This window comes from Elaeis guineensis, chromosome 5, assembly GCF_000442705.2.
Source record: "Elaeis guineensis isolate ETL-2024a chromosome 5, EG11, whole genome shotgun sequence".
In the NCBI taxonomy this organism is placed as follows: Eukaryota; Viridiplantae; Streptophyta; class Magnoliopsida; order Arecales; family Arecaceae; genus Elaeis; species Elaeis guineensis.
Genome location: NC_025997.2, coordinates 120,572,146 through 120,644,234, shown reverse-complemented (window position 1 = coordinate 120,644,234; position 72,089 = coordinate 120,572,146). Strand labels below are relative to the sequence as shown.

Sequence of the window (72,089 nt, the reverse complement as noted above, 5' to 3'; positions counted from 1 at the left end):
AGAAAGATTACAGTCAAGCACTCATTAGCAGTTCCCCTTTGCATCTGCATATGTTCATTTGCATTCTTTCACTAGCAATGTTTCCTGTGGGTACTCACTGCGGCCCTAATTGATTATATGTCAGTGCTATTTTTCAGTTAAATAGATCAGGCTTTTGACTGATAGTAGATTTTTGTTATGTATGTTAGGAGATTGCTTTCTTTCTTGACAGCATTACTATTCTTGGAATCACTTCTTTCTCTTTCCCCCCTACCTCCTTGTTTCCTTCCCCCATATTTCTCTGTTTGGTGGTAACAATTCAGTCACACATACATATAATACGTCCATCCATCCATTTATTTGTTTTTTGTACGTATATATGTATAAACTGTGTATAAATTGTCTCCCTCTTAGATATGCGCATGTGGTTGTGCTTGCGTCTTTAGACATGGTGCATACTTGTTTGTGATGGATTCAAACTTCGCCCTCCCAAGTTGAAGAGGTTTCTTAGTTGTAGAACCGAACATCTGGATATGCTCCTTATTTGGTGCTTTACGGATAAATTTCTTATCTTGTTTTGAACTGTTTGGTCTGACCGTATGCTATTTTTCTTTTACTTAGCTGTGATCCCCAGACTCCAGAAGGTTGTACACGACCTAAACGAGGTGTTTGGTCTGCAGTTCATCATTTGCATGGTGTTGAGAAACAAGATTCTCCTTGTTCATCCAGAGGTTGGCAATGTTCATCAGGAAATTCACCTTTCAACTCTCCAATTCCACTAAGATGCAGGACTACTCGCCTAACTCAGGTTTTAGATAGAAACAGAATTCTAGACCGCTACGTTGATGGAGAGCTTCAGGATATTAAATCCCAGAAAGATTCTCAGAAACATGTTTTTGATACTAAAAATGATTGTTGTATATCCGAGAATAGAGTATTTCCCAGCTCAGGAAGGCCACCGCAGGCTCAGCCTACGGCACCATCTTCACCATCATATAGCAAGGATTGCCTTAGAACTTACTCGTTTCAGGAGGTAAAAGATGCCTGTCGACACCTTTCTGCACAAGATTGGACGAGAGATGATCTCAGGCCAGCATCTCCACAGAGGCACATGACAAAGACTCAAGAGAATCCATTGCATTCATTCCATGAGAAATCTATGATAAAGTCCCAAGATTATGACTCTGAAACTATTACAACAATAGAAGATATTTATGAGGATTCATCAGAACCACTGCCCTCTTTGACTTTGAATGACATTGGCCAACATTGTTCTACTGATTGCACTCCACCTTTTGAGAATTTTAACAACTGTTGTAATAAGGAGTTGTTGGGTTTTCAAAGACAAAATTCTTTTCCCAAAAATGGTTCCATGGACACTAAAAATGATAAAGGCACTAGTTCTGTGTTATTGGAATGGGATATAGATGAAGAGTTAATTAAAAAGACAGAGGAAGTAGAACAAATGATCGTGCTTCTATCTCAGAAAGATTTTGAGCTGGAAGAACTTCAGAACTGCAGTTTGAACGTGCCGGCATTGCTTCAGACATTTAGGAATATTACTGAAGACAGGAAAAAATTGGCAGTTGAGCTCTTATCACAAATAAAGTTCCGACTTGCAGAGAGATCATCTACAAAAGAGGGATTGAAACAGGCTAAGTTAGAACTAGACATTCGAACTAGGAGGTTGGAAAAGGAGAAGAATGAACTGCAATCAAGTTTAGAGAAAGAATTGGACCGGAGGTCCAGCAACTGGTCCATCAAGCTTGAAAAGTTTCAATCGGAAGAGCAGAGGCTTCGGGAACGGGTAAGGGAACTGGCAGAGCAAAATGTGTCTCTCCAGAGGGAAATATCTTCGCTTAAAGGTTCTGAAGTGGATAATAGAAATAGGATTATGAATTCTGAAATGCAAGTAAATGATCTGACAGCTAGTCTGGAGCAAGTGAAGACAGAGAACCACGAACTCCATCAAGCCTTATCAAAATTGCAGGAACAATTAAATGGTGCAGAAGAGGATCGGGAATTTATCAGAAGAAGCTACAAGGAGAAAGAGAGGGAGAACAAGGAACTGCAGAAAGTGGTTGTACGGTTGCAAAGGGTCTGCAGTGAACAAGATAAGACAATTAATGGTTTGAGACAGGGCTATAATGATGAGATTGGAAATCAATCAGTTGAGAGAGGTGGTCATGTAAGTAGGTTGCAGATGGAGCAATTAAGATTGACGGGTGTGGAACAGAACCTGAGGAAGGAGGTAGAGTCTCTCAGGCACGAAGTGGAATCCCTTAGGCATGAGAACATAGGCCTCTTGAGTCGCCTGCAAGCTACTGGAAATGGCTATGGGTTCTCAGCAATTAAGCTTGAGCAGGAGCTTTGTGCCCAGGTAGATTTCTTGAAGAATAAGGGCTTTTCCTTGCTCCATGATTTTGATCACTTTAGTGGTGAGCTATTGGGCTTTATGAATTGCAAGAAGTGTGAACATGGCCAAGAGGCTAATGATGATCGATATTCATTTGCTGAGTACACTGTGAAATATCAGAGTTTAAGGAGGGGACATGAAAACTTTAGAAGAAGTTTGCAAACAATAGCAGCAATATTAGTCGAGAAGCCCAGTTCACAAGCATCGGATTGTCGGCCAGGGACTACAGAATGTGATGGGTCAAAACATTCAAAGGTATAATTCATAAGTTTCTTTGACTTTATAGACAAAATTAGAATTTTAATATTTTAAATCAAACGCTACTTCGAGCATTATCTAAAGAACTCTGTAAGTGATATCTCTGTAATCTGGACAGTTGATGTTTGAAATGCCTGAGTCAAGTGTAATCTTGCATACTAGTCTAGGGGAGAATCTCCGATTACTGCATTGAGTACTAGACAGTTTATTCTATTTACATATGGTGGCAAATTTGTGGATTGCAATCCGTTGTCTTCTTTCTTCAGGCCACCACTGCCAACCTCTCATTCATGAGCAGGGAGCAGCAGCTATGACATGAGAAAGTAGACAGATGGATGGCACATGCCCACTTATGCCTCCTAGAAAAAATTGAGATTTTTGGTGCTGGAGATGGAATATGATATCTAGAGTAATAATAACAAAAGTCCTACAGATAATGGACTACTAAATAATGGTGTTCATTTTCATGATAATAAGCCTTTGGAAAGATCCTTCTCCCCTGATGGTATTTTTAGGTTTTTTTCTCTTGAAATTCCTTTTTGCCTGATGGTTTTCTTTGACTGATTTAGGATGAATTAGAACTTGAATTGAAGGCAGAGACTATGCTAACGAGAGTACTGCGAGAGAAACTATGCTGTAAAGAACTGGAACTTGATCAACTACAGGCAGAGTTGGCTTCTTCAATAAGGGTTCATGATGTCTTGCAAACTGAGATTCAGAGACTGCAGGATCAACTATCCTGTCTCACCCACAAGATGAAGGATGTGGAGCTTCAGGTGTGGCATGGTCTGCTAAATATATCTTCCATTAGTATTATCTTGTTAATGAAATGGATGTGTTCCATACCATCTGATGCTGACCATTTCCTATACATATCAAGAATTAAATTTACAAGTATGGGATGTCTCTACATATTAATGGTATCACACAATACACTATACAGCTTGAGGTGTTTCTAAATTAGTATTTCTATTCTTCCATGTTCATGATATCTTTGATGAATATTCGCCTTCATATTTTATGCAAGTATCCATGTTTAGATATGTATATGGGTGTGTCTAATTCACCTTCATATTCCCCATTTTTTCCCAAATGGCAAAAAATACATATCTAAACATGTTTTCTTTTTTGAACTTTTCTTCTTTTTGTAAATTTACGTCTTTTGCTTTCTCAAGGGCTCTTTTTTACAGACCAAGAAAAAGGTTTCTCTCATCTTTTGTCTTTTTTAGTGTCTCGATGTAAAAAGTTGCATGATACAATTGTTCCAGCAAAGCATTTATGAATTATATTATAGACGCTAGCCATTTTGATATACACCCGGATCCTTCTCAGTTGGCTTTTGAACTTCTAATTCAGATTCACTGTCTCATTCACCTGTTGCAAATGCTTTCTACTTGCTTTAGAGACCAATAGATAGTGTTAATTTATTGGTCTTAACGAAAAAATCTGCACGGTCCACTGTTAGCAGCAAAATTTATTTACATCTATAGGCAGACACCAGTCACCATGATTTGCACATGGTTTTTATTTTCTTTTATTGAAAACAGAATTGAGCAACACTACAGTGGTATGTGTTAGCCATTAATTACCCATTTAAATTATGGTCTTTTTCTACTATTATTTGTTATATATCCAATAATGGTAACACTGATTATAATAAACAGATGCTGAAGAAAAATGAAAGCATCAACCATCTCCAGCATGATCTTCAAGAGTGCACAAAGGAACTGACTGCAACACGCAATATACTTGTGAAAATTTCTGAGGAGAGGGACCATATGTGGGAGGAAGTGAAGCGTTCAAGAGAGGACGTTATGCTTCTGAATCATGAGGTTCTTTCTCTCAAAAAGAAAATTGAAGAACTTGACGAAGATGTTCTCACCAAAGAGGGGCAGATTGCTATCTTGAAAGACAGCCTTGGTGACAAGCCATTTGACATCATCTGTAGTCCTAGATCAGTGAAAGATTTTTCACTGGAATGAGTAAACATGAGATGAAGACTGATGAATGTAAGTCTGTTAACCTTCTCGTGCTAGTTTTCTTTGCCTTTGCCTTTAACATGTTTTTCTTGTTTCTTTTTTGGATAGCACGAGAGTGCCAATTGCTGCTTAAGTTTTTCTGGGTATAAACTACATGTCTTTTGCAGTATTTTTTGGAAGCGCTTCTTGCTTGGATTTGAAAGAAATAACTGTTTGAGGAGAGTCTTTAATTTAAAATATTTTTTAATTTTGTTAGGAACCATATATCTCCTTGGAGTATATGTTCTATTTTATTTGTGTGAGGCATTTATATAAACAAAACTCTTGGAAATGTAGAGGATGTTTAGATGCATCTAACAAGCTAGGCCAATTATATAAGCATTCTTAGAAGTTAGAAGTTGATGAGCCTCAAATGGTTGTTAGTTGTTACATTTTTTTGGTAACTGTGTTGATTATAGCTTAGAAGCTTCATAAATGCTTCCAAGGATTTGTTGATTACTTGAAACTTTCAATTCACTTAAATGCAAAGGGAATCCTTATCCCCTGAAATTGTAGACCTATATTCTAAAAGACTAATTAAACAAATATATATATATATATATATATATATATATATATATATATATATATATATATATATATATATTTGGAGCTAATAATTAAACAAAACAATGAGAAAATGTATTGTGCGTAGATGTTCTATCTATTATTTTTGTCCCTTGGAGACTAGTGATAATTTTATAAATTAACAATAAGCCCCTTAATTTGCATGAGTCAGACTGTCAAACAATTAAAAATTTCTAAGTAAAGAAGATGAATGTGATGGGAATAAAAATATTGAGATGAATATGAGGTAAAACTATGCAGGATAGAGTTAGGTCACATTAAAATAAGATGATGAAAGCATGTTCTTCGAAAATCAGAGGAGGTCCTAATAAGGAGAGGTACTTGAATATGTGAAAAGGGACCTAGGGAGTAGCCAGAAGGTGGAAGTTGTGAGAAAGGGTATGGAAAAGCTTGTAGTGATACTGAAGATAAATGTTAAGACAAGTTACTAGAAGAAAAGCTAACCTCAAAATTATGGTTTTGTTTGTAGATTTAAACACACGAAGTTTGTGGTTACGAGTGTCTAGATGGAATGCTTGATACTGGATTCTACCTACTTATATCCTTTGCCTGACAGTGGCCTTGTGTTTTGATGAATAGTGCATTTTACTTCCAATATATGCTTCTCAAGCTGACCATGGACATCTATAAAACCTGTGTGACTGGCCCCAGAATAGATACCAAAAATTTGGTGGTGGTGGTAGATTTGAAACCCAATTTCCAACCAACAGAAGGTCTTAGCAGTAACCAACAATATGCAGATCTGTCATACAGGGGTGGAAAAGAGGTCAGATATAATCTGACCACATCAATTTGGATTCGGATAGGAGATCTAGTATCCAATTGGATCCGGATCCGAATTCGAATATCTACTTATAAATCTTAGATATGGATTGAAATCTTAATTTAAACTCATTGGTATCCATTAAAAATAATTCTCTGACTCATAAGGCAAGTGCTCAGCCACCAAGTTACAACATGCTTTTTACTTTTATATTGATAGTTTATTTTACCTATCATATCTATTCAAGTAATTAAATAACTATTTGATGTATATTTTCGTATTTTATATTTTGATCATTATTGATAAAAAATTATATCTTTTATGTTTGATAAAAAAATGAAAATTGAATATACTTTGTTTTATTCCCTGCAATATAACCTATTCATGAGAAAAGATCAAAAGATTTTGATATCTCTTTCAACAACCATCATCATGAGGTCTGCACAACAATTGGCTAATGTTTCAATATTAATTCAAATTATCTATTTGGTATGAAATAATTCGAAGTATTTTTTCAATATGAACATATTTATTGTTTAGTTAAATCAATTCAATTATAAATATATACGGATATTTATATTTATAGCAATATAATAATAATAATAAATAGTAAATAAAATTATAAATGAAATTAAAAAATATAATATAATCATATTAAAAAATATATTAGTTATTACATAATATATTGTATATAATATTATAATATAATAAACTATAATAACATATTAGATTAATTGTGATTATCAATTTATTCAAAATTTTATTGTTAAAAAAAATAAATGTTAATAACTTCTATGTGTTTCTACATTTATATGATTTTATTACAAGATCTAAAAAATAGATAATTGATGACTATTTTACTAATGCATAATAAAAGAATAATGATGGTAATTGATTAAAAAATTATTAATATTTTTATATAATTTTTTATTTAAATAATTTTTTATGTTCGATATTTTAATACAAACTCGATCAAACTAGTGACCTGAATGATAGGTTCGATATCAACATATAAAAAATATGGATATAACTAATATCCGACTTGCATCCAAATCCGTTCAAGGCAAATATAGATATGCTTAATATCCGATTTGTATCCATGTCTGTTGAGCGCAAATATGGTTACTAAGTTTAGTATCTGTTAAATATCCATGTATGTATTCATAAGAAATAAGTATACAAATATGGGTATACCAGTATTCGATCTATATCTGATCCATTGTCAGCCTACATATGTTGATACATGACTCAATTTACACTGCATTTACTCCAATATATGCTTCTTAAGATGATCACACACATCTGGAACTTGTGTCACCGACCAGCATGGATACCAAAAAATTGGTAGTGATACATTAAGACTCTTTTACCATCCAAAAGAGGTCTTAGCTGTAACCAGCAACGTGCAGATCTGTCATCCACCCAATTTATGCAGTAATCACTATGTGACAGATACCTGATTGGCTTTTACCTGAACTTGCAAATCTTGCATTTAATCATCCTGTTAGCAATTTAGCACATCAGAACCATATTGATGTTTAATATCAACTGATTCTGCTGTAAGCATAACTCAAGCTTTATTTTTACAGGTTCCATTTGTTGGGATTGTTGTTCGAGGCTTCTTGCTGCTTAAATCAAATATCCGAAGAAATCTTTTGGAGTTTGACTGTGTCATGCTGGATGAGCAAACATTGTTGCTAGAAAAGAAATAGTACTTTTTTTTTTTATATATGTATATTTTAAATATGCTTTTCCATTTTTTTCATTTATCGAACTCATATAGAGTAAGTTTATTGGCGAATAGAATTTTTTTTTTTTTCCCTTTAGTTTCTTTTATAGGTCTCCAAAGGTTTAAGGGGGAAAGATTGTTGATAGGAAAGTGGGTGTTTTTTTGATATTTTCTGTACATAAATGAGTTTGCAGTCAAACTTTATTCAATAAAACTTCTCACTGAATTCTTGAGTTTTCAACATACATATCTTGGGAGATTATGCTAGGCCTGTTCCTGAATGGGCATTTCAAGATGTGGTGTTTTGATATTGTGGAATGTTGGAGAAGGATGTCACTGTTCGATCATCAAATCAAGGATGGCTTCAATTACTTGTTTATCTGCATCGGCAATCATCAACCTTACCCTTAATATGGTTGGTTTATGGTACAAGGTAACCATTGATCTGTGATGTGCCTCTTATAACACTGATCTGAGAAGGTTGTTCTTAAAAATGGACAAGAAGCAAAAGGACTTCCTAGTGATAGTCCTTCTTATGTTGTTATTAATTCAACAATTTCAACAGTCGAGATTATTCCCCCAGGACCCCCCACCCTAACCATCTCTCCTCTTTTTTGTATACCGGATCACCTGTACTGTAAATTTTGAAGCCAAGTTCTGTTGACATTGGTTAAATAGAATGTCACAGAAAGTTTATGTTGTGAAGTGGAAGAACCTATTATGGCAGATACTCTTCGTTTGTTCATGTCACATTTGGTATGTTGTTAACCTTCATATGTTATGGATTATACCTTTTTTTACCAATAAAATGTGATATGACCAATGTGAACAAGAATATAGATTTTTGTGGAAGATGCTCGGTTCATAAAGCAGTCCGGATTTAAACACCTCACCTCTACTTATAGTTATTTTCTTGTATTAGCATAGAACTAGAAGATTAAATTAAAGGAACCCTGGATTGCATGGTTTTGGATTTGGTTGCTTTCATAAACTTAGACGAAAATCCCATTTGTTCTTCATATATCTTCTCTAGACTCAGAAATACAGAATCAGATATCTTCATTTGGTGGTACAATAAGTAGAGATAACCTCGCTGCTGAAGCAATGATAGAAAGGAACATGCTTTAGTTTCACTCAAAAAAAAGAAATGGAGATGCATGGTAGAAAGAGAGCTACCATCCCTTGAGATGGATGCTGGTGCTAGGCATCTGAGCAATATTGAGACACCTACAAATTGCTGAAATCCATGTTTGTTTTATATGCTAGAACTTTGACGGTCAAACTTAGCAAAAGCAAATGACCTAATTGCAGTCTGACACACTTTTCCATCTTGCATGTGGATGTCTATAGACTGGTTTCTTTCCACCAAACTCATGGCATTTTCATTTCAAATCTATGGGCCTAAGGAATCCAGAACATGGAATTTTTTTTATGTCTTACCTGATTTGTTTCTGATATGTACCCTGGAAAGCTGACTCACCCAGCTAACCTAAGCTAAGCCAACCCATCTGAATCTTTAGCTTCTTGCAATTAAAATATCAGGTGCTATCGTCTGATTTCTATTACTTCTTGACAACATTGGCATGGACTAATACTTCTTGACAACATTGGCATGGATGGTCACATGACTCCCACAAACTGTGGTGCTTGGGAGTGTGGAGGGGTCAGGGTAATGGAATAGTCAAATACGCATCACATGAACAGCCACTACCAAGTCCAAGACTATATTAGAAAACAAAAATGATTGCTAGGGAGGGGAATTTATTAGTAGATTTGAATTAAGTTGTAGTTAACCTCTATCAGTTGCTTAGTTGAAGAGTCTGTAACAAACCGATGCCATGTTAAGATCCCAACCCAGATGTTCAAATGGATGAGCCCAAGAGTATACAAGCACTACAAGAATTCTTAATCTATCCGACGTGGAACTATTATTCCTTAATAATTATTATCACCATCCATAATCAGAAAGGAGATTGCATTGAATTCATATAGCTTATTTAAAGCATTAGTAGTGGCTATGCTTGTGATTATGGTTCCAAAACGATAAGATTTGTTTGTTGTGGTGGTTATTGGTCCTTTTGAAGAGTGATACGTTCATACAAAGTTGTGACTTGTAAGGTATATAGTACACACCACGTCATGCAGTATGCCTTTCTACCATGTGATGTAGTATGTACTGAAATTTCATGCTTCATAGGGAATTCTTTCTTTGAAAAAAAGGAAATTTCTTTGCCTTCAATGCTAATCCATGTGGTGTCTATCTTGCAAGAAGGCTATGATCCAAATAAAAATGAGTAGCTGAAAATTGAAGGATAAAAACAACTTTATTAACCACTAGACGTGTGCAATCCTCTTGTAACATGGTATCTCCTGCCTCTACAATACTTCTTGTCTCTTTGTTCAGTGAGCTGAAGTGTCATTTTTTTTTTTTTAAATTTCTATTGCCTTTACTGCGGACTTGTCTTCGAAAGGTGCAATAATGGGCTCAGAGATCTTATATAAGTGGACATAGTTTTACCATCCCAAATCCCAACCAACCATGAAAGCCATCTTCAGAGCTCTCTCTTTCCTTTCTGTTTTGATTCTACTGCATTTTTATGCAAGTTTTCCATCACCTCCCTCCTTGGAGAGAGAATCTTTAGAAGAGAAGGTCCAAATAAGAAGGCTGTTGAAGCCTGTGGCCACCAACTCTGCAAATCTGAAAGGCTTCCATGCAGCAGCAGACAAACAAACCGAGATAGAGGTCATCGCAAACATGAAGAAGCTGCCACCAACAAGCAAGTCAAATCCAAAACACAATTAGGAGAAGAGATCTTAACAGGAAAGAGAAACATTCTCTGCCAAATATTTTGGTAGCTAGCTTTAATTCTTTCTTTCTATTTTATGATTTTGTAGGACAGTTCTGTCCTTGATTTTCTGTTGTAGCTCTGATTACTTGATTAGTTTCTTTGTAGCCCATGGTATGTAGATGACACAGGAGATAAGTTTGTAATGCCTATACAAGAAATCAAAATTAATATTTCTCCTATCAGATAGCAAAACCATCAGCAGTCTACGATAAAGTTACTAGGAAAAATAAATGGATACTTAGTTACAGCTTGTGAGAGAGTTTTCATATGAATTTTTTTTTCCGAAAGCAATAATGATTTGCTAATTCAAAAAGCAGTTGAGGAATTATCAAGAAGTATTTAACTTATCTTTGCTTTTTTCCTTGAGAAAAGGGATACAGAGGGAAATTGATAGTTGTAAATGACTGTCATCTCATTCATTCACCATTAAAACATGCCAACTTGTCTTTTTCTTATAAATCGTTTTGGAGAAGATGGTAAATAGTTTGCTATTTCTTAAGTGATCATGACATTTAGATTCATTTTTCCAAAGTATTCTATTGAAGAGTATTTTTTTGATAGAAAGAGAAGTAAAACAATTAGATTTTAGGCCAAAAAAATGGTCGGAAGTAGAAAAGATATATATATATATATATATATATATATATATACGGCTATTTTTGTTCTTGTATATGACATGGTATTATGATACACATATGATATTTATATTAAAATAAAAGAATTGATGTTATGGAATGATATAGCGACTGGAGATTGTCTTACTGGTCACATCTCTTTGCTCGGCAATCAAAAATTTAGGTGTGAATCTTGTATGATGCATCTCTAAGAATGTAGACATGCACTTTTTCATAAAAAAATATTATTAAACAACATCATCAAATACCACAAAAAACTTCTTTCTATTACTTGAAAATAAATGAGTAAAAAACATGGATTTCCTACTGAAGAACCACAAAGTGTGGACCATGATAGCATTTCTCACATGTAGAAACGTATTATTCTAAATAATTCTTTAGATATCCCTACTCTCACTAATTATTCACCACCTAATAACAAATTAGTTGCTACTCATGCAAACTAATATGGAAAAATAATAGGAAAGCAAGGTATCGAAAAGAAAAATTGTCAAGGAATTAATCCTACCATGGAAAAAAAAAATGCAATCAAAAAGTAAAATTGGATTTTTTATTGGGAACCATGGGAACCCATGGACATTGTAGTTTTAAATGGATTCTTATTGGATTCTTTTCTTTCAAATTATGGATATTTACAAAGGAGCTCTTTTTTTGCTGGTATATACTCATTTCTTGCAAGAATACAAATAAAATATTGCGATGGATTGCAGAAATGAAGTTAATTTGTCAATATCTTATAACAAACTCTTTGTTTCTCCTTCACTTTTCTCATCTAGGTTTGCACCTTTAAGTGGTAGGTTGGGTAGTGCAAGCGGCAATAATTGGTCTCTCTCCTTGAACTGGTTTTGTGTAATTATGTCTCGTCCTAGCAGGGACAATATTGTAAAAAAATAAACTTGGTAATTTTCTTCCCCTCCATGGAGAACAAGAACAGGTGCAATTCTGGTCAAATAGTAAATAGCGTAGTTTCCTAACCTTCTGATTTAGAGGATACATTCACCACCTGCTCTTACTTACTATTCTTCAGATAAAACTAGTGCAAATTCCTTTTGATCACCAGCTTATCGGAAACCGTGGTTCATAAAAATTAAGCCTGAACTTTTTGTTGTTCTTTCACATATTCTTTTTCTATGTTTCTCAAGAATGTGTTAGCGGATAGATTAGCTAATGACTTGTAAGGAGGGTGGGAGGTGATTAGTTTAGTTCATATCCCGACTAACAAGCTCTGAGACACAGGTAGAAAGGCAGGTGGACATGCAGGGAAAAAGTACAAGGAAACAGCAAATCCAGCCTTTAAAGGCTAAAAGGCATCTCTTCTAACATGTAACGTTGTGGCAACATGCCCAACCTCTTTTTTCTTCCGTACACGTAATGCACATGAGATTTGTCCTTCTTCCTGGAAGATTACGACAATGGAGAATTTAAGATGGTTTACACCCTGCGTCCATGAGCATCCCAATCAGTAGCTATTCCATGTTGCGAGGAGGCTGAAATATTCCAATTTATCAGCCAATGGGTTATCAAATTATCTGCCAATATTCCCTGATCAGCTTTTATTATATAAAATAATGTTTGAAAACTATTTATTTAAATTAGTTTCTTAATATAATATTTAATTTCTATTCATTTTATTTATTAAGATTTTGATATTGAAATTCTCAAAACATCAGCCAAGGACATCTTGAGATCACATGGTTTCTAAACATTGTTGAAACGTGATTCCCAGCTAATGCGCAGGTGGTGCTACCTTAGTTACTGCAAGTTCTATTTTCATCATCCAAAAAAGAACTTACTGAAGTTTCCCCGTCATCGTCTAAAATTTTTGCCTCAAGTTACTGAAAGTTTTATTTTCATCGTCCAAAAAAGAAGTTACTAAAGTTTCTCGGCCATCTTCTAAAATTTTTGCTTCCTGTTTTTATCCAGTTTTAACAGCAAAATTGCATTTAACTACTAAATCCAAATCCAAGCGCACAAGATGATCCCACCCAACTAAACTAGGGGAAGTTCTAATTTACATGTGTAGACCAAACAAACAAAACAAGCTCCATCACTCTCTTATCCTGGTAGTTTGTGGATACATGAACCAGCAATAATACTGCATTTTTATCATTTTTTGTTCCAGCATTTGATGCTCTGATCCATTGCTTTAATTTAGAGGTGATAGATCTCTTCTTAATTAATAAATTTCCTTGACATCAAGCCTCTGAGCAAGGCAAAGCATGGTGTCCCAGCAATGGCAAATTAACCATAGTATATGACATCTAGTCCTAAGCATCCTTTTGACGAAAGACAACCATGCCAGGGGACCGACCCAGAACCTTTCAAAACCACAATAATTTTAATCCAAAAACAATATTATAAGTGAGAAGCGAAAAGGCCTGAGTTGTTTAAGTTCACCTTCGCTCTTAGTGCCATCAACAGAAATTGGGTCACACTCCAGTGAGAACAGAAACCATCTATTCTAGATTTGTTGGGGCTATAGAGGATGGAAGCGTGCACGCACCCAGAGACATTCTCAGAAGATCTCATATTTTTCTCTACGACCAACAGTCACAGATGAGAAATTTATGCTTCTGTCAACCTACATTTCCATTTCAGTGCTGATCCTGCTTTGCCTTGACCATATCTACCAATTTCATGAAATATGATATATTCCCAGAAAAGGGGCTATTAATATACATATCAAGACAATGGGTCATGCAAACGACCCACAGCCACCGAAGATACTTCTCATTGTCGTTGGACTGGCGTTGTCGGCTGCACTTGCCCATAAAATCCAACTCCTGGGGACTGGTAAAACCCTGTTGTACCTGATTGCAGCTGCTGTGGTTGCTGCTGCTGCTGTGGCGGTGGCAGTGGTGGCGGTGGTGGAGGTGGAGCACCAGGTCTTGTCAAGCCCATTGATACGTGGGCTGGCAGAGGAGGTGGTGGGGGGAGAGAAGTACCCACATACCCAAAAGGCACCACCCCTACCATCATTCCACTAGTCTGTACATACTGCTGCTGCACTGGGGGTGGTGGAAATGGTGGCAGAGGTGGGGGAGGTGGTGGAAAGGGTTGAGTTGCCTGATTAGCCTGGGACAATGGTTGCATAGTTGTGGCTGAGCCTTGAGGAAGTGAAAGAGGAACGGATGTCATTTGCTGTTGCAACTGCTGCTGGGCCTGTCCAAAATAAGAAGTACTCATATCAGAGACACTCATGGGTTTCTCGAGTCTAGGCCTTTTATCCACTGGGAAAATGGGTGCGCTGCTGGAAAAGGCACCGGTACTTAGACCACCATTCTTGGAAGCGGCTTCTTCAGCAGCCAAAGATGACAGAATAGAGGTCAGCACTTGTGCTGAGGAAGATGAAGCAGTGAGCTTCGCTGCAACAGCGGCTGCTGCTTTCTTGTGCTCCTCTTCTGCACTGCTTAAGGTATTTACAAAAGTTGTCACAGGTTGCGGTGGTTGAACTTGCGGGGTGATGGGTTTCGTGGGGGATGGGCTGGGTTCTATTACAGGAGTCTCTGGTGGAAAAGTCATGATAGGTTGGGTCATATTGCGAGGGTTGGGGCTAAGGCTAGGACCACTGCCGGTGGTGGCTGAACCAAGTCTCTGCCTCATGTTGCTGGCGCGTTCAACCTCAGCTTGAGCAACCTGTAAATGACACACATCCAGACCGGTGTCAATACAAGCAATGGTGGTTTCATAAAAACTAGGTCCAAGTATCAGCATGCATAATGTGGATGATACTTGAAATTCAGTTTGCTCCCCTTTGCTAGAGAAAGTTGTGGTGCAAAAGCCATAACTAATCATAATATGGGATTGAAAAAAAAAAAATCCAGCTACTTAAAAAAGCTCATGGAGGCAGATCAACACACCCATTCTAATGAAATGAGAAAACATGATCATACAAATGGTAGTACAGAATTTTGCCAATATTAAAGCAGCTAATATGATAGCATTCTAAGAACTGGCACAATGGTCCTCACAAACTGATACATACAGATAGATGACCCTTTGAAATCCCTATATATGATTATTTGAAGCTGCTCATCAGGACTAACCCCAACAAAAGGCCTTCCCCAAGGGTGGGAGCTTACCTTTGCCTTTAGATGCTCCTCTTGGTTTCCTGAGCATTCATTTTATGATGGCCAAAGCCTCTGCAGTACTAGAATGGTTCATCTTTTCCACCTTCCTGGACCAATCCATCATCGCACCACCCCCACCCCCCCCAACCCCCCAACAAAAGAGAGGCACATAGCATCCATGGGGCATGAGTGCAACTCTTGGTGGAAGCTAGAGTTTTAACTAGAGTTTTTTAAGTCCCTCTTGTCCTTGGAAACATCTTCATCTCCTTCGGTCCTTCCCATAGCAAGAGGCAGCAGCTTTAAGTGCTTTCAACAAACCCAGCCTGCTAGCAACCTTCTGACATTCTATTACCATGCCTTATAACCCCTTCATGTGGTCAAAAGTTGGCATGGATAGCTACTCCTCTAAAATTTGTGCCCCTTAACATGGCAGAACAAGGCCATTAGTCAAGCAATTCTTCTTGTACCAAATATATAAGAAGAATGCCTTTGCTAGAGGTAATTTGCATGTACACCAACCACCAATTTTCTGATTCTTTGGAAGAAAGATCTGGTGAATTAATTGTTTTTGTGCATATGATTTGAAGATGACTATCATTGATGACAACCCTCAGGTGAATGCCAAGCAAAATGCTTTCCTAGATCAGTTCACCTCATTGAAAGACTGTTCCTAGAGATACAGCATCTTTGGCGAGAGACATGTTCACTTAGCCAAAATGAATTTTGATGATTGATGATGATTTCACAGGGATTGTGCACATGCTATCTAAATTGATCATTGTACGAAAGAATTATTTTAACCGATATGTCATGTCCAATAAGAGATCAGTTCTCAAAGCCAATATGAATTTTAAAGAGCCAAGCTTACAGAGGGAAGCAAGATAAACTGGTTACTAAGGACACTTGTTTAGTTCAGTTGCGCAGGATGAAATAGCTCCTCAAGAAAAAATCTCACCACTATCTCTAACGAGATTCTTGTACTTAGGCAAGTGGTATGTTTATTGGCTACCAAAAGCCCCATGCCAACACTATATCTGAGAGCTATTTGGTGAATCATCAGGGAACTAAACTATTTCTACTGCTCTGACATTCGCAGATAAGGAAATTATGATCGACTTTGAAAATTGAACCAACTTTAAAGAATAGACTTGCAAAAGGGAAAGGATTTCACAAAATTCTTCACTGGTTATATTTGCTGACTCTAAGACCTTCTATACTTACCCTTTGTGTGGTATGAAGGATGGATTTGATAAAGGATTGATTGAGAAAGGATGGATAGAGAGGAGGGTTGGATTTTCTATCCATCCTCTCGTGTGTTCAGTAAAATATCGAACGATGGATGTGAATAAATTCCTCTTCTGTTTAGTATAGAAGAAACGAAAGAGAGGATGGATGATATCTGTATGATATTTTTATTAAATTATCCTTTAATAAAAATTATTATTATTATAGATTTATAATGCTTATTTATAGTAAAAAAAAATAAGCAATATATAAACCTATAATCTTAGAATTTATAATTATATAAAAAATATATAAACACTTAATTTTAATTTAATTAAATAAATAATTTTATAAATTAATTATTAATGAGTTTATTCATTTATAAATAGTAATTATATAAATAACTAATTAATCTATAATTTGATTTAAATGCTCAATTAATTTTATATAAATAGTTAATTATGAATAGTAAATATAAATAGAAAAATAGAAGATAATTCTAATTATTTAATTATAATTATGAAAAGTATATAGTAAAATTAAAATAATTAGTAATAAAATTTAATAATATAGATAAAATAAATATATAGATATAAATAATATGAATAAAAAAGTGAAGAAGTGTTATAATTGTCAAAAAAAAAAATAATGAGGATAATTTTGTCAATGCAGAAATCTATCCCTCACATGTTCCATCCATCCTTACATCCTCCCAATTTAGGAGGATGCACAATGGTGGACCAGGATGGATAGATAATCCTTTCTTTTAATCCATCCTTCCTAAAATTTTTGAACCAAACGGTGGATGCAGACTATCCATCCTTCCAACCTCATCCATTCTCCCTTTCATGACCCCAACCAAACACAAGGTAAAAGATTTGTAGACTATACAGTGTGATGCAATATACATGTAGATCACATGCTACATCTTGACTATTAATATGCAACTAAGAGATACAATATCGTGAGATGCATACATTTTTGTTTGTGTGGAGAAGTTGTACCAGCATGCAATCCAACAAAGCTCAAATAATAAAGAATTGAAAAAGAAAATTTCAATGGAGTGAAAAGAGTTATGTAGACAGAATTGATTAAGAACAATAGGTCGAGCCTCAGAATGACTGAAGATGCAATAGAAGATGAACAACAAGAAACCAATTGCATAGAAACAGACAGCAAGAAACCTGAGTGAGCATGCAACTATGCCTGAAGAAGGATAAGAGACATCTCTCACTCATCCATCTTATGATGTGACCTCCAACTAGTTTAATATGTATGATGGGATCCCTAACAACCAATATGAGCATGAACAGATCGTGAATATCAAACTGCTATCATACAGACTAAAGTAAAGATGAGGGCCATAGAATGAAAACCACATTAAGATCAAAGGTACCATCTTGTCAAGCTGGTAAAATCTTTGGCAGCTGTATCAAAGACCTGGGATCAAATTGCACCTTCACCAGATTTGGGGGATAGGGATATTTGGGGGAGGGCTACAATTGTTGTATAGCCCATTGACAATAGTCCCTTTTCTATCCAAAAAAAGCCACTTTAAAATCAATTTCATTACTAATTCACATCCAAACTCAAGATCAAGATTTCCTCCAAGAGAAATATATGGAATTGCAAATTGCCCAATGATCACAACCAACATTGATCATAATGCTATGTAGCAAAAAACCAATTCTTATCTGATAGTATTTCAATTAGAGGATGATGAACAAGGAAAGAACTTACTTTTATGATCATTTCAAGGATGATGAAAGATGAAAAAATCTACCTTATTAACCTTCTTTTAAGATAATTAAAATTCAATTGTTTAACTCCATCTATGTTTTGTATATAGCCATTCCCAAGACTGGATAAAGGAGGAGACTTCCAGTAGGTTGTTGGCCAGCATAAAATTATAGTCACATTCTATGAACATGAATCCATATAAAAAGACACTTGGAGCTTTTCCTATTAGTGATGCGTTGCATCAGACCCCTGGAATGGTAGAAAATGAGCAACGGCTAACTAGGGCATTCCCCAAATGCACCATGCCACATCGGTGTCTGGATGTGGTGGGAAGTAGGCAAAGGTTCTCACACTTTAATGGACAGATGTGAGTAAAAAAGTTAGCCCAGAAAAGTATGACACATTTAGCAACTAAGAAAATATGAACATTGATAGGAAATATAGAATTAATAGATACAATACTTAGGAGGAGAATTAGCATAGCTTGCCTGCAAAAGACTAAGTGGAAAGAATAAAAAATAAAGTTTGCAACATGGATTATAAATTTTGGTATTCTGGGAAAGATAGGTGTTGTCAAATAGAAAAGGTGAAGCTTGTTCATCTATTGCATCGTTTACAAATATATATAATACACCAATATCCTCAGGAGAATTAGCATAGCTTGCCTACAAAAGACTAAGTGGAAAGAATAAAAAATAAAGTTTGCAACATGGATTATAAATTTTGGTATTCTGGGAAAGATAGGTGTTGTCGAATGGAAAAGGTGAAGCTTGTTCATCTATTACATCGTTTACAAATATATATAATACACCAAGATCCTCACAAAATCTCATGATTGTGGGAAACAAATAAAGAAAAGATACAATCCCACGATTGTGGAAACAAATAAAGAAAAGATACAATCCCATGATTGTGGGAAATAAATAAAGAAGAAATTCAAATGATACAGAATCAAGGATAGTGGAGTTGATGGAGAAATTGATATACTTTCCTATGGAGGAATTGTCATGCTTTCCAAATATAACTTTCCAAATATAAAAATATTCCAACACTCCCCCTCAAGCTGGAGCATATATGTTATACGCACCAAGCTTGTTACATATGTAGCTAATTCGAGGACCTCAGAGATTTAGTGAATATATCTGCCACTTGGTCATTTGAGTTAACAAAAATAGTAGCAATAATTTCTGAAAGAATCTTTTCTCTAATAAAGTGATAGTCGACTTCTATATGTTTGGTCCTCTCATGAAAAACTGGATTGGAGGCAATGTGCAGGACTACTTGATTATCACATATCAACTGCATCTGTTTGACTTCACCAAACTTTAATTCCTGGCATAGTTGCTTCAACCATATGAGTTCACATGTGGCCAATACCATAGCTCAGTATTCTGCTTCTGCACTTGATCTGGCCACAACATCTTGTTTCTTACTTTTCCAAGATATTAGATTGCCTCCAATAAAAACACAATATCCTGATGTTGACCGTCTATCAGAGGGAGATCCTGCCCAATCTACATCTGTATAGCCAATCACCCCGATATGCCCTTTGTCTTCATATAAGAGTCCTTGGCCTAATGCTTCTTTAATATATCTAAGAATGCGAATCACTGCATCCCAGTGACTGTTATATGGAGCTTGTAGGAACTGACAAACAACACTTATAGCAAAAGAGATATCTGGTCGAGTGATAGTGAGATAATTTAATTTTCCAACAAGCCTTCGATACCATCTAGAGTCTAATAGTGGCTTCCCCTATCCAGGTAGAAGTTTGATATTTGGATCCATGGGTGTATCAACAAGTCGGCAATCTATCATGCCAGTTTCTTCCAATATGTCTAGTGCATATTTTCTCTGTGAGATTACAACACCATCAGTAGACTGAGCCACCTCAATACCCAAAAAATATTTTAGACGATCCAAATCCTTAGTCAGAAAATGATGAAAGAGATGTTGCTTTAATTGACAGATTTCATCTTGATCATTGCCTGTGATAACTATATCATCCACATAGACAACCAAGTATATGCACCAACGTTTGCCATACCGTGCTGAACCGACCAGTACATCCCGTATCGTACCGAACCGATGGAGAACTGACACGATTCGACCGGTAAATTCGATACACCGATGGTACGAAAGAAAAAAAGAGGAAAAATGAGAAAGAGAGAGGAGAGGGAGGGAGGTGGGAGCCGCCGGAGGCCGGCTGCGGCCGTCGGAGGGCTTCCGAGCCCCATATCGCCCGATAGGACTTTCAAGAGAGAGCGCTCGAGGGGAGGAAGGGACCTACCGGACGGACAGCACCTCCGTCGCGAGGCCCCCAGTGGCCGACGAGCCAACACCGACGGCCTGAGGACGGTCGAGCGGGCGGAGCCGCGGAGCGCGGAGCCCCTCCGCGGCTCCGCCCCCTTCTTTTTCGAAACAGACGGTCGTCTATTTTGATTTTTTTTTTTGATTTTAAACTCATGAAGTCGACAACTGGATTGCCGACTTAAGAAATTTTTTTTTAAAAAAATAAAAATCATGTTTGCCGGCTTCACTTAAAAATATCTTTTTTAAAAAAAACTCGCGAAATAGGAGCGACGCCCCTGTTTCACGTCCGCGGCTATGCATGCGCGGACTGCGCCCTCCGACGGCCACGACGGCCAATCGGAGGCCGTCTGACGGCCCCACCGGCTCCTTCCCCTCCCTCTTTTTCTTTCTTCCTCCTCTTTCTATTTCTCTCTCTTTCTCTCTTTTTCTTCTTTCAGTTCGGGTCCGCTTGCCTTCGTCGGTTCGGTATGGTACTAAACCATACCGAACCGTACCGCCGATCAACCGATACGGCCGACGATACCGGTTCAACATACCTTGATATGCACTGACTCTGTGAGGAATGACAATAGAAACAAAATGATCCGCCTTACTGCGAACCATACCAAACTGTTGAATACCAGTGCTAAACCTTCCAAACCAAGCCCGCAGAGACTATTTCAAGCCATAAAGAAAATGAAGGCGACAAACCAAACCAGACTCTCCCTGAGCAACAAAGCCAGGTAGTTGCTCCATATACACCTCTTCGGCAAGCTCCCCTGGAGAAAAGCATTTTCAATATCTAGTTGAAAAAGAGGTCAATGTCTCATGGCAGCCATAGAGAGAAGAAGACGAATAGAGGCAATCTTGACCACTGGTGAGAAAGTGTCATCGTAATCCAAGCCAAATATCTGGATATAGCCCTTAGCAAGCAACCGTGCCTTAAGTTGATCAACCTTTACCGTGTAAATCCAATGACAACCAATGGTAGATTTATCAGGTGGTAAGTCGCTCCTAAGTGCCACTAGAATGCAAAGCCACCATTTCATCAACCATTGCCTGCCGCCACCCTGGATGAGCCAGTGCCTCACTAGTAGTTTTTGGGACAAAAACAAAAGACAGAGGATACAAAGGCATAATAGGATGAAGACAGACAATTATAACTAAAAAAGCTATAAATAGGATGAGGATTACGAGTAAAGCGAATACCTTTTCGAATCGCAATGGGAAGACTATTTATCGAAAGTAGATCTGTGGTAGGTACAGACGTTGGAGCAAAGAGTGAGTTGGTAGGAGCACCAACCGGACCTACATGAGGGTCAGAACGTGGACGACGATGATAAACTTGAAGTGGGCAAGCCGGAGTGTCCTCAGGAGGGCTAATATAGGGAATGAGAAGAACCTCAGATATGATGGGATGCTCAAAAGGAGAAGATGAAAAAAAAAATTGTTCTCATGGAAAATGACATCTATGGAGGTGATGTAACGATTTGTGTCTGAATTCTGGAGAGTAGCATCGATATCCTTTTTGAAGATGAGAGTAGCCCAAAAAGATACTTGAGAGATTTGGCAGAAAGTTTATCCTGTCCAGGGGTTAAATTACAAACAAAACAAGTACAGCCAAACACACGAAGGAGAAGAGCATAAAGAGAATGGGTAGAAAACATAATGGAATGTAGAATCTGATTTTGTAAAACTGACGAAGGCATTCTATTAATCAAGTAACAGGTAGTAAGCACAGCATCCCCCTAGAAATAGAGAGAAACATTATTATGTAAAAGTAATGTGTAGGCAGTCTCAATGAGATGACGGTTTGTATGCTCAACAACTCCATTTTGCTGAGTACGACTACATGAAGATTCATAAAAGATGCCCTATGAAGACATGAAGCTATTGAAAGAGATAGAAAAATATTCTTGTGCATTATCACTACATAAAGTACCAATTGGAACACCAAATTGTGTATGAACTTCAGCACAAAAAGATTTAAATATTGAAAATAACTCGGAACGATTTTTTATTAAAAATAACTAAGTGCAACGAGAGTAATCACCAATAAATGTCACAAAGTACTGAAAATCCAAAGTAGAACTGACACGACTAGGACCCCATATGTCAGGGTGAACAAGATTAAATGGGGACGCAATCCGATTATTGACATGCTTTGGAAACGAAGTATGTACTTATTTTTCAAGCTGACGTGACTCACATTCTAGTGATGATAGAGAGGAGAGATAAGGAACCATCTTTTGAAACTTCGAAAGACTAGGATGTCCCAAACGACTATGGATAAAAGACGGTGGTGCATTAGAAGTGCAGACTACTGGTGATGTAGGTAATGTGAGGTGGTAAAGCCCTTGTGACTCACGCCCGACATCAATCATTGGTCTTGTACCCCGATCCTGCACAAGGACAGACTTCTACTAAATGTGACTGAACAATTAAGGAAACGTATTAATTTGCTAACAAATATAAGATTAAAGAAACAATCTAGAACATGAAGTACAGAATCCAAAGATAAAGAGGGAAGAGGTCTAGCCTGACCAACATCCTTAGCTAAGATTTTAGAGACACTAGCCAAAATAACCATAGGAAGAGAAGAACTAGTAATGTTGGAGAAAAGATACTTATCACCCGAAATATGATCAAAGGCACCAGAATCGAGAACCCATGGTCCAACTGAGGAGGAATGAGTGAGACAAACAACTAAATTATCAGTGTAATCAGTAGAGGCGATAGTAGACTGCTTGGCGGCTTGATACTGAAGATACGCATCATACTCAGTAGCAGAAATGGAAATAGTCTGAGGTGATGTGTCCTCTGAAAATGACACAATGGAGGTAGAATCGACCTGGACAACATTCGTAATATGAGGTGGCCGACCATTCAGCTTAAAACAGCGATCTCGAATATGGCCAATCTTATGACAATAAATGCACTGTGGTCGCTGCCGGTTACCTCCACGACCATTACTTCCACCACGACTGTTCCGATCGAAAGATTATGAGACAAGAATAGAAGAGTCAATGGGAGAAGCACCAGAGTCAGAAACAGATGGAGAGGAAATGCGTAGCAGACATACAAAGACATCTTCCGTAGAGAGTCCTGTGGGGCTAGTCAGAATTTGATCACGGATAGAGACAAGATCGAAAGGTAGTCCAGCCAAGGTGAGAACTATAAAGAGCTTATCACATTGTTGCTCCTGTGCTTCAGTGTTAGCAGTGATAGGCAACAGTTCAGCAAGCTCCTTTATGGTTTGAATCTGACCTATATAGGTAGGCATATCCTGATCAAGTTTCTGAAAATGTAACATGTCAGGAATAACAGTATAAAAGTGTTGAATCTGGCCTATAAGGTTTTAGCCTTTTTCCACGGATCATAGCAAGTATGATAAGGGCGGAATATGGGAAAAAGTTTGTGGTCAATAGTGGACAACAAGAGACTACACAGTTGAGCATCAATCTTTTGCCAAGTGGGCTGGTCAGTAGCAGAAACATCTGCAGTTTTCTTAATCAAGTGGTCTTCATATCCTTGACCTTTAAACCATAATTGAATAGCTGCAGCCCAAGACATTATTGGGACCAGAGAGTTGTTCTGTGGTGACCAAAGGTGAACCAGAAAAGATAAAAGTGAAAATACTTGGCTTTATCGAAGAAGACGGGTTCGAAGATGCCGACATATTGATTTGGATTGAAAAAAAATCTATAAATACCTCAAGAAACAGTAACAACAATAAAAAGGCTCCAAATCAAAGAGAGACGCATAAAAGAACTGAAAAGTTTCTGTTCACGTGGAAATCGAGTCATGAAGGAGGACCCACACACGGGAAAGGATAAGATAATGCTCAGGAGAGGCTGAATTTTAGTGGAGAGAGACAGTGGGATAGTGCACCGCCGAAGAGGTTAGGACGGCTAGTGTTTTCTCTCCCAAGCTATAATACCATGTCCAATGAAAAAAGATGAAGCTTGTTCATCTATTGCATCGTTTACAAATATATATAATACACCAAGATTCTCACAAAATCTCATGATTATGGGAAACAAATAAAGAAAAGATACAATCCCATGATCGTGGAAAACAAATAAAAAAGAAATTCAAATGACACAAAATCAAGGATGGTGGAGTTGATGGAGAAATTGATATACTTTTCTATGAAGAAATTGTCATGCTTTCCAAATATAACTTTCCAAATATAATAATATTCCAACAGGTGTAACCATCCAAGGCCTCACCCAAAAAATTTAGCCAAAAAGTGTTATTTGAGTTGACCTATATAAACACCCTAGATTTGCCCAATGCATAGCCGATATGAGATTAAACACATGTTTGCAAGGGTCCTCACATACTCTACTTTAAGCCTTGGCACCTTCGCTAGGCTAAGGGTGTAGATCCATTCAAATCCAATCACATGTACAACAAATCCAATCACAAATACTACAATCAACCTATGGTCAACCTAAATGGGTCATGCTGTAGTGTCTTTTGGTCCACCCAGGCCATGGATCGGGTCTCCTCTGATACCATCTGTAAGAACCCAAGATCTCACCCAAAAAAGCTAGTTGAAAGGTGTCATTTGAGTTTTTTGGCCCTGTATAAATACCCATTATCTATCTAGTGCAGAGCCATTACAGAACCAAACACACACCTGCACACAACTTAAATATGGGGAACATGTGAGGTTCCGTGCAAGCACACATTTAGTCCCACATCGACTATGCAATAGATAGATCTTAAATACTTATACAGAACTAGAGAACCAAATAACACTTTCCAACTAGCCTCTTTAAGTGAGGCCCTAAGTTGTTACAATAGAATAAAAAAAGAGTAGGAACTATTGACGATAAAAATTTAAAAGATGACATTGTAGATATTAAGAGAATAGGAGAGTAATCTTAATAAAATTAGTGTTAGGAGAGGAGTCTATTAACATCATCAACACTCGTGCTCCTCAAGTAGAATCAAATAATGTTATAAAGCAATACTGCTGGGAGGACATGGATGGACTAATTCAAGAGATTTCGTAGTAGAGAAAAGATATCTATTGGAGGAGATTTAATTGGGCATGCGAAAAATATAATGTGGGTTTTGAAGTGGTGCATGGAATTTATGGTTTTGGATATACAAACAAGGAAAGAAATGTCATTTAGGATTTCATAATGGCATACAACCTAGTATTAGCTAACACTTGCTTTAAAAAGGATGCTCACGTAATAGCTTTTAAAAATGGGCATAACAATAGTTGAATAGATTTCTTACTTACTAGAAAAACTGATAGAATTTTGTGTAAAGATTTAAAGTTAAACTAGGTGAGAGTTTAACCATCCAACATAGATTGAAAAACTTGGATATATGTATAAAGAAATGGAAGACTAAAGAAAATAAGGACACAAGGACTAGATGGTAGAATTTGTGAGAAAAGAAACAAATTACTTTTAAGGATAGAATGTCAAACAAAGAAAAATATGATTTAAATGAAAAATCAATACCATGTAGAAAAAGATGGCTAACAATATTAAGAAAGTGATACAAAAATATTAGGAGAATCAAAGGGAAAAGGGCCATCTAGTAAGGAAACTTTGCAATGGAATGAGAAAGTCTAGTTAATGGTTAAGGCTAAAAGAGATTACAAAAGACTATCTAAATATAAGAAACAAAGAAGCTTATGAATGCTATAAGATGGCTAAAAAGGAAGTATTGAAGGTAGCAGGAGAGGCCAGATTCGAAAGATATGAACTATGAAGACTTATATCACAAGTTAGAAATGAAGAACCGAGAATCTATAAAATTGCAAGATTGAGAGAAAAGACTAGAAACTTGACACAGGTTAAATGCATCAAAGATGAAAATAAAAAAGTTTTGGTTAAGGAAGATAAGATCAAAGAAAGATGGAGGAGTTATTTTGATAAGCTATTCAATGAAAGTCATGTGACTAATTTAGGATGCCTTACTAGTTCCATTGAAGATGGAAATATGAAGTCTAACATAGAAATAGATTATCAAAAGTAAAGGAGGCTATGAAAAAATGAAACTAGGAAAAGCGATAGGAAATTCCTATTGAGGTTTGAAGTGTACTCTTTTTGTTACAAAATTGGAGGGGGGGGATACCAGCGTAGCAACCCTCTCTGGGCCTTACCATAAGGGCCCCCTCCACCAGAGAGTGTTCGATGCGCTAAAGGGGGGCGACTCACTTGACAAGCCAGGTGGCCGTGGCTCCCCACCACAGAGGCAGGATGGGGGACCCCCTGTCTCCTGGGTGAGTACATCACCCGGTGCCCCACGGGCATCCAAGCGGATCAGAAACCGCTCTGCGTACACCCGACCAGGGCATTGGGCATCCGGTCTCGCATTTAATCAACACCCGCACGTTTCGAACCCCGGTCGTTTGCGTGGAAGCACAAGGCCCGCTCCGCCTGTGCTACCGCCTGCTGGTGAGGTTTGAAGTGTTTAGGTGACTTGGGAGAAACTTGGTTAACTAATTTGTTTAATAAGATTTTAAAGACCAAAATGATACCTAATGAATGAAAGATGAGCAATATGGTACCGATTTATAAGAATAGCAGTGACATTCAAAATTATTCTAACTATTGTGGTTCAAACTCATGAATCATACTATGAAACTTTCATAGAGGGTGATTGAGCACATATTGAGGTATGACACAAAAATATTTGAGAAACGATTTGGTTTTATGCCAAGAAGGACAATTATGGAAGCTATTTATCCCCGGCAAAAAATAATGGAGAAATACAAAGAAAAGAGACAAGATCTTCATATGGTTTTTAATAATTTAGAAAAAAAAAAGCATATGATTGAACCAACCAATACTTAAAATAGATGCAGTTCAAAAGCTACCTAAAATGAGACCAAAAAGCTAACAAGTATGGCTTAAAAATCAACCCAAAAATTAAAATATAATTGACACAAAAACAGCTTAACCACTCATAACTCTCTTCTAGCAAATCTTAGCAATGCTTCTGCACTATTGCTTTTGCTAAGCAGGGTTTGCAGTATTCCTATTATCATGAGTCATCATATGAGTGTGTTTAGATAATATGGCAGAAAACTAGATAGAACTAATAACAACTAGCAATAGATAACACAAATTTCTGCTCATTGAGATGAATAATGATTTAGATCAGTTTCAGCAAACAGAAATATATTCAACAAAAAAAAAAAAAAAATCTCTAGCAGAATCAAAGAGTGAAGAAAAGTGCTAGCATTTTAGATCAATAGCAGCAGTATGAAACAAGAATTAATGGATGAATTACCAGAGGGAGAGAGAACTCAAAGAAAGACATATCTAGTAATACATAATGGGAAAGGTTTTTCTTTTTAATAGAAAAGAAACTGAAAGCTACTGCGACAAGATTACCAAAGTATAAGATAACAGGCATTATAACAGTTTGCAAGGCCTTTTATTATGTTATATAGGAATAACAAGCTTTAAGATAATGACTACTATTCAGCTATTATTTTGTTAGAACAGCTGCTGCATGATGGGGATAATGGCCTTAATTTGATTTGCATTGTTCATAGTTTTTTTTACATTCAAATATTCATGCCAGAGAGAGAAAAATTAATTTCTATTCAATGATTTGTAACAAAATCAAATAACACCGATATTTTGCTGCTGTTACATGTCATTTTCCATTATAAAGCATCATGATGACCATGATAATGGCAATTATTTTATTGTCAAATAAACTTGGTCCAAACCCGATTTGAATAAATACAAGTCATTATTTCAACTGCAATAACAAATAATGGTTTTAGCAACGAGCACCAAACCATCTCAAACCAAGCAGTTCAAGGTGTACCAAACGGGCAATCGGTTACCAGGATGGTTCAATCGGTCGATCTGGTTCCACCGAAACCTTTTTTAACAAATCCCCCACAAATTTCTCCCTCTCGATTCTTCTATTTCTCAATCTCGGTTCTCCTCTCCCTCTCTCTCGATTCTCCTCCCAATCCTCCTCTCCCCTCTCTCTCGATGCTCTACAACGGCAATAATGAGACAATGACGTTGGCTCCATGATGGTGACACTGGTTAGAGTTAGGGTTCCACAACAACGATGATGATGCAATGACACAACTATGATGGCTCTCCAACAACGACGCTGGCCAGGATTAGGGTTCTGCAACAATGACAATCGGTTCGCCTCCCCCCTCCCTCTCTCCCTCCCTCTTTTTCCATTTTCTTTTCAAAATTTCACTGGTTTAAAATTCTATAATTTATTTGATGCATATCTTGCGTCTTTAACACACATTAATGGTACGCCCAATCTGTATCCATATGGATATAGAACTAATACCCAAATTGTATTGGTATATATTTTCAACAAAAATGGAATTAAATAATATCTAATTCATATCAGAATCTATTAATAAAAATTACAGATGCAAACTTCAAAATTATGTTTATATGTTTCCATTGAATACAAACGGGTATGAATGTGGAATGCTGATATCAATCCACATCTAATCAGTTTTCAGCCCTATTTGGTATGTTAAGACCTCCAGACCTAACATATATTAGATCATCAGAAGTCTAACTATGTTGAAGAAATAAAATGTTGCGCTACAACAAAATGAAAACATGACACAAAAAGATATGCTTCTAGCTTGATATCATTAAAATAAAATAAAATAAGAACGAAGTGATTTTAACTGATAGTATGATTTAGATATCACCCATTGGAGTGGGATTTCATGGAAACAGTACAACCTCAAGATACTTCGAGGGAGTGGGAGACGACAAATTCTTACTTGTATTTGAGTGTGGATAAGCTCCAGCTTTGATTCCTGAAACATTGGAATCCAACAAGAACATATAAAAGTCAGGAAACCTTGATTAAAATATGGATACTGCTCCATTCAACACAGAATTAATACCTGTTCTTTAAGTGCTTCCTTTAGCTGAGCAACCAAGGATGATCTAGCCAATTCGACACTTTCAAGTTGCTCAATGCATTGCTTTAGAATAGTTTCCTGCTCCTGAAGGTCAGTTAACAATGGTAATCTTTGCTGATTACCTGGACGAGCAAAACAATTTAATCAGGAAAAACCAGGGTCAAGAGGATGAAATAGAAATGATTCCATATGATGTTAAAAGAGGAATCATAAAAAGGAGAACCGGCAAAATTATAGGATGTAGTCAAAATGTAAGTCTATCTTCAACCATGGGTTCATTTCTCAAGAGTCTTGGCAATGTTTATACAAACACATGCTAAGGACTAAGGTTTAGTCTGATAGGATGGGGTAGGGAAAATTAGAAATTAAAACTTGAAAATCAAAAGATACTGCAAACATCTTCATGAGATGGAATTCAACAAATTATCAAGAACTTTTATAGAGTTTTTCAAATATAATTCTTCAACAATAATATAAATCTTGTCATAAGATTGAAATAAACAATTATTTGATTGACTTAATAAAATGGGAAAAAAGGCTTTCACAAAAAGCTTAGAATAAATGAAGTATTCTTTAATTTAAATATCTCTGCAGCTAGGCTATAATGAGTACACAGCAAAATCCAACAAAGATATTTAATGCACATTGCATTAGAATTCAGCAAATAATGCTGCACTAATAATATTCACATCCACAAAAGTTTTTCTATAAAGGACACCATTTTGTGACAAAGTTACATGTTTCATTCAACAATATTGGCTTTGCTCACCCAAAAAAAGACAATATTGGCTTTCAAAAAAGAAGAAGAACAAGAAGAACTTTAAGCTCATCAAGGAAGCAAGCACGCACATGCAGTTGCTCCCACCCCCACCCCCATGCAAACCCATGAAGGTTCGCCGTCTCAGTATCGGATCCCATGCTAGTACCATCCTATCATAATGTCTGTACGCGGTTTAATACGGTGCAAGACAACGTACAAAGTATCGATATGGTACGAGATAGCGTACCAACATGAGACCAGTACGGTATGGCGCCCCATATTGGGCGGTACGAGATGGTACAGCAAACCATGCCATGGCCCACAACTTGCATGCACATGCATACATGTATATGTGTAAGTATATGTGTGTATATGTATATATGTATGTAGATATGTATGTTTGTTTGTATGTATGTATGTACGACTGTACGTATTTATGTATCTGCATATATGTGTGCGTACATACACATACCATGGATATCCCGCCATGCTGGTCCATGTCATTATATATAACATGCCACCCAGAAATGGCACAATGCGGAGGACACATGTCTATGTATCCTGCATGTTAGCGTGTGCTGGTCCGCATTGGTAAGGTCCATGCAGGGGGGAGATGGAAGTAGATCCCAATTAGCATGAAGGGGAAGCAGGTTCAAATATGGGAGAAAAGTGATAGGTTTCAAAAACTTGACATTGGAAATGATGTCTTGCACTTCTACCCAAAAGAAAGGTGATGTCTTGCACCACAAAGGTTCATAGTAAATTTAACTATCAGATTTTCTAGCATAAGCACTGACAGAAAGATGAGTTTCTTGTGCACAACTCAAGATAAATCAGAAAAGCATCATACTTTACTATGTTGTTCTCTTTTACTACACATATTGAGACATATAATTCAAAAGAAAATAGCGGTTCTAAGCTGTCTGTAAAAGACAAATGGAAGTGGTGCAAAATTTTCTCAACTAGATTGTTATCATTACCAGCAGCAGAGGTTATTTTGACTGACCCTAGCCTTCCGGGAAAAGGAAAAAGAACCAATGGATGTACTAAACCTTATCATATAGGTGCTTACATCTGTACATGTGCACATGAATATGCATATAATATATATTGCCAAAAAAATGGTATAGGTTGCTTTAGGAAATGGTGGCACAAAACGATTTAGATGATCAAGCATACAATGATGAAAATTCATTGAAAAATCTAAAAAAGAACAATGTGATATCATATATAGTACACAGTAACATCTATTTTCACCAGATTCACAAACATTCATAAGATACTGAAACAGGTCCTAAAGAATTGTTCATACCTTGAGTGCAGGCATCATCAACATCCTTCTCCATCTTCTCAACAAGTCGAGTGGCAGATTTGCATTTATTTAAGGCAGTGTCTTCACTGAAATGTTCCTCAAGGACACCTTGATATGCAGTTACTATTTTCTCAGGCATTCCTCCAACAGCCAGTTTCTAAATATTGAACAAACACCATGATACAAATATGAATTTAAGACTTTTCTGAATGGAAATCAATGAAAAGGAACAGAAAAAGGGCCCATATAGAAGGAAAATTTTAGTAACTCACAAATCTTATTGAACTTGCATCTTTCTTCACTACTTTTATGGGATTTGAACTCTTTCCATTGTTATCCAACAAAGGAGGAGGAGTGTTACCAAGAAGATCGTCTCTAAGGCTTCGTCCACGAGAACCAAAGACTTTCCTTTCATCCCATATTTCTACCTGAATAATAAAGAAAGATAAGATGACAATCAAAATTTCAAGACTTTTCAACATATAATTTCATTAATGGTTAGCAGAAAGATCAAGCTGCCAAGGACGAACAAGGGTCCGTTTCCTCATTCTTCTAAAAATAGTTGAAATCCTTGGAAGGCAAAGAAATAAAATCACCATTACTTCACATGGATTAAATGATGAGGTAGCAGTGAATATAATATGGGAAACCCTCAATTAGTCAAAAATGGCTTTCAACTGCAACAAGGACTATATACAAGGAATTTGGATAGGAAACTTGCATAAAGATCAATTAAACTAAAATCATGATTATTTTGAATTTTAAGTACCCAAAAAAAAATCCTGGGGCACTGCTTTATTTTGTCACGATCAATCCAGTGTTTCTGAATAAAATTTTCAGTCTATCCATTCCCTAAAAAGGCTTTGTCTATAAAGATCTTGAAGTAAATTGTGCATACAAACCACAGAATCATACATATTATGAATGAGATGAATGAGTATGTTGTGCATGGGACTACAGCAGTGAGGAAATTAAACCTAACCAAATAAGTGGCTATTTTGTTCATACACTACATCCAGGTGCTATAAGATAGCTACCTCATTTTACATATATTTTGAATAAATATGAAACCACGCCGAGTCTGATAAACCTAAAATACAGAAGCTTGCAGATCATTCCCTAAAGATGTATGATAAAGCTTAAGTGCAGAAGCTATTGTATAATGCCTAAATCAACATCTAAGTCTTCATACACACACACACACACACATACATATATACATATATACATACATATATGTACATATGTATATCTATACACATATATACATATGTACATATGTGTGTGTGTGTGTGTCTATATATATATATATATATATATGACTTGGGTTGCAAGAACAAGTGAGCACTTTCAATCCATGATTTCTAAATTTTATTATATGTCAGCTATTTTTACACCATACTGCCAGCATTATCTAGAAGACAATTTGTTTCTTATGGTCCAATCTTTATCAAAAGAACAACTACAGTTAGGGGAAGTAACCTTGACTGGCAAGAACAGTAAAGATGTCAGACATTTAGAAGCTCAACCAAAACATAATTGTTAAGCATCATAAGAGGAAGAAAAATGGCATAAAATAAAACTTAATATAACTGTAAAAAAACATATTTAAATAGGAAAGGCTGACAGCAAAATTACCACATTAGTAAATCCATAGCCTAAAAATACAACCTAAAGATATGGAAATAATCAATAGAGAAAAAGGTCCAACACTTAAAGGAAATAAAGAACTAGAGAATTTACCAATCTCATGACCACTTTCTTTCCATTTTCTTCTCCATTCTCATATACATTTTTCAAACATCCAGGAAGGACCTTCCAAAACTCATTTACAAACTCACTCCCCTTGCGCCTGCTGTTCTGTAAGATATCATTTGCCAGATATAGAAAAGAGACTTTTTGTTCTTTCGGGGAGCTATTAAACAGCTTCTCCCACGTCTCAACAACCTGTTTGGCTTTCTTCCGGTGAAAAATGCACCAATGTGACAATGCTTATCCAGAGTTAAGAAACACAACAAAAGCAAGCAGAACTAAGCAAAACAATGTTGCTGCATTGATTAAAGAAAAATGCCTAAAAAAGGTATGAGAAAACTAAGTCCAGCCAAAAAAAGGATCATAGTTGTTATTAAATGCCAAGTGAAATTGAAACTTAATCATAAAGAATATGTTCATGTTTACAGAAAAAGGGGGATATATCACAAGTTATTAATATTTGTATAAATATTAATATTTGTATAAATCAACAATAACAAATGCTGGAACTCTGGGCACTCTGAGTCACTTCTAAAATATGACATGCACCAACTCATGAATGTTGAGTTATCTAAAATATTAAACAAGTCGTAGCTTTAGAAGAGAGAAACAAACCAATTTTAAAAAAAACAAAACAGCTAATAACACAATAAACACATACTACCATGAAAAACTTTGCAACTTTACACACCATATAACATCATATACTAACAGTCATCAAAACACTAACATTCATGATATGACATATACAATTTTGTGGGATCTAAGACTCTAAACTTCACAAAGCCAAGTTCTCTCGAATGCATATGCAGGGTTGCACAAGCAATATCCACCACAAATGGCATTTTCCTAATTTCGATATGATCACAGAAACAAGTATCTTGTTAGCTTGATATAACACTGTAACACAATAAGACAGTTGAAACAAGCATGGCATTATTTTAAAAAAAAAAACAAGGATGATTACAAAGGTGACTTAGGTGAAATATGTGCAGACAGAAGAAAATCGAAGAAAAAAATATCAACAAACATAAGCAACCAGTTTTAATCTAATTGTGCAGGTTTATCAATACAAATGTATGCAAGCGTTCTCCTTATCTTTCGGAAGGACAGCTATGTATGTATTTAATCAACATATAGCATCGCTACCTAAACTAAAATATAGTCATATATATGTACATTTAAATCAGTTAGACAATAACCATCAAGCCCAAGGAAGATCAAAGACCAGAAGGTCACCAAGAAAGTGAAGTTACTATTATGTGAGACTACATACATGTCTTGTTTGGCTCCGACAGGACAAGATTAATGCAAAACAAAACATTTTTTAAACTTGGCTTCAATTACGCGCTAAGCTGCAGGACACATAATGGAAGGCTATTATCTTGAATAGCTTTGTCATGTTTTCTTGGAGACTTGCAGCTAGATGAAGTTGATTCCACTTGTTGGAATTTGGATTAGGCATGTAAAAAGGGCATGTCTCGGGGTTTCTGGTACTTACCCTGCTTGTGTGAATTTCTCTATTAATTGCTGGCGACTTGATTAGTTTAGCCAGTATTCTTTTTTTTCCTTCCTTTTATTGTCATAAAACATGAATGAAACACATTTTCATGAAGGAATCCATTTTTGCATTCTTGTTTCTTCAATCCCTAGTTTCTGTCTTCATTTATGCTTATCTACATTGCATGGTACTTCACAACAAGACTCCAATTATGGGGTTTTCTATTCATTTTCAAATTTTATGACTATGCATCGGCATGGTACACCACAGGAAGCTTGATCTAGAGTTGACAAATATAGGCATGACATCCAGTCTGCGTATTGTGAAAAGTAATATGTCATTCTTTTGGCACAATCTGTTAATAAGGCAAATGTAAGCCAAATAAATCATTTTACCAATTTCTTTTTGGAAGATTTCAGTTAAGTGCAGCAATCTCTAAATAATGAATAGAGCTGATTCAATAGACTGCTCAAAAGCTTATGCAATTTCAATATCTAATTGAAGAGATCTGCAAACATTAATACATAAAATAACTCAAACAAAGGATACTTTCGATGCTTTGTTGAGAATTGTTGAGCTTAGATAGCTTTTCAGCTAAAACTTGGTTGTTGAAAGTGTTGTTCATTCCGCCCTTCTTACCGGTAAGTCCTCATATAAATTCCAGATTCTGTCCCAAGAGTTGCAAAGTAAGTTAGGATGCAGTAAGTTGAAAATCAAAATTCAGTAAAGACAGAGAAAACTGCTGTGCTAAATAAAAGCATTTTTTTTTGAACAAAGAAATGTGAAATCAACCAAACATATAGAATGTAGTCGTTCATCTTGTAGCATGGGGTGAAGGGTGTGGGTGTAGGGGTGGGAACCGCAGATATGAACCAGAGTACCAGACTCCTTCATGATGTGCCTTTTACAATTGTGAAGATCCTGAGAATTAATATGCAGATATGAAACAGAGTACGAGACTCTTCATAATGTGCCTTTTACAATTGCAAAGATTCTAAGAATTAATAATAATGACAACCATTCATCTAATACAAGAAGATCATGCTGAAAGAAGGGGGGGTGGGGGAGAAGCATGGTTGGTGTTCTTCAGCATTCAGACGAATAAGACAACAAATAAAATGGAAAAACAGGCCACATAAGAGTGATACACTTAAAAGTTACACCAAGAAAGAGGATATATGATTGATTTTAAATTATATAAAGTATTAGATTTAATCTATTTCCTTGAAAGCCATTTAAAACGTTTTCAGCATCTTATTGAAATATATTATGATATTTCATGGTTCACACCACCATTGAATTAGTGATATACATTGACTTTAGGCTTCATAGGTGTTCTTTTTCCCCTCAAGTATCCAAGTATTGGGCGTGCATGTAGAAAAGAGAAACTGAGTACTGCCATCTGTTCAAAGCTATAGATGAAGCAGGGTAACATATCATATGGTTGCCATGTATATGATTAGATTATGAATGATTTTGCATCAAACAGACAAGTTGAAGAGTTGCACTACTGGTGGTTGTGTTTGACATGGAACATGTTAAATTGTCAATCTATTTCATGAAACCACTATCGAAGATTGTGATATTAACTCCAAGTGCAGAATTTGTATGGTCCCCTAATTTAAAGGCATGACTAGCTACAGGTATTTTTTTTATTGCGAGCTATTAGGACAATAAAAGAGAAGAGAAGTGATCCATTAGAGGTGGATCTTCCTCCAATTTCATCTCCTCAAGATAGGAGTTTTGGTGGGTAAGATCTGATGGATCAATGTCTATTTTGCATGCCAGGAAATACATTCTCAAGGTGTTAACCAAACAACACACTTACCTTCTACTACTTACATTTCGATGGCACTCAACCAAAACTCCATTATTTCCCTACTAGAACTCAAATTAAGTTGACTCTTTCAACCTCTACTCACAAACTTAAATAAAACCTACCACACAATAACAGTAATACTCATCGAACAAAATACTATTATTGATAATTTGTTACATGACACATGATATCCATAACAACCCTCCTCCTTCCTTAGCTTCATATTGTCCTCAAGTGGAAGATGCCTAATAATATTGGGGACCTCCCTAGTCTAGCAGCTCATCACCATCACTATTATAGGACAGTGGGAAAAAAAAAACAAGAAGAAGAAAAAGAAGAAGAAGAAGACTAGCATTTTAAAGTGATGACCTGGCTGAAATTTTCATCACAATTATAAGGTCCATTTCATGACATTGCCAAGCTTCCTACACTGATATATGCTTAGCCAATGGTGGTCACGAAGTGATGAGGCCTCCATGGAGACATCCACGTGTTCTTTCCCACGATGAAAAGTAAGCATCCCTTCTTGAAAGGTCAAGCTAAATAGCTGCACGAAATGTTGTTGGCTGGAAATATTTTGACATCGAGTTGGATTACATCAATTAGCCCACCAAAAAAGTAGCCAATAAGGAATCTTCTGAAAGATGATCGATAAGATAGGCCAAGCATTCAAACTTGCATCAATAATCTTGGTTAAGGCACCAATATGATCCTCATACTCAACCAAAACATGAGTTCAGATGATAAACATAGGCCATGCCAAAGTGCTGATTTTATGTCAGAAGGCCTCCCCTACATATGAAACCAAGCAATATTAGAGCATTGGTTGGAGTTTAGTGGTAGGAGAAGAGCTACTCTGCTTGATAGACCCAACTTGAGGGATTGTTTCCATTGAAGTGTGGTAAGTTGGGCCTGATAGCTCGAGTTTGTATGGCTCCTCCAGTTCTTGTAACCGCCACCCAAAAAATAAAATTAAATTAAATTAAAAAAAAATCCAGCATCAGTTGGGAGAACAGGATGCCTCACTGACATCCTCTCTTGCTCCTTAACTAGGTTTAGTCACATTGAAGCGAAAGCATATGTTCACCATTTACCATTTGTTCGGATCTAGTTCCACCATTCCATCTGATTACTAGTGGGGATTCCTTTGTTCAACAAGGAACCCAAGGTACATGGCCATTCTAGGACATATATGAAGAGGCACATGATTCTTGCCCAGCATGGATCATATTATCAAGTTCATGTTGCTTTTGATAATAGTAATATTTATCAAATACCTAATTCATCAAACTTTTCACATGAAAAATTTTAAGCATTGATCATATCCAGTCTTATATTGGGACTTAAGAACCACAATTGAAATGCTTATAAGTAGGGGTGCAAATGGTTCAGGTCAAACCGGATCATGAGTGACCCCAATCCGATCCGGTTCCTTGATCGGATCTAAATATTTGACCCAAACCCAGCCCAATAAAAGATCGAATTGGGTCCATATCAAATTTCTTGACCCAATGAGTCATTCGGGTCGGGTCGAGTCGGGTCGGGACAAATCCATGTATAACCCAACCCCGATCCATGAAATACAAATTCGGTTCGGGTCCAAATCCGAGTCAATTCAGATATGGGTTATAAATAACATGATCAATAAGTAGATCTGTAAACAGCCTTATTTGCACAACAAATTTTAATCCTGATACATGAGACTATTAGAGTCTCCATGTCCCACAATCTTCATCCAATAACCCAAAAAGCCTAATCACATTTTCCTCCCCACTGCCCCTAACTTGGTTAATCCAAATTCAAAATATTCTAATAAAATTCTAAAAAATAAGGGTCTAAAAATCAATAGAATGCACTTTCAAAAGCAACAGATATTAAAGCAACCTCAATCAAAATTATCATTCATGTAACATAGGAACAGAGAGATGAAGAATAGGTTCAGGTTCAACCATTCAGGTGAGTGTTCAAGTCTCGTATTGGGTTCAGATCGGGTTAGGTTGAATCGGATCATTTATCTCAAGACTCAAATCAACCCAAAAATCTCCATGGATCGGATCGGATTGGATCGGATCAAAATATAGTAAATTCAGACCCAGCCCAAAAAATGGAATGAATCCAATTTTAGAATCCGACTCGGATCTATGGGTTCTAGAAAATGGTTCAGATCGAGTCTATATGGATCGGATCGGGTTAGGTCACGGGTCAACCTAACCATTTACAGCTTTACTTGTAAGCAAGGTTTTAAGTATCGCAATATGGGGCATACCGCTTTTCCATAGAACAATACACCCCATATACTGCACTGTCCTCACACATGAGATGCTAGAGACACTCAAGATAGGCACAAGGTTGAATGTGCTAGATCTCAAGGGTAAAATGGGTATTAAAGCCTAGAAGTAGGTTTTAAAGCCTTGAATTTGTTGGTCCAACACAATCGGTCCTCCCCCCCTCCCCAGTTACACAGATGAAAGGAAGAAACCCTAGCTCCCCCTCCTCTTAGGACACTCAAGCCATTGCCATCTTTTTCTCCCGGGCACACCTCTATCTATCTCATGGTAGATGCCTTTCCCTGCTTGTCCTAAAGGCACTAGGCAATGGCGGGGTGTCTGCAAACCATTGTGAACTGCCATGAATGGAGATTGTTGCCCTTCTCTATCTCTATCTCCTCCACCAACACCCTGCCACCTTCATCTTCTTTTCCAACACCACCCTATCATGTTCCAACATGTTTTCGTGTCTCAAACACCATCCCAGTCCCATTTTCCCACTAGAATAATATAATACCATCATGTATGTCATGTTTCAGCAATACTTGAAACCATGCTTACAAATATGAAAGCCAATGATAGACAATGGATTGCAACAAATAGTTGTGCAAAGGACCATCTAGTTATAACTTGTCTATTCAAGGTCTAAATATAAAACCACATTAAGTCGTAATCTGATGTTCGTCATGATACATAAGCTGTAACTATAGTTGGCCTATATAGGGATAAGTTTCAATAAGCAAGAGCCAAGGAAAATTGGTCCAAGTCACATTCTTCCTTCTCTTCCATTCTCACCCAAGTTCAAGCTAGCCTCAAACTCCCCGTACTTACCTCCTTCAGGGGGTGCCAGATTTCTACATCCCTGCTGTGAGGCCCAGCCCAGCCAGCCCACTTAGCCAGCTGCCTATTAAGGCGGTCATCGGATAGGAGCGGAACATAGATGCGATAGAAACCTTCCACCTCCCCCATCGCATGTCCCCTGAACCCCATCACGGTCTCTTTCTTTTCCCCCGATGCCCTCCCTCCTTTCATCTCTATTTTTCCCACACACACACCGTGAGCTCTCTCTCTCCCTTTTTCCTTGCTCTCCCTCTCTCTTACGCACGCTGTCCCTCTCCCACGCTCTCTCTTACCCGTGTCTTCTCTCCTCTCTTCTTCTTCTTCTTTCCCTTCCTCTTCTTGTTCTTCTTCTCTTTTTCTTCTCCTCTTCCTCCGCACAAGATGCCAGCCTATCTCCTCTCCATTCTCCACTAAGGTAAACCCTAAATCTAACCTTCTGTCTTTATACTCTTCTTGTTAGTTTATGTTTTTCTTGTTAATTTCTGTTTTGAAGAAAGGAAGAGTTGCAGCCAAATAGAGGATGATATGGCCATCCTTCTCTTCACCAACAAAGGAATACCTCTCTTTTCTTTTCTCTTTTGGCCGTAGACTTAGTTATCTATTTGTTCCTTTACTCTTATTCTCAAAGATGGACCAAGCCCTCTACTATCTCCGTCTTAATCCCTCTACATCCTTAATCCTTATGTCCTTCTTTAATCTATCCTTCTGTCCTTCTTTTGCTAATGATCAGTTTAAAACAAAGACTAATCTTGACTTTATTCACTTTCCTCATTTTCTTAGGTTAGATTTATCTATAGGTGGACAATATCTTAAGGTCAGAAAAGATCAAAGTAGAATCCCTTCCGGTCCTACTAATTGAGGTAAAGTCCATTAATCTCTAAAGCTAGTTATGGATTATTGTAATAAGGATAGAATGATAGATTAAATCTTAGAAATCAAGAAAATTAGGTCATAATCATGTAAGTTAGAAAAGAAGGTAATTTCTAAATTTGTTAGCACCGAATGTTGATTTAGAATTAATCGGATGTTGTAGGCGTGCAGTAGCTCAAGTTGTTACATTGAGTGAATGTTGCTAGCTATTAGAGATAAGGATCTCTAATCACAACCACCTATATTGATCATAAATGTTTGGCATCATATGCTAGAAATTGTGGGCATCGTATACTTGCATTGTATTGTAAGCTTTGATTCTTTATGAACCCAAATTTTGTCAATTGCATAAATAAAGTATACATATATATAAATAACTTATAATCTAATAATAATAATGAAACGAAGGAAATGATTTATAATAGTTTAAAATCGGAGCATCTGGATTAGTCACAACATTAGTATGCCCTCGCCATGAGTAGAAACATGGTACTTTTATCAATATGGTCCCTCCAAAGGCAAGAATGTGGTACTTTTATCAGTATGGCCTCATCACGAGAAGGAACGTGATACTTTTATCGTATGGCCTCGCCACAAGCAGGAACGTGGTATTTGAGTATGGCCAGTCATGGGCAAGAGCACAACCGTAAACAGTCTAAATGCTAAAAATTCGGATCCGATCCATATTACACATTATAATAAAATAAGGAATGAGAATAATAGCTTGGTACTGACGTTAACAGAAACAATATCAGTTAAAAATGAAATCATGGTTGAATGGAATTTTGATCTGGTTAAATATGATAAGCACATTAAAGCTGCTATTGATGGAGTATTGCATACATCTAAATTGCTATATATTGAAATTTGATGAACATCCTAGTATCATTATTGAGATGGGCATATGAATACTCAATTGTTAATTTTTAAGTTTTGAATCATTATTCTCAATGAGCATATTTATTAAAGAATTGTTATCTTTTCATGCTTGTGTGTGAACTTAGAAAATCTTTACCGAGCTGTTAGCTTATATTGTTATTTCTATTTCTTTTCAGAACTACAGAATACCTAGCTAGATCAGACCGAGTTGGAACTTTTCGAGAGGTAATAGTAGTTTTGTAATTGATACCGGATGTATCCAAACCATATATTTATTGATCACTTTAAATTCCAATAAAGACTGCAACATGTGGTTTGTCTTAGTTGTTTATCTCTCAAAATTAATGTTTGATTCAGATGTATCAGGCCTTGCAGATACTCTAAAATTACACTCTAGGAAATATGCGGCCGTGTCACATGGCTAACCCAAGTGTGGGGTTTGGGACATAACAGAGGTAAGTAAGCCAATTTTAAGATTTTTAAAGATAAGTTTTAAATGAGTGTGAGAAGGTAAACCTCTAGTTGGATGTGTATCTTTAGGTAGCATATAATTGCGAATCATGTGTTCTTTTTGACTAGTAATAACTAAGATTGGTTATGATCCTGAATATAAATATTGGTTAGTACAGACTAAGATCATTCGTGGTAGTGGATGAGGACATGTGAGGCCGACACAGCTTGCTGATGGGTCCAATCCTTGGAAGCCTATTGAACAGCAAACCAGCATTCCCTCAGCACTGGCAAGTAATATACACCATCATGGGGATAATGACAACCTTGCTAGGAGCTCTCAGGGGGCAAGAATGCAAAGAGGATCCCGGATTGCCCTTGGAGAGCAAGTTCATTCTTTCCAATTGATCCAAAGATTCCAAACACTTTTAGAAGTCGTGCAAGAGCAAATTGCCACACAAACTGATATGAGAAAGATGATAGAAAAGCAGAATCAGCTGATGCAACAAGTGCACCAGCAGCATCTACAGCATCAACAGCAGTCTCCTCCCCAACAACAAAAAAATGTCGGAGTTCAGCCAGAGTATTGCACTGGCTTGGAGGAATTTAAGAAATTGGCCCCACCACCCTTTCACAATGCCTCTAACCCTTTAGGGGCTGAAAGCTGGTTAGGTTAGATAGAGCAAATCTTTGAGATGTTGAAGTGTTCTAACAAGGAGGTCTGTCACACTTCTTTCATGTTACAGGGAGAAGCTCGTAGTTGGTGGAAGATAAAAAGAAAACAATTGGGTATAAATATTGCACATATCACTTGTGAAGTCTTTACAAAAGCCTTCTGTGAAAGGTACCTTCCTCATAGTGTTTTGTATCAAAAGTATGAGAAATTTTGCTAGTTGAAGCACGGTAATATGTTGGTCGCTCAATATGCAGCAAAATTTGAAGAGTTGGCCAATTATGCTTCAAGATTAGTAGAGAAAGAAAAAATCATGCTCGAAAATTTGAGATTGGGCCTAAAATGCAAATTAAACAATAAGTATCCAACTTTGAGCTCTCTAGGTACAAGAAGGTGCTCAACAAAGCACTAATTGTAGAGAAAGAACGGAATGATACTCAAGCGGAAAGGGATAGAATCCTAAGAAAGAGGACTAGGCCAAGTGGTCCTTAAGGTCAAAATAGCAAGATGGTTGAATCAAGGGACAAGAGGCCAGTCACTATGATTTCAAGAGATAGAAGGCAGCCCTCAGATGCTCGCCAATGCCATCAGTGTGGAGGACCTCACTTTATAGGGGATTGTACAGGGTTTGCAGGGGTATGTTACAATTGTGGCCAGTCAAGCCATAAGACAAATATATGTCCTAAGAGGAAGGAGCTTATGATACGACCAGAGTATCAACCTGCACAAGCATCCCTAACTAGTCAAGCTTCTCAATCAAGATCACAACGAGAGCGGCAGCAGAGGCCAAGGATCCAAAGAAGAGTTTATGCACTCACTCAACAGAATACAAATGCTTCCAATTCTGTGGTAACATGTATCTACTAGTGCTATCTTCTCTTTATCATATTTGATAAGTAGACCTCATATAGAAAATAAGTTAGACTTATGGCTAAAAATGAGAATGTATAACAAGTATGATCAGGTATCATCTAATTATGCTCATGTTCTATTTGACCCTAGTACTATACATTCTTTTATATCTGCTAATTTTATTAGAAGGAATAATGGAATTCTATCTGTGCCACTTGAACCTAATTTAGGAGTCTACTCTGAGGTGACATTACTATGGTGGATTTTGTTTGCAAATCTTACACCCTTAGTATTGCAGATAGAGAAATGGTGGTTGACAATTGCCATGCTAGCATTAGAGATGAGAGATTTTGATTTAATCCTTAGTATGGATTGGTTAGCTGCATATCATGCGACTATCGACTACTTTAAGAAAATAGTGAACTTTCATATTCCATATCAGCCAGAATTTAGCTTCGCAGGTATGGATCAAATTCCCCATTAAAGTTAGTCTCCACTCTACAAGCTAGGAAGCTTCTAAGGAAGGAATGTGAAGGATTTCTAGCTGTAGTAAGAGATACTCGGCAAAAGGAATACAAGCTAGAGGACATTTTAGTTGTATAGGAATTTTCTGATGCCTTTCCTAAGGAAATTCCAAGGTCACTTCCAGAGTGGGAGATTGAGTTTTCTACCATCTTGTTCCAGGAACTAATCCCATGTTTAAGACTTCTTACAAAATGGCTCCTACTAAACTGAAAGAGTTGAAGGAACAGTTGCAAGATTTATTGAATAAGGACTTCATCTGGCTCAATGTATCTCTTTGGGTTGCTCCCGCACTATTCATGAAGAAGATGGAAGCTTTTGGCTTGGTATTGATTATCGAGAGCTGAATAAGGTAAAAATAAGGAATAAATACCTCTCGCTAAGAATTGATGATCTGCTTGATCAGTTACAGGGAGCACAAGTCTTTTCAAAAATTGACCTTCGTTCTAACTATCACCAACTAAAGATTAAGGCCAGTAATGTGTCTAAGACAGCTTTTAGAACAAAATATGGACCCTATGAATTTTCGATCATGCCTTTTGGATTGACTAATGCACCTGCAGCCTTTATGGACCTCATGAATAGAATATTCAAACCCTATTTAGATCAATTTGTGGTGGTATTCATTGATGATATCTTAATCTATTCAAGAAGTCCATAAGAGCATGAAGAACATTCAAGGATAGTGTTGCAAACTCTTAGAGAAAATAAACTTTATGCAAAGCTCCAAAAGTATGAATTTTGGCTCGATAGTGTCGCCTTTCTTGGGCATGTGATATTCAAAAATGGTATTTCTATTGACCTAAAAAAAATAGAGACAGTGATTGAGTGGAGTCGCCCCACATGTATCTAAAGTATGCAGTTTCTTGGGATTAACTGGCTATCATCGTAGATTTGTTGAAGGATTTTCTCACATTGTTATGCCTTTGTCTCGTCTGACTCAAAAACAATTGAAATTTGAATGGATAGAGTGTGAGCGGAGCTTCAAGGAATTAAAGAAGCGATTGGTGACAACTCCAGTGTTGACCATTCCATCTGGAATGAAAGGTTTTACTATTTATAGCAATGCCTCTCAGAAAGACCTAGGTTGTGTCTTGATGCAAAATAGAAAGATAATAGCTTATGCCTCCAAACTACTAAAACCCTATAAGCAGAATTATCCCATCCATGATTTAGAATTAGCAGCTATAGTTTTTGCTCTAAAAATATAGAAATATTATTTATATCGAAAGCCTTATGAAGTCTATACTGATCATAAAAGTTTGAAGTATATATTCATCCAAAAAGAATTGAATTTGAGGCAAAGATGGTTGGAATTGCTAAAAGATTATGATCGCACTATCACTTACCATTCGGAAAAAGCAAATGTGGTAACGGATGTTCTGAGTAGAAAATCATTAGCTGAATTGGCAGCCTTAATTACTTCACAGAAAACTATCTTAGTAGATTTGGAACGATTGGGTATTGAAGTACGCCTATATGATGCCAACTCTCAAATTGCTAATCTCTTAGTACAACCTACTTTAATTGAAAGGATTAAAGCATCTCAGGATAAACATCCAGAACTCCAGAAGATCAGGATGTTGGTAGAATCTGGAGCTCAAATAGAGTTTCAAGTTTATAAAGATGGCTCCTTAAGGTTTGGCAATAGACTCTGTGTCCTTAAGAATTCAAAACTAAAAAAAAGATTCTAGAAGAAGCCTATAACTCTGCTTATATCAGGCATCCTGGAGGTACCAAAATGTATCGAGATTTATGAGAAAGTTTCTGATGGAGTGGCATGAAGAAGGACATTGTATAGCATGTAGCTCAACGTTTAGTATGTCAACTAGTAAAAGCTAAACATCAGAGACCTGCAAGACCTTTGCAATCTCTTTCTATTCCTCAATGGAAATGGGAATATATAACCATGGATTTCATGATAGGTCAATCTAAAACCCCTAAAAGTAACAATGTTGTATGGGTAGTTATTGATGGACCGACGAAGTCAACTCACTTTTTGCCCTTTAGAGTTGGGATGTCACTATTGAACAAATTATGAGATTGCATGGAATTCCAGTTTCCATGGTATCAGATAGAGATACCATATTTGTCTTAATTTTGGAGAGAAGTCTTCATAAAATCATGGGCACCAAATTAAACTTTAGCACAACCTTTCATCCACAAACTGATGGATGGTCTGAAAGAACCATTCAAATTCTAGAGGATATGTTAAGAGCTTGTGTCTTGGATCTAGGAGGTACTTGGGATAGTCGCTTATCTCTAGTGAAATTTGTATATAATAACAGCTGTCAGGCTAGTATCTAGATGGCTCCTTTTAAAGCATTATATGACAAAAGTATAGATCTCCTATTTGTTGGGATGATGTTGGTGAAAGAAGGCTATTGAGTCCTGAACTAGTACAGCAAACTATAGAGAAAATTCAAGTAACGAGGAAAAGGTTACACGACAACTCAAGATAGACAAAAGAGTTATGCAGATAATAGAAGACAAAAGTTAGAATTCCAAGTTGGAGACCATGTCTTCTTAAAAATATCTCCTACCAAAGGTCTGATGTGGGTTGGTAGCTGTGGCAACCTCAGTCCAAGATATGTGGGTCCTTCCAAAATTTTGGATAGAGTTAGGGAAGTGGCATACAGAGTAGCATTACCATCTATTCTTTCTAGCATACCTAACGTATTTTATGTATCAATGCTGAAGAAGTACATATCAGATCCTAGCCATGTGATAGAGTATGAGCCATTACAGTTACATGAGAATTTGATATATGAAGAATATCCGATTCAAATTGTAGAAAAGAGAGAACAAGTTTTGAGATATGACTATTTCTTACGTCAAGGTCCAATGGAGTAATCACACAGAAAAGGAAGCGATTTGGAAGCTTGAGAACGAGATAAAGGAAAGATATCTTCAGCTTTTTTCAAACTTAGATATGTAAATTTCAAAGATGAAATTTTATTTAAAAGGGGGGAGGATGTGAGGCTCTGCCCAACCAACCCACTTGGCCAACCATCAATTGAGGCAGTTATCATATTGGAGCGGAACAAAAGATTTATCCTCTGTTTCACGCTATAGAAACCCTGGCGCCTCCCCCATCGCCCCTCCCTCCTTTCATCTCTATCTTGCCCACACATTCCATGAGCTCTCTCTCGCTCTCTCTTACACATGCCATCCCTCTCCCACACTCTCTTACCCACGTCTTTTCTCCTCTCTTCTTCTTCTTCTTCTTCCCTTCCTCTTCTTCTTCTTCTTCTCTTCTTCTTCTCCTCTTCCTCAGTACAAGATGCCAGCCTATCTCCTCTCCATTCTCCACTAAGGTAAACCCTAAATCTAACCTTTTGTCTTCATATTCTTCTTGTTACTTTATGTTTTCCTTGTTAATTTCTATTTTCAAGAAAGGATGAAACCCTTCTTATGAATTGCAGCCAAATAGAGGATGATATGGCCATCCTTCTCTTCACCAAGAGAAGAATAACTTTCTTTTCTTGTTTCTTTTGGCTGTAGACTTAGTTATCTATTTGTTCCTTTACTCTTCTTCTCAAAGATGGACCAAGCCCTCCATTATCTCCCTCTACATCCTTATGTCCTTCTTTAATCTACCCTTATGTCCTTCTTGTGCTGATGATTAGTTTAAACTAAAGACTAATCTTGACTTTATTCACTTTCTTAGTTTTCTAACTTAGGTTAAATTTACCTATAGATAGATAGCATCTTAAGGTCGAAAAAGATCGACGTGGAGTCCCTTCAATCCTACTAATTGAGGAATCCATTGATCTCTTAAGCTAGTCATGAATTATTATGATAAAGATAGAATGATAGATTAAATCTTAGAAATCAAGAAAATTAAGTCATAATCATGTAAGTTAGAAAAGAAAGTGATTTCTGAATTTTTTGGCACCGAATGTTGATTTAGAGTTAATCGGATGTTGTAGGTGTGCGGCGGCTTAAGTTGATATATTGGATGAATTTCGCTAGTTGTTAGAAATAAGGATCTCTAATCACAACCACCTGCATTAATCATAAATGTTTGGCATCATATGCTAGATATTATGGGCATCGTATACTTGCATTGTATTGCAAGCTTTAATTCTTTATAAACCCAAATTTTGTCAATTGCATAAATAAAGAATATATATATCAATAATTTATAATCTAATAATAATAATGAAATAAAGAGAATGATTTATAATAGTTTAAAATGGGAGCATCTAGACTCGTCACGACATCAGTGTGGCCTCGCCATGGATAGAAACTTGGTATTTTTATTAGTATGGCCCCGCCACTTGTAGGAACGTGGTATTTTTATTAGTATGACCTCGCCACAAGTAGGAATATGATACTTTTATCGTATGACCTCGCCACGGATAGAAACGCGATATTTTAGCAGGGCCAGTCATGGGCAGGAGTGTGACCGTAAACAGTCCAAATGCTAAAAATTCGGATCCGATCCATATTACACAATAATACATTATAATAAAATAAAAAATAAGAATAATAGTTTGGTGCTGATGTTAACAGAAATAATAGCACTTAAAAATGAAATCCTAATGGAATGGAATTTTGATTTGGTTAGATATGATGAGCATATTAAAGCTGCTATTGATGGAGTATTGCATACATCTAAATTGCTATATATTAAAATTTGATGAATATCCAGGTATCATTATTGAGATGGACATATGAATACTCACTTGTTAATTTTTGAATTTTGAACTATTGTTCTCAATAGATATATTTATTAAAGAATTGTTATCTTTTCATGCTTGTGTGTGTGCCTAGAAAATCTTTACTGAGCTGTTAACTCATATTATTATTTCTATTTCTTTTCAAAGCCGCAGAATATCTAACTAGATCAGACAGAGTTGGAACTTTTTGGTGAGAGGTAGTAGCAATTAAGTTTTGTAACTGATACCAGGTGTATCTGAATCATTTATTTTTGGATCACTTTAAATTCCAATAAAGAATATAATACATGGTTTGCCTTAGTTGTTTATCTCTCAAAATTAAAATTTGGTTCAGATGTATCAGGCCTTATAAATATTCTAGACTTACATTCTAGAGAATATGCAGCCATATCTCTAGAATAATTCATATGCACTGTAGCTGTAGGTGCATAAGTCTAGTGTTTATATGTGCATATGTATTATAGAATATCTAACACCCCTAACAAGAAGGCACCAATGAAAGAGGGAAGAAAACAGAAGGGTAGTACAATGAATACTGGCTTATGGCAATTTCTTATGCCACATAAGTCATTTCAGCCAATGATTTCAGTACCAACCAGAACTGCCTAGTAAAGGGCATACAGTACCAACTCAATAGGATACTAGTACAATAGGAGGCTTCATGAAGTGCATAGCCATCGTCCCATCTCCAACAATGTACCATATCTAGGTACAGTGACATAACCCACTAACCTGATCTGTACCACTAAGCTAATGATACAGGATCCAATACCAAGACATAAAAAGGAAAACCTAGATTTCAACTCTAACCTCTACCACAAATTTAAAATGCAAGCATATGATTCTTATTCCTCTTATACTGTTTTGTTGGTTGTGTTCGTTCAGAAATTATTCAGAAGGAAAAGGGTCCTCATTGTGCTTGCCCCAGACCTCCACTTGATCTATAGAATACTGTGTTCTTCAAATCAGTCATGACAAGACAAACACCTTCCACATTATTATACATATAATCCTAAGGAACTAGCTAGACTAGCAAACCACTACCCCTAAAAACTCCAAGACACGAAGCAACCACATGAGATACTAGTTGAAATCAATATAAACTTAGAAGATTCCAAGGCTCATGGTGGAAATTTTTGTATGCATACCTTGAGGCCCTTAAATATGTTTCTCAAAATTGCAAATTAAATCTATTGATATTAATTTTTCTCTTTGTAAAGGTAGCTATCACTCAACAAACTCTAGTGTCGGTTCTCAAATGCACCTTGAACTTCATTCATGATTTCCTTTTGTAATTCATTTCTTTTTCAATCAATGCATTAGCTTTCCTCTTCTCATAACCATCATTCAAATCTCAAGATCTCCACCCCTAGGCATCCGAACAAATGAACTAAAGGCCTCATATATCTTGAGACCAATAAATAACTCCTTCTAATCGTTCAAGACATGTGCATCAGTAAATCCTATGAGTCTTACAAAAAGCTTAATAGCATCAAGATTGCAAGTCATATCTCTACAGAAAAATGACCGTCAATTCAAGCTTGGAGAACAAAGCCTCCTAAGGCTGCCAATTTCAATTTGCAAACCAAGCTTCAACTGCAGCCTATGTTGGTAAAAACATCAATCAAATAAGTTGAGATATTGGCTCTCTAGAATGAGTATAGATGTCCAAGCTTTTGCAAAATATGATATACATAATGGTTAGAACTTGGACATTGAGCAAGTATTCCCAATTCATGAGTTGAGTTAATTCACTTCTATTTATGAAAGAACCATTTTTCCTGGGCATTAAATCAACCTAGACCATTTCTTCTAGATGTTCCACTTTGGTTAGCATTGTTAATTCCTCTCACTCTATTCCGAAAGGGCAAGTTAAAACTTTATCAACTGAAAGTGATGGAGAGTATATAATTGGCTATGATGTTAGAACCAATTCAAGACACTAAAGAAATCTATAGACTACTATGACTATGACCACGAAGGACCTTAAAGCAGAATCATGGTGTCATGCCCCAAATCCGGGACATAACACGGCCATGCTACCGAGGGATAGAGTCCACGATAACACGAAGCCAATCTATCATAATCATCTAAAATCTATCAAATAAAAAGATTCAATTCCTTTATTCATCAGATAATTAAACCAATATTGGTTCAGAGCATTTAAATCCGAAAGCAAATACAAATTCATATCTCAAAATTCATCATTAACTACAAATCCGTGATCATAAAATAAACTAACTTCCGCTACCAAATTTCCAAGCTTGCTACGCAGATCTTCAAAGCCTGGATTTCCTTCATCGGTCCTAACCCTATATCTCTGTATAAGAAAAGAAAAATAAAAAGAATATGAGCTACACTAGTCCAGTAAGTAGAACTTGTGCTTCCTTATCGGATCAAGCATAAATTTTTCATAATAATGCAATATTTAAAAAATAACAGATAATACAAATTAAAATATTTCATAGAGCATATAATAAAACAAGTCATAAACCAATCATGCATGCATAAAATCATGTATATTTCACAATCATGAATCATAAATCATTCTTGTCATGTATTCATATCAAGTTTCAAAACATTGCTCCCAGATATTCGTGCTAAGGTCACTATTATACCCATGACAGGACCATATTTCTTAATCGACAGAGTTCTTGTTTCGTATGCCAACTTTATACCCGTTGGCGGGACCATGTTTCATGTGGATGCTAGCTCCGAATGTCGACCTTCCCGAAAAGATTCATTCATAGCTATATGAGAGCCTTTGAAATTCTTATATCTTTTTCTTAAAACATACATATACATAGATGAAAAAAATAATGAAATTCATGCTTCATAATCATGTTATTTTCATAAAATGCATTCATGAAATCAATGCTCATAATAAAATATGATTTTTGACTTCACTTATGCTAATCCTTAATTTATGAAAAATACGATTTCATCAATAATAATTCTTTGCATAGAAACATGATCATTTAAAAAATAAATAAAAAGCATAAGATCTACTTACCTCAATCATCCTAGATCTTTAGTCTTTCTTAAATGAATCAGATAATCCTATTTAAAATATTAAATCAGGATCAATTTTTCATTCCATATATTCAAGAAAATTAAATAATAATAGAAAGTGATTAACTGAATGACCAGTCAGATAAACCCCCCAGGCACTAAATCGATTCGGGGTCATAGATCCCTAGAAGGAGAAAAAATGGCTTGATATGGGGTCCATAGGTCTTCTTAGAGAGAGAAAGGAGGAGAGAGAAAATTTTAGAGAGAGAAAGTGGAGTGAGAAGAGAGAAAAAGAGGGAGGAAGAGAAGAGAAAGAGGAAAAGAGGGAGAGAGAGAGGAGAGAGAAAATCCTCTCTCTTCTTCTTCTTCTTTTCTTTTTCTTTTCTTTTTTCTTTTTCTTTTCTTTTTCTTTTTCTTTTTCTTTTCTTCCTTCCCGTGGCTCACTTGGGCAAAAACAGGGGACCGTGTGGTCCCCCTTTGGTCGGTCGATCAGGAGCCGCAGCCGACACGGCGGTGGCCGACGGCAAGGAGATGATGATCCCATGGCCCGAAGGGACCAAACCGGTGGTCAGCGGTGACCACCGGTGCCGGAAAGCCAAGAAAAGAGGGGCGGAACAGGGGACTTTTTTCCCAACAAAATCCGACGACTCCGGTCACCGACGATCATGCACACTGGCACGGGAAGGAAAAGGTTGGAGTGAGGGAGAGAAATCAGGGCTTACCTCGAGCTCCGGTGACGTCTCCGACGAGAAATTGAGGCGAGCACGGTGACGGCTTCCGCGAGCAAATTCCGGCGATCCTCGCCGTTTCGCTCCGGATTCCTTGGTGGGAAGAAGGAAGGAGTCTCCCCCTTAAATAGAGCCGAAGAGAGGAGTTTAACTCCTCCCTGATAGCATTTTCGACTCCGATTAGGAGCCGATCGGGAGGAAGAAGGAGATTCCCTACGGGAGTCTTCTTCAATTTTCTTTTTTTTTTTTGTTTTGGGCTTTTAATGGGCCTTTGAGCTGGGTTTAGGGGAACAGGGTATTACACATGGAAAGTGATAGGCACCTTAGAATTAAACATCGAAGATCCCCGAGTCATCTACAAACTCTCAAGCATTTGTTAAACCAAATCTAGCTATTCAATTTTGCTCTCACTAACCCATTGATTAATTTGGAGTTTTGGACCATAGGAGTTGAGGAAGAATCTTTTTGTCGTTTTTCCTTCTCTTTAATCATTTTGCACTGCATTCTCGCCTAAACTTCATTTTTAAATAGAAATTATAGAATTATTGGTATCTCATCTAAATGGCACCTAGGTGAGATGTCTCAGTAAACCAAGACAATGCATTACTCCTTGACCAAATCTCAAGCAAATATACTTGACCAACTACTACTCATATGCAGGATTGGTGAATGGCCATCCACCATGCCCCAAACCAAGCTTTAGATGCAAATGTTGAAGAGTCGATTGTAAATTCCAACTTCATATCACAATGACAATAACCCAAGCACCTAGCAGCTAGTTGAAACACCTAAAAATGAAGTCTAAGCCACCACCAAAAACAATTGCTTCCTGGCATGCATGCTCAACAAAATCAGCTGATATAATCATATTCTACCATTAGTAGCAAGAAGCTTACACCCAAGGTAATACACCCATTTCAGAATCTCCATTGAAACCTGCACCCACTTCCTAAGCGCTTCCTCATTCTAAGGTCCAACAAATCCATCAAAGCTAAAATATAGCTAGCAAAACTACTACATGAATTGAAAGCCATCCCCCTTGAGAGAGCAATTCCTTATTCAAGAGGAGAAATGATCAGCAAAGTCATCTCCCATCTATCTCTTCTGAACATTTTATTCCCACAAAAGGGTAGCATTTTCAATTTATGGTCAAGATTCTCAACTTTTAACAAGTTTTTACTTAGACTCTGTGAAAAATATTCATATTTGCATTTTCACCTATGTGGCTAAATAGATCCTTATGCTTCAAAAAATTAGAAGTACATAGTGGGACTTTCAATCTGAACTTTTCTTTGAGGATAGCTATAAAGATAATAATTTTGTGATCATGAACATAATAAAACCCATTATGGTTGACCTAATGTGAAGAAGTAATTAGAGGAAAGATGACTCCAAAATATCAAACAACAAAAGAAAAGAATGCTCAAAATCCAATTCAAGCTCAAAATTGCAACAAGGAAAGATGAAAATAAAGCCATCAATTAGCCACCCACATGGTCACCAGATAACTCTATCCACAATCTAACTCAACTTTTTAAAACCATTGGTCCCCGATAAAACATCCCACCAAATGGAAAAGTAGAAAAGTCCCACCTTCCTCCTCTTTGTCAACAGCCCACAATCTAACTCTTTAACTTTTTATAACCATTATTTCTTACAAAACATCCCACCCAATGGAAAAATAGACAAGATCCCACTTCCCCTTCCTTATCAACAATACTTCTATTAATCCACATGGTCCACTTACAGTTGTTGGAATAGGCTAGTATTTCTAACTCAAGTTTCCAAAAATCTTCCTATCAGTATGAAAAACTAGTATGAGATATCATAATTGTCCTCATATAGCAATACACATGCAGTCCAAGTTTGACCTACTTTAACAATTATCATATGCAATGATCTCCCTAAAGATCACAAGCAAGCAAAACTAAAACTCTAAATCAAACTATAAAACTAATAAGTCGATAAGGATTTATCCCCTTCTTTGTCCCTCGATTTATTTTCCCTTTTCCCAATCAAAGAGGGGGGAAACAAGAAAGAAAGAAAGAAAGGGAACACATCATCACCCATTTGTCCATTAATAAAATAGCATCGAAACAGCCCCATCTTCACCCCTAGAAAAGAAGGGGGAAGGGTGCTCACACCAACCCCACCTCTCTCTCAGCTGCAGGGGACTGGAAGACAATATCTAGACCCATATCTCTACTTTCCTATAACTTACAGACTTTTATATTTCAAAAAAATGTCATATCAAAGTGGGTTGCAAACCACATCACATGTGGAAATTCCCTGTTCATCAGACATCTAGTGAAGGCACTGGAAGTTGAAGATCATTAATTTACTCTTGGGACATAAAAAATTTCCTCTCAGAGGTTTCTGTGTCATAAAAATCATGCAGCAACAGCAAAGAAAACATCATCAGTAATTGGGGGGAAAAGCAGCCAATGTGGACTGCAATCGTTAGTCCCTATAAACCAGATCCACTCAGAAACAGACAAACAATGAGATCAGAAACAGACAAACAATGAGATCAAAAACAGAAACAGCAAAAGGAGATGCCTTTTTACTCAGAGCCAAGTAGCCAGAAAGAGGTTACACCAATACCCTCCAATGTTCCTGACACAACGCAGCGAGAAACCCATATCCATGATTTATTTCTCAATCAAGGCACCAAGATTCCTCACAAACCAAACTAAATACTTCCATATCGAGTCCAGAATGCCATATAACGCTACGAACTATCCCCCTCCACTTCTTGAAACAGTTGATCACAGGAAAAAAAAAATGGCCCCTTTCACTTCCTTCTGCTCCCAAGCAAAACAACTGGTAAATCTTGCTTCTAAAGAAAAAACAATAAACTCCAAGAATTCAAGATAATGGGTCCTGATCTGCAAAAAGAAACAGCTAACAAAAATCCTACCCTTAGCGACAGGAGACCGAGAAAAAGGGAGGGAAGAATTAATACCGATCCTCTTGCAGGAATTTATTCAGGGCAGAACGAGAAGAAGAACAGACGTAATCGAAAGATTCAGCCGTTCCAAAGCTCCACTCTAAAGCCTTCTGCGATCCGATCTACGAGCCAGCGCCTACAAGAATCTCTCCGGTGCGCAAGAAGAAGGGATAGGGTTCCCTCCCCTGTATCGCTTGCTCGCTCTAGAGGAGGAGAGGAGAAGAAGGCGAGGAAGAGATGGGTTTTAGGACGCCACCCAAAGAACCCTGTTGGCTGAGCTCCGCTGTGGCGTCGGGTTAATGCCCAGCGTCTCATAAAATCTGCATTACCTTGGACTTGGAGAGATCCGGTTCAAGACGACCGGTTCACTCAAACCAAACAAACCCGGTTCGAGAGTAAAAAGGAGCTGGGGTTCCAATTTCTAGCCTTTACCATGGCTTCCCTATCTGCCATTAGCTAGCACTGGTTACTTTGTTGTACAGGGGTTTTGTGGGACTGTGCCATTGCAATTTGTGTCTCATTGGTTACCATGTCTCAGTCTCATCGATTTTTAGCAATGGAAATACCATCATGTGGGGACAATTAGCTATGCAATTGTAGTAATTATATACTTATATGCAAGTATTTACTATAGATGTTAATGCAATATGCAATGTGCAAGAACAAATGAACCTCTGCATGGCCACAAAGATGTACTGATTGTTTGTGTATGGCAATTGCTTTTTGAGTAGAACTAATTCATCTCCATCACTATACATGCATTTCATCCAATGTATAAACACTTAATGTGTATGATTTGTTGGGTTCTTTTAAGAATGTTTTCGTTGTGTTTCTCTCAACAATGAAACATTTTAGATATTTCTTATCAGTTATATATGGATTGCTATTTAATAAATATTGACCATTTTTGTCAAATTATGTTGCTAGTTTGTTCTTCATAAACTTAACTTGACATGAGGTAAATAGTGAGCTTTGTTTTGACTAAATCTTCTTTCATCATCAACTCCACAAAGGCCTTCTCTTATAATGATGATAAGGTTGAATTGATGTAATTTTTTTTTATCAAAGGAAAAACATATAGAATGTATTGTGCATAGGCAAAAACTAATTATAATAACTTAATAAGATAAAAATTATTATAATGGAACTTTTGTAATTTATTATAAAACTGAGCTATGGCTTATTTAGTTCAATGGTGGTCTAACTTAAAGGATTTATGAATCGAAGTATTAAATAGATAAAGCTAAGGATCAATTAAATGCAATGAAAATAGAATCAGCATGACTAATAATAAAAAGGTGGATTATATAATAATTATAATTTTTCCTAAAATTGTATATTGAGTTTGGAAGGCTACATGTATCAATTATGGTACTAGCTATATGATTTAAACTTCAAAAAAACCAATAGTATTATATATTATGCTAGGTGATCAACAAATCATTGTATTGATTATTTGCAAAATCATCATAGTTGATGCCAAAATCCAAACGAGCATGGACGTTGAAACATAGCTCGACATCCCAAGAATTTTAAAGCAGTGGATATGTCATAAATGCCAAAGCATGTTGTGAATGTTTTTTCTTTTATTGGACGGCCTCTGTGGCTGGATTTTTTTCGTTTGTGCGAAGGGCCCCACCTTTACTATAGAGATCAAATAGAATTTGAAGAGAATAACCATTTGTTTGGTACGAGGGATGGATTGAACGAATGATGGATGGAGAAAAATATAGATGAATTCTCTATTTATCCTCTTATATGTTTGGTGAAACATGAAAGGATAGATGAAAATAATTTCCTCCTCTGTTTGATATAGCAAGAATGAGAAGAAAGATGGATAATAATTTTATAATATTTTACTAAGCTATCCTTTAATAAAAATATTATTATTATTATTATCAATTTATAATAATTATTTGTAATAAAAAACTAAATAATCTATAAACTTATAATCTTTATAATCTATAATTATACTAAAAATTAAATAAATATTTAATTTAATACATGATTTCATAAATTAATTATACAAATAACTAACTAATTTATAATTTAGTTTAAAAAGTTAATTAATATTATACAAATAGTTAATTAAAACTAATAAATATAAATAGAGAAATAGAAGATAATCTAATTATTTAATTATAATAATAAAAAATTATATATTAAAATTAAAATAATGACTAATAAAATTTAATAGTATATGATTAATAGTATAAATAAAAATATACATAAATAATATTAATAAAAAAATATTATATTTTTATCAAAAAAATGAGAAATAATTTTGTCAATGTTAAAGTTCATCAGTCAATGCTTCATCCAACCTTCCTAGGACTGAGCAAATAATCGACACCCGAAGAAATCCACCCAATCCGAACCAATAAACATCAGTTTCGATCAGTTGAAATATATAAATCGGATGGAACTGGATTGGAGTTTGTAAAAAATTGGTTATTTATGATTGGATTTAGTTCTTACACTTTTAATCCGTTTAAAATCGAACATAATCGATGTAGTATTTCACAAACTCACTTTCATTTTGTGATAATATCATTTAAACTTTAATGCTTCATTTTAAAAACCATCCCATCATCCATTTAGATTCATGAAAATATTAATATTGAATTATTAATGGAAGAACATCAATTTGAGATAATTCTAAAGTAAAAACATTCAAATGTGTTGCTTTCGGATAAGTAAATCTTTTCTTTTTCTATTGTATTTTGTACAAGTTCAAAAATAAGTCCAAAATTTGTAACTTATAAGGTTTAGACCTTTTTTATATTAAATTGATAAAAAAAATATATAAATAAGCTTAAGTGGGTCAATATTGGACTTAAAATCAATGTTGGATCAATATTGAAGTCCAAACCAATACAATCCATCCGAACCCGCTACAAACCATTCATTTGATTTCAAATGGTTTATACATGATTAACAATTGATAGTGGATTGAATTTTCTTCAATCCGATTGGGTTTGATCGGATGAAATTTTTCTCTCAATCCGATCGAATCTGACCCATGCTCAGCCCTAATCCTTCCTTCATCCTCCTAATTTGGAAAGATGCAAAATGATGGGCCAAGGTGGATAGACAATCCATCTTTTTCATCTATTCTTTCTGTAATTTTTTAAACCAAATGATGAATAGAGATCATCCATCCTTCCAATTCCATCCATCCACTCTCTCATGACCCCAATCAAATATAGCATAAAATTGAGGGGAAACAAAAAGGATGTGTGAGAGTTCGACGGGTATTTAAGCAAGGATCCAACAATGCGTGTATTTGCATCAAAAGAAAAAATCTCTGTTAGTTGATGGCATCTTAACCATCCATCAACTGCCTCTAAAACATACCTCGTGCAGCTCATATGCACAACTAGTAGGATGTCAGTAGACAAGGTAGACTTAAGGTTGCATTTGGTAGCTAGCAATCTATCCAGATTGCCAGCAATTTAACATGAGCCCACCATATTACTGCATTTGATATGTTTTTTAAGTGGCAATCTAGATTGCCTCCCAAGAAGTAATCTGGATTGCCTTAAAGAGAGGTGACTATCTACATTACTATATATTTGGTAATGTTGTAATAATTTTTTTGAATAAAAATATCATCAAAAAATTATCGTGTAAATCATCCTTTTCACACTTTTCTTCTCGTGAAGGATGGGTTGTCTCCGTGAGCACCGACCGGTGGTGCTCGACCTGACAAACCACCCTGAGCCAGGGATGCTCGTACCGGCGAGCGGCGAAGCTAAATGAGACAGCAATGGGGTCCGAGCCCGAGGATGCCCTGCTCTTACGAGTGGCGGATGAGACTTCGGCAAGGACAGAGTTGAAGGTGATCAAATCCAGGGGTTGGGGTACAGGGGGCCATGGGGGGTGGGCTGCGAGGGATCGATGGGGTGGGTGAGGGGGGTGGCGCGGATGGGTGAGGACGGCAATGGAGGCAATCGTGAGGGGCACGGGGTGCAGGTTCGTCGGGGGGCCAGGGAGTGGTGTGGGAGGGTGGGAGAAGGTGCGGATGGCCGAGGGTGGTGCCGAAGGCCCGACGAGCGAGATGCTGCGCGGGGTAGGATGCGCGGAGCAGTCGGGGGTGGGGGGAGGGGAGATCGGGGTGTGGCATGCGGGGGAAGGAGAAGAAAGAGGAAACAAATAAAAAAATAAAAATAAAAGTAGTAAAAATAATAATAAGTATTAAAAATAATAAAAAAATTCTTTTAGATTTTTTTATAATAATAATAATAGCAACCGAATCACCTATTTCAATAATAAATAATTTTTATCATTAAAAAAATAAATAGCTTAATTATTTTTAAATTTTAATATATCAAAAAAATTAATTTTTTAATATATGTTACTTAGATTGATCTGGTTAAGGATTTGGATCACTGATTCTACAAAATATATATTAAAATGCTAAACCAATAATTTGATTTAAGGATATTTTGAAAATTTGATATTATATTACTAGTAATCTGATTGTCATACCAAACATATCAATCAAGATTTTTAATAATTTTACTGTAATATTACTTATATGTACCAAATATAGTAATCAATATTACTAACAATTCAATAATGACAATTTATCCTGCAGATAATCTAGATTACCTTTTAAGATTGCCCAGCGATATACCAAATGCAACCTAAATTCTATGTGATTTGAATGGGTCAAAAGTTGAGCAGTAATTCTACGTGATAAAAAGTTTACTCAAGTCTCAAGCCGAACTCTATTTGATGGGGAAACCATACTAATTCATTTATCATGTGAAAAAAAAAATCTAGATCCCAGGCATGAGCAATTTAAATTGTATTTTAAGATTGATGCTTGCATACAGCATTTGCACATCCAAAATTGTAAAATTCTTTAAAAAATTGCAAATGCTTGAGACAATGTATCCTTAATGCTTGCAACATTGGCTTTCAGCGAGACTCATCTAAATTGACTCAGGATTTAAAAATATTTGATCATCGCCCACTAAATGTAATCAGAAATAGTTCTTGCCTTTATCACGTTAGCGAAGCAATGGAGTTGGTAGCCGATTTGAGCCCTATAACATGGATCGCTAACTTCTGGTATAGTAGAGGTTCGACGAAAGTAGAGGACCATACCACCTTATTTGCTAAGACTTCCATTGCATCATATACATGCAATAGAAGGGTTAGAATTCTTTCACATTTTGCTTTGACAATCCATTGTTTGAAGAGACCTTAAGAGATGCTCGATAATTCTTAGCTAGATCAATAAGCGGCAATGAAAGCTACTCAGAATGCATCACACAAAAGTATTCAGCTAATGCTAACCATTAGAGCAAATCCATATAGATGGAAAACAAGTTGTGCAGTCTTGAAACACAATTATTTGCATTTCAAGGGCAGCCATATAAAAAGGCCCACAAATTGCTTAATTTTAATAAATCTGCAGCCAATATGGTGGGGGTACTTGGCACATCGTAAAGCATACTATATATAACAAATAGATACCAATAAAGACCTAATAACAATTCACAGCATAACCTTTAGAAATGTCATATTTCTAAAACACTGGTGCATGAAAAAATACTATAGCTTCAACGAATATCGAGCAATCGCCATTCGGTAATAATGGTTAGCAAACTTATAAGCTCTCAATGACATCAAAGAAAGTCCAAGGTTGCCAGGCAAGTAAAATAATATTTTCTGCATTACAAATTAATTTTTCAGCACATCAAGTTGCTAGGTTGGCTTGGAACTCCAAATTTGCAGAGGTGGGTAGAATGATACATGACTTAAAAAGTTAGATATCAGAAAAAGACAATGGCTAATAGTACAACAATCCATCAATCCTATGGAGAGTATGTTTTAACTTGTCTCATCTCACCAGTGCCTTTTCCCACCAATTCGCCTTGCCAGCTGTATATCCTTTTGCACTGTATCAAAACACATCATATTTTAAACAAAGGGGTATGCCAAGCAAGTAGAGAAAATTGAATGTTAATTTACAACATATGCCATGTGATAGCAAAGCTTTATAGAACTCGAATTTGAAGTCGAATTCGTAGTTGTGCTATGCACAGCTATAATCTCTTAGAATTCTCTCCGTTAAACTTAAAATCAAGCTGATAACTGATAATGATTATGGATTTGAATTTAATTTAACCTCTTGACCGTAATTCATATAGACATCCAAAACTGGGCTTAAACTTCAACTTGTATTGGTTTAAAAAAATAAAAGCAAGAACATCATCAACAGTGCAGCATGCACAGAAAGCATCCCCTAGCCAAGTTGGGATTTTAAGGCTCTCAATCACATTTTTATCGTTGGGCACTATGTCTCATTACTTTTTTTATGGCGATGGAGAGAATTGTGAAGAAGGATACTAAAAAGCTGATGGTGATAACAAAGTTTGGTGATGTTATGTAGCCAAATATGGAGGATTGGAGGCAATACAACGACACAAAGAGATGCTAAAAGTTAATGCATTATAGAGAGGGAAGCATATGGGGACCATAAAAGCGGGATGTCCCAAAGCACCTCAAGCATTATATACATGACATAGATGGCACAAGATGAGAAAGAACTGAATTTATCATAATTGCTGGATTAGGCTCAAGAAGAAGATGGTAAAGCACAATCTGCAGGCAGAAAACAATAGATGTAACAGAGATATAAATATCTTCCAATGAATAATTTTAGTTTTGACTAAATTATCAAGTCCTAAATACAAATTTTGAGGCAACTCGCAACACGACTAGCCTGATGAAAGACTTCCTCCCAAACACATGGTAATATTTGGGCTGCAAGAAAATAGTTATTGTCCTCAAAATAGACTTCTGAAAGTTGTTAAAAAAAAAAAGCCTCCAACTTTCAGCATATCATACCTTGATCAATAAAGCCAAACCCATGTAGATGGGACAAGGCTTGTTGGTTACGTTGCCAGGACGGATGCATCTATTTAGAGATGCAACACCATGTTTAGCTCACAAAAGGGTTGTCGTGATGATGTCAAGGCAATTTTAGCCTTCTTCCAATCGATCTGCATCCAGTCATATGAGATTCAGTCTTCACTTTGTAGTCCTCGATGTAATAACTTTTGCCTAAATTGTTGTAATTGTCTTCCCCTTTTTCAATAATGAGCTTTCTGCTTCTCTCAAAGAGTTTGCTTTATTCTTCAAAAAGTTGAAGGCCCTTGTTTTCTTTTGAATCAATGTGTTCATTGTCAAGCTGTATTCAACCACAGAATCAACCCTAAAATGGGTTCCTACATCAGCCCACTTGTATCAGTTCAACTAATTTGGAGACAACCAACTTACCCTAGAATGCATCTTCATTACAAAACCAGTCCATCAACATGGATGTATTTCTTAACAAAGAAAGCCCCAACTAGAAATTTCTATGGGGACATATATTCATCCAGAAGCATGACTACTAGAAAAACCTTCACTTGCAGAAACACAACCTTGTCATGTTCAACAAACCACTCACTTCAGTTAATGTTTATGACCATTAAATTTACCATGGTCCTCAAAAGCACCCCTTCCATCTTTTAATAGAACAAGATTTTTGATAGGTTACTCTTATTCATAAGCACACCAAATTAATCCTTTGCAAAGAGACGGTCATCCATTTAGGGTGCGTTTGATTAGCCATTAAATTTTTTTTTTTTGTTTTTTAATTTTTAAAAAATAAAAATCAAAAAGCAATATTTGGTAACACCATGAAAAGCAAAAAGCAAAAATCAAAATAATCAAAATAATTACTTTATATATAAAGTAAAAATTTTTTGCTTTCCAAAATTTACTTTTCTGCTTTTTTTCTTCTCCACATTTAAAATGCTAAATCAAAAAGTAAAAATCCCGAACTCTTCTATCTCGTCGAGCTCTTCACCTTCCAATCTCCTTCTCCCTCCCTTCCTGAATCTTTTTTTTTTCATCGAGCTCTTCACTTGCCAATCCTCAAACGTTGCTTTTTGCTTTACAGCAACGTAGTTACCAAATATACTTTTTGCTTTTACTCAATAGTAAAAATCAAAAAATATAAAAAATATTTTTTAAAAATCAAAAATCAAAAGTATAACCAAACATACCCTTAGTTTATTGGTAAGGAATCAGTGCAACAGACAGAGAATTATCGTTGCGGGTGTGCAGAGAACAAATCCAATGCAGCTAAAGTAAGATCTTTCTCAAATGTTGAATTCAGATCCTTCATATTAACATGATTTAATGGGATCTTGTCCGAGCATTCGTGCAAGACTGCCTATTAACAAAGAATAATCTTCTAGATTTGAAATATCCCATATAAAATGGACAACATGGAATTACAAAAATTGTGCTCATTGTATAAGCTTTTAAAAAAAAAAAGCTTTCCCAAATTACTTTGAATTATCAATAAAAACTTTCAAAATTATATGTAAGAGTAGAAAACTTTTTCAATATAAGATTGCTGAGACATTCTTCTGCACCCAAACCTTACTTATTTGACTCCAACATGATAAAGGCAAAAGTATCTCAAATTTACATTCATGTTTAAATCGTTAGGCGATCAATTATTAGTAAAAAGGAAATAAATTATATCCTATATTTTTGCTTGATAATTAGTATAAAAGTTATCAACACATGTCGGTAGGCTCCTTTCCACAACTGTGTGATGCGTATACAGCAAAACTTCATGAGCTACTATATTTTATACTTTAAGAATGTTTGAACTCAAACAAAGCATAGCCAATTAGGCGGCTAATGATATTTTGTAATTATGTACATAAAATCATGTGAAGTTGTTTCCACCACATGCAAACCTACAATGGTGTTCCAAAGGCCAATCAAACAACAAGCCTTGGCAGACCCTCCAAAACAGACCAAGTAGAGAGTCTTCAAGTAGGTTGTGCAGACTAAGGGTACAGGCCAAAATACCAAGGTATAGGCTAAGTGATTGTGGTATTGACCAAAGGCAATGAAAGCTATCAGCTTAGGATAAAAACTCTAGTGGAGTAGAGTCCAAGGATGGTGGTTCCCATATCTATGACGTGAGAATAGTCAAACTATCCAAGAAATGAAGAGCGGTGGCAATAGATATATGTTGAAAGGTAGGCTTCAGCCATCTTAATCCATGCATGGATGTTGAAAGTAGGGCCAACAAAATATGATTCGACCCACTAACCCGACCCATGTTCGACTTGCCATAAATAGATTTGGGTTTAGATTAAATGGATTTAGGTTATAAATAGATCGACCTATTTAACCTATTTAATATTTAGATCGGATTTGAGTTTTAGATATCTGACCTATTTAATCCATTTAATATTCAGGTCGGATTGAGTTAGATAACCTATTTAACCTATCTAACTTGTTTAAAACATGTTTAACCTGTTTCTGATTTATTTAATCCGATCTGTTTAACTTGTTTAACCCATTTAAGACCTATTTAATCTGTTTAAAACTTACTTCATCTGTTTCTGATCCATTTAACCCGATTTGTTTAACTTATTTAACCTAATTTGACCTGTTTAATAGATAGATTAAACAGATTGGATTGGATTACCTGTTTAATAAACAGGTTGGATTCATATTTGAATTTTTGACCTAATTAATAAATAAAATAAATTTGTATTGATAATTTTTTGATCTGACCCATATTGATTCGACCCATATCCAACCCGACCTGACCCAATTACTACCCCTAATTGAAAGAAATATCGATGGAATCACACCAACAAGTCAACAACAAATCTCCACTATTAGGGAAGATTGTCCCCAAAAGGCAACAGATGATGGGCACCAATTCAACCAGCCTACTGTGAAACCTATCTCTATCTTAATAGCTTGATGGCAACCATCGCAAGGAGTACCACCACATACTCTTCATCAACAACCATGCACGGTAAATTTCTATGCTATGGGGCAACTTTCTCAATGAAAGTCTTCAAGACTGTGTGAATTGATACATATATCAAGTATCTATGCTGATAAGCAAATATGATGGTGGGTCTTACCTCCTCCAAATCTTCTATGATTTCTACTTGTTGATCAAGTTTGACAGATCTGTATTGACCTTTTCTTCAAATCGGCCAAATTGAATGACATTTAAGAGGTTGATGGATGTGGTGTCAGATACGTTCCATCATCCTTTCTGATTGTGGACTAATGAGATTGGGAGAGCATTGTTTACACCATATCCAGACCGACAACGATATTTCAGAAGCCAATCAAATAATAAACCCTATAAGATCCTCCAAAATAGATCGAGTAATAGGTCTTCAAGTAGATTATATAGATCAAGATTACAAGCTAAAACACCAAGGTTATAAACTAAAACACCAAGGTTATAGGCCGAGTGATTATGGTATAGATTAAAGGGAGCAAGGGCTATTGTCATAGGATAAAAAATTCCATAGAGCAAAGTCTGAAGATGGTGGTTGCCATATCCATGATGTCAGAGGAATAACCAAACTATCCAAAAAGCGAGAAGAGTGGTGACATAACCTACCATGTAAGAAAACAGTGAGATATATGGCACACTAACAAATGGTAGAATTAATTAACAAAGTTTTTAGACCAAATCGAACAGTGAAACAGCAAGTTATCTGATTCCCGACTCAAACAGTGAAACCTCTAGTCTAATATAAGAACTCTCCCTAATGAACTTTCCTTTAGATTTTGATCCTCATTGTCCTGCCAAACTCTTCCTAATGCTAGTCTCCTCCTCACCAAGCACATTTTTAACACTTCCATTCATAGTCCTCTGCCTTAAACATACCTCACTTTGGAGCCCTGTGGCTCCGGCACTAACTCCACCACCATGGTCTCACACACAAACTCCACCAATCTACTCTCAAAGATGCCAAATCCCATCCCATCCTCATAGTGATCATTCTTGACCAAAGACAGCTTCTGATGGTCCAATCCTACCAAAATGCCTAGCTCTGACCAACTTTTTCTTGGATGCCATGGATTTCTGCTTCCAATGAGTTAAGCAGCCATCTTCATTGCCATTCAAGAGGACAAAATCAAGGGTCAATCAGAAGAAGAGGCTACCATCATCATCATCAGAGTTATCATCGACAAGGAAGTCAAAGGACACCTTGCACTCACTGAATTTGAGGGAGATGGATGGAGCAATTTATTACAACTCGATCAAGAGGAGAGTGGAAGGGGATAAAAATTAGGACTCTAGTGATTTTCAAATGAGAAACTCTCGACTTTGTGGTGTCAGACTTAGTGACCAATCCATAGCGGGCAGAGTTGAAATCGGTGAGGTATGCGATGCGTTAGAGTGAGAGAGGAATGCAAGATCGATGATGAAGAAGATGTAATAGGACTTGATAAAGTGGACAATGACAGTCTGATGGGCAGGGGAGGTGTTGCAATGGATGATGGTGGTATTGTTGAAGGTAGCCATCTTGACGACTATGGCAACCTTGGAGACGATGTCCATAAAGGAGGCATCACAAGGGATGAAGAGAGGGATATGACATGAGAGGCAAGCGGAGTGGTCCTGCAAGAACTTGTAAGCTCAAAAAAAAATGTGAGAACCAAACCGACAATCGATCTAATTGATCGAGTTTCGACTATTTTTAAAATATCATTTGAAATAGACAAAATAAGTGACTAAATTTCGATTTAACCAGTCAGTTGGTCCAGGTCGATTTAAAAATATTGCTAATTAATGGCACTCATCTTACCACTACCTCGGATATGAGTGGAGTGGTAGCATTACCTACTACTCTGGGCAGTAGTGCCCATGTGGTATGCAATGGCAAGGATAGGTGTCAAGATGGTTAATAAGGATCATTTTATAAAAATATTACAATGCTAAAAGAACAATCCTTTGATACAGCAATCAAGCCAATTTATTTTTAATTTATTCTCATTATCTTTACTTTATCTTACGTTTAAACTACCAGTAAGACTCTATCTTAGGAGTAATGTAATTCTTCAACCATAGCTCCGACTAAACCATATCAACTCTATTTATCTACCTTCAAACAGGCAATATGATGATAGTGAAAATCCTTGAATATCAAGGCAGTTGGACCTACACTATCCAAATCATTTTCCATTCGATTATCCTCTTTTCTACTAATGCAATGCTCGTGGCACACTCATCCATCTACTTGGCCTAGCCATCAGACTTGTCACCACTCTTCGCTCGCCAACAAATTTTTTTGGCATGCTAGTCTCCCTCTAAACAGTCGAAGCAAAAGAACAAATAGAAATGGAAGTGTTTGGAACGAACTTGGTCAAATGCACTCAGCTTGGTTTTGAAATTGTTTAATTATCGAAATTGTTGTAAAGAGTAAGAAAATAAAACCCTAAACATGGTAAATACCATTTGTGAATTGGACAACAATAACTAGTTTTTTATATTAAAAATGTGTCAGTTTAGTTAAGCTATAATGCTTTGATTTGATTAGCATAGCCAAGCATGGACTTTTCATATGCATGTAAATTTTATTAGGAATATGCATATTAAGGTCGAGTTGATTTAGGGTAATTCTTGAAACCAAACTAACTTGAATTAGTTTTCTAAAATCAAAAAGAAACCGAAACAACCATATGTGAAACTTGGTACAAACCAACCTGTAAAATTCGATTCAATTCATCATGTTGCTAGGCTAAATGGGCTTCTACCAAATGGGTTAGGCTAAATGGGCTTTGTAGGTTTCTATTAAATTACTAAGAAAAAGAACAAAATACAGTGTGAAGAAAAAAAAATGAGAGAAAGAAGTGCAACTTCATGGCCGTTACCCACCAAGAAGATGAAGAAGATCACCAACCAACCATGAGAAAGAAAACTAGATGAAGACCTAGGGTTCATAGGCTTAGAAGAGATTCTTAATTAGATGACCTTGCAAACCTTGTCATAGGCTCCCCATCACTTCTTGCAGACCTTGTCATAATCTCAATACTACTTCATAATAGTGAAGAGCTGGCAAAGATCCAAATGATCACCCTCAATCATGACCTTTTGCTTCTTCTTCTTGCTAAGGTGGTCCTCCAAGGAACTGGCCATACTAAAACTACCTACAATTATCCTGGGCTTTGCATGTGGGGGTGGTGGGGGGCGCGTGTGGGGGTGGGGGGGTTCAATCTGGAGATGGACTTGTAGGGCACGATGTAACAGATGCCAAAGGGTTCAATCTGGAGATGGATCTTGTAGATGAACTCCTTCTTGGTGGGGTAAAAGATAGGGACCTAGGGATGATAGGAGAGAAGGGAGAGGGGGAACCTATAGCTATGCCCTAGAGTGCCCTCTTTTATGACATGGAGTCATCTCTTCCCCATGGAGGGAGGGAGGGCATGGGGGGAGATGTCTAGGGTGTGGTTCTTGATCCAATGCTCGGTGTGGATTTTGTGTGTGTGTGGGTGGGTGCGAGAGGGATTCCCAAATCGATGCCAAATTAGATTTTAGAAAAAGTGATTCAAACCCAAACAAGAAGATGTACTTAGGTCAGGTTCATGGTTCAGCTAGTTTTTCACACACCATAAGTGGACTACCACCTAAGTGTCTGTAAAAGTTTAAAATATTAAATGATATTATGCAAGAAAATGACCTACAAGAATTTGACGGGTGAATGGTATAATGCATCAAAGACTTTGAAGGTGGATTGTATTTGATGCTATTCAAATGTCTAACATACTTTTGTTTTATAAAATAGAAATGAAGTATATTTGTATCACATAGATGTACATGCATACATGTTATAAGATTTTATAGTACACTGCATTATAGCATTACTAGATCACACAAAGGGGAGGATCACCTCTTGAATTGCAACCAGAGCTTCCGCCATCCAATGGGACACATCTCTTGAATAGAAGTTAGTAATCTCCTTCACCTAGGAATTTTCACAAATATTAATAGAAGCAAAGCAGACAAGCACTCCAATTCTCCATAAACCCCAACTTATAGTCCGAAAAGAAAGCAAATGAGCAAGATAACATAGAGAACCACCCAAATCTTCAAAACCACACTATCAGCTTATCAACTACAGAATCCATATCAACATATACCTAAACTCACATACCACTCCAGAGTACAAGTTCTACCATCCCTACCCTAACTATCGATCCAGAAGCTAGAAGTACGATTCCTACGACCACAATTTCGCAAATTTAACCAAATACCTAGTAATTCTACAAGGTAAAAAGAAGTGATTTAGTGGCAAGTACTAACAAGTCTGATGAAAGGTGCGGTGGTGATCAGCAGCATCCAATGTTGGAGCACGATCTTGGCTCCTCCCACGGACCTTGGGTGCAGCAGAACCAGTAACGAACAGATCTGGAGACTTCTGGACTCGATCTAAGGCCCTTGACGAAATCAGCCTGGTTGCTGTCTTCTTCATCAGCCTTTCGTTCCAGATGAAGAACGCCTCTGAAATCACCTCTAAAAAATTCAAGATCTGGTACCCAATCAGATCAGGCCTAGACCGAGGTCTTCCAATTTGTAGATCTTGAATCAGAGCATTTTAGATAGGGAAGAAGGTAGATGGAGACAGACCTTGTAGATCTGTCCTGCTGCAGCCTTTCTTGTAGATCTGTTGATGGAGATCTCACCCACGCCTCAAATGACCTCAGATCAACTCCAGATCTGAGAGAGACTTGTATCAACCTCTTCTCAAGAGATTTTATATCCTAGACCTGATGCTTGGGTGGCTACAAGAGAGGGAGAGAAGAAAATGGCTGGTGGCTGCAAGGGGGAAGGGGCTAGCGCCTCCTTGCTTTTCTTTCCTTTTATGGACCTGACGGCAAGAAATCCTAGGGTTTCTTGCTCCTGGGGCATGGAGAATGGCTGGAGAGAAAGGGAGAAGAGAGAGAGAGACTTGGGAAAAAGAGTCGTCTATTACTTTGGCTTGATCAAACCTATACAAGTACATGTACATATAAACACCAGGTCAAGTGACCCAAATCCAAAACTCCCTTGACCAACTCTATGAGAGATTAGGTTAACCCAAGCCCATATACACCCATGACTTGACCTAATCTTACCTATCCTGGGCCCAGACCTGACCCATAAAGAGTTGGTCCCTTGAGGCCCACATAACCTAGACCTCAAAAACCCGAAAAGTCCACAGCCTTTCAACCTAGGGCCCAACAAGCCCTAGAGCCTCCATGAAGCCCTCATGAATGATGGACCTTGGCCTTAGCCTTGGTCCCTTGGGCCTTGGGTACACCACTTGGATCATAACAATCTCCATCTTGGTATTCCAAGGCCTCAACCAGCTCCACTCTGTCCTTGCGACTGTAAACCCATTTGCAGCCAATGGGCCTCTTCCCCTGTGGCAACTGCACCAATCGTCATGTCTAGTTCTGATGGAGAGACTGCATCTCCTCGGACATCGCCTGGATCCACCGCTCTCTGTCCTGGTTCTCAATAGCCTCCTGGTATGTATATGGATCTCCATTCGCTGTCACCAGGGCATATGACAGCATCTCCTCGAAGCCATATCAGTTCGGTTGCTTGATGGTCCTCTTGAGCTTGTGTAGGGCAACACCGATATCAGTCCTCGGTCCAGCTCGCTCCTGCTGGACCTCTCCACCTCGATCATCCATCCAAGTCCTCTCCACCTGTGGAGACACCTTAGGTAGGTGCTCCACCTGAATGTCATGTCCTCCAGTAGTACCTGCAAGAGGCAAAATCAAAGAGGTTAGCTGTCCAGTAGCGCCCTGCTGGACCTCCTCCTGCTCCTCTATGCCTGCTCGCCTCTGTAGGACTGACTCCTCATCAAAAGTCACATCCCGACTAATGATGACCTTCTTTTCCAAGGGATCCCACAGCCTGTATCCCTTGACTCATCGTGGATAGCCTAGAAACACTGCCTTGCGTGATCTGGCGTCTAGCTTGCTCCGCTCACCAGCTCCAATGTGCACATAGGCCGTGCATCCAAATACCCGTAGATGGCCCAGCCCAACTGTCCTCCCAGACCACACCTCCTCTGGAAGCCTGCCATCCAACCTAGTGTGAGGTGACCGATTGATCAAGTAACCCGCTGCGTCTACTGTGTCAATCCAGAACTCCTTTGGAAGCCCTGCCTGCAGCCTCATGCATCTTGCCTTTTTCAGAAGTGTTCTGTTCATCCTCTCGACCACCCCATTCTGCTGTGGAGTCCCCTTAATTGAGAAGTATCTCCTAATCCCACACTCCTCACAGTAGTCCTGAAACTCTCTGCTGGTGTACTCTCCGTCATTGTCTGACCTCAGACACTTCACGCTCCTCCCCTGCTCCTTCTCCACCTCAGCTCTCCAGATCTTGAACTTGGTGAAGACCTCTGACTTCTTTCTCATGAAGTAAATCCAGAGTTTCCTTGAGAAATCATCAATCAGGGTCATGAAGTATCTGGCCCCATTCCTAGCTAAAACTGGGACTGATCCCCACACATATGTGTGTACTAACTCCAGAGGGACTGCACTGCGGGCTGTACTGATGTTGAACTGAACTCTCTTCTGCTTTTTCATCTGGCAAGGCTCACAGATCTCCCCTGTAGCACCATCCTCCAGATCAGATATGAGTCCTCTCCTGCTCAACTCCCTCAGTCCCTTGTCACCCATGTGGCCTAGGCGGTAGTGCCACATCCTGTAAGCCCCCTGTTGGTCCTGTGCTACAGCTGTTGCATCAGACTCTCCGGTCACCACAGATCCCTCCATGTGATAGAGATTATTGTCCAACCTCCTGCCTCTCATCACTACCATAGCTCCATTGGAGATATTCAGTACTCCGCTTCTAGCCCTACTGCTGAAGCTGTATCCACTGCGCTCCAAGTAGCCAAGTG

General features: G+C 37.0%; 2 protein-coding genes and 1 long non-coding RNA gene across 11 annotated transcripts in view; 1 reads left to right on the top strand and 2 right to left on the bottom strand.

Annotated features, from left to right (window-relative positions):
• Positions 1 to 7,992, top strand: part of LOC105046221 (uncharacterized) — an 11,956-nt gene extending 3,964 nt beyond the window's left edge. For all 3 annotated transcript variants that reach the window (XM_073258325.1, XM_073258327.1, XM_073258326.1), the window contains 4 exons: positions 601 to 2,650; positions 3,223 to 3,429; positions 4,318 to 4,662; positions 7,612 to 7,992. In XM_073258325.1, coding sequence (XP_073114426.1) covers positions 601 to 2,650; positions 3,223 to 3,429; positions 4,318 to 4,635 — 2,575 coding nt within the window. In that variant the 3' untranslated portion in view covers positions 4,636 to 4,662; positions 7,612 to 7,992. The remainder of the gene's footprint in view (positions 1 to 600; positions 2,651 to 3,222; positions 3,430 to 4,317; positions 4,663 to 7,611) is intronic.
• Positions 7,993 to 13,747: 5,755 nt separating this feature from the next.
• Positions 13,748 to 55,634, bottom strand: LOC105046127 (uncharacterized). Of its 7 annotated transcripts, XM_029264705.2 has the most exons (10): positions 55,357 to 55,634; positions 50,903 to 50,971; positions 35,587 to 35,715; positions 35,344 to 35,461; positions 33,285 to 33,532; positions 31,814 to 31,969; positions 31,542 to 31,698; positions 29,452 to 29,591; positions 29,326 to 29,361; positions 13,748 to 14,871 (listed from the first exon to the last, which is right to left on the bottom strand). In XM_029264705.2, exons 4-10 carry the CDS (start codon positions 35,417 to 35,419, stop codon positions 13,966 to 13,968), a joined length of 1,719 nt encoding a protein of 572 aa, XP_029120538.1. In that variant the 5' UTR covers positions 35,420 to 35,461; positions 35,587 to 35,715; positions 50,903 to 50,971; positions 55,357 to 55,634; the 3' UTR covers positions 13,748 to 13,965. The 7 variants fall into 7 exon arrangements, with proteins under 7 accessions (XP_029120538.1, XP_029120540.1, XP_029120542.1 ...); XM_029264707.2 differs by lacking the exons at positions 35,587 to 35,715; positions 50,903 to 50,971 and adding an exon at positions 54,951 to 55,279; XM_029264709.2 differs by lacking the exons at positions 35,587 to 35,715; positions 50,903 to 50,971 and adding an exon at positions 54,951 to 55,195.
• A 5,363-nt stretch (positions 55,635 to 60,997) lies between these two features.
• On the bottom strand, positions 60,998 to 69,530 carry LOC140857858 (uncharacterized). Its single transcript, XR_012141255.1, has 2 exons — positions 69,084 to 69,530; positions 60,998 to 61,253 (listed from the first exon to the last, which is right to left on the bottom strand). It is a non-coding gene; the product is annotated as an uncharacterized lncRNA (long non-coding RNA).
• Between the last annotated feature and the right edge of the window lie 2,559 nt (positions 69,531 to 72,089).

Bases quoted from the DNA above. Each gene is read 5' to 3' on its own strand.
- LOC105046127 (XM_029264707.2), bottom strand. From the start codon at position 35,419: ATGAACAACACTTTCAACAACCAAGTTTTAGCTGAAAAGCTATCTAAG. The intron at 31,970-33,284 runs GTAAATTCTCTA...TTTATTATTCAG, and splicing joins AGAAAGTGGTCATGAGATTG to GTAGAAATATGGGATGAAAG. The intron at 14,872-29,325 runs GTAAGAATTTGT...TGTCATTTACAG, and splicing joins TTATCCACACTCAAATACAA to GTTGCTCAAGCTGAGGTTGA.